Source organism: Electrophorus electricus, chromosome 2 (assembly GCF_013358815.1).
Source record: "Electrophorus electricus isolate fEleEle1 chromosome 2, fEleEle1.pri, whole genome shotgun sequence".
Classification (NCBI taxonomy): Eukaryota; Metazoa; Chordata; class Actinopteri; order Gymnotiformes; family Gymnotidae; genus Electrophorus; species Electrophorus electricus.
In genome coordinates this window covers 15,518,488-15,587,274 of record NC_049536.1, presented here as the reverse complement: position 1 = coordinate 15,587,274, position 68,787 = coordinate 15,518,488, and the positions used below count along the sequence as shown (strand labels likewise).

Below are 68,787 nucleotides of genomic sequence, written 5' to 3'. Positions count from 1 at the left end.
CAGCAGTGTTGAAGAAGAATTCTATGTGTCACTGCTACTGCTGGGATGAGACTGGTCTGCCAACCAGTGATAAGGAGTGATTAAGACTGATGGGTTGAAAATTAAATTGTGCCTGGCAAAAGATTCAAAAGCTGTTTTTAATAAAGTGGATGGGCAATGCCCAGTGGCTGGTAGTTACTGCCTTATTGCTGATCAAGAAGCAGCACCCTGCATCTATAGTATCATGCTTGAAAAGGAAAAACTGGTCTTAGTTCAGTACTTCCACTAAAATAAGTTTTATGCCATATGAAACTCCCACACAATCCATCCTATTTAACACAAAATGGCAATAGATCTATTGCATCTAAGTGTAAATCATATGGCTACAAGTTACAAAACAGAATCTCCCTCTTTAATTTGCCAAACAGCTAAACACGTTATGTTGTGATTTAAAACAGCCCCCAAAATGGGGGTCTCTGTGGATATCTTGCGCTGTCCAGTTTTAAGAGGTGCTGAAACATGCCCTTGAAATATTGCCCACTAAGGTTACAAAAGCAGTACCCTTTGTCACCACAGTACTATGAATGTCTAATATTCTGAATCAAAAGAAACTGTTCACTGTGCAATCGTCAACAAATTGGCGCATGGCAGCACCGTCTTCTACTGTTTTCATGTAAGCGGGATGTTCTCTTTTATGGCAAAAGGGCCGAGGTACTCTAAAGCTGTCTAACCCAAGATGTTTTTGAGAGGAGTAGGAAATCTTGAATGGTTTAGATCGACTAGGACTCTGTGCGACTCTATTATTACTCCACATTTTAAAAACATCATCAAAAAGGTCAGGAAAGGTCATTCTAACACAACAACAGCAATTTCCATGTGCAATCACAGGAGACAGCTTCCTCTGGGACAAAACACGGCAATGCCACTGGAACTGTTGTCCTTGAGAGAACATGGAGTAGGCTATGCTGTTTTGCAGGGCGCAACTCTGTGTTGCCTATTTCAGCTCTGCGCATTTTTCGCCCTGTATCCTCACGAATCTCTATGAGCACGGTCAGTCGCTTTTACCATCCCTTTACGCTATCGTGAGTCATTATTTCAGCACACAGCATCTTGTGTTATCTCATGTTTCTCTTACTAACGAGATCTTGAGATCTCTGTAAGCGTCTCTGCTCGTGTCTCTCACACAGCCCATCCCTGTCCCTTGTCCTATGATAGGCCTACATATAGCCTACGTAGAGAAATGCAACATAAACAGCCCTCTGGGAACAACAGGGACCGCCCACGCAGACTGCCAACAAATCCAAACATATACAAAGCGCTATTTTAGTACACCCACGGTAAAGCTAAATTTCCAACTACGGCCATGCATCAACAACATCTATAAAACAAAGAGTAGCTACCTGATGACGAGCAACTCGTGGAGTAAATAGGCAGCGGCGGCGAGCAGAGCGCCCCCAGTAATGTAGAGCGATTTCCGCCACCATGAGTCCGACCCCAGCGCTGACATGATCCCACCGAAGTCCTGCAGTGGGTAGGCAATGATGTACCCATAAAGCGAGAGCTGCTCATCCGAGCTACACAAGCCGAAGGAGAGGCTCTTGTTGCGGCCAAAATCAACTACACACGATCGGGTCCAAGCGACCCCGATGCGCCAGTACATTCTCTCTCTCTTCTTTCAGCCCTTTGGCCCTGCCTGGTTTCGTCAGTGGGGGCTTCATCAGAGCTGCCCGGCGGTGGTAGTTTGTTTCTTGCGGAATGGAGGTGAAGGGGGCATCTCTCCTGGTGGTCGTCTCCGCGGTGGGGTCGGCACCCGTCCGCAGCCGCCCGCCGCCGCTGTGCACTAGCCTGCTGCAAGTGCAACGAAACTGCGTGACGTCATCAAAAAGCCCGTACTACGCGGTGCTGCGCGTCATATATCAGTGTCAGGCTGAGTTTGCATTTATTAGAAAACACCGATGTGATTAACAAATGATCTTTTCAGGCCTAACATTTAGAAATGCGTCTTTCATTAGGCTACATGAGGTACTTTTTGGAATGCAGCCTTTAGGTCCATACATTTTGTGAACTATGCAAAATAACTTTTAAAAAACGGAGATTGAGAGACTTGTCCTGTTTGTTAGTAACTTGTCATTACTTTGCTTGGATGTTAGTCTAGGTCAAATGTATTTGGTACTCTTGACCACGTGCGACAGAGCTGTGTGTCGCAAGGAACAAAAACTGGCTAATAATCTCCTTCACATGGAGATGATAAAATGATTTACGTTGTGTACTATAAGGGATTTCTGGGTCCTATAAAAAAATTTTAAATTGTACCGAACAACAAAGGTGCTCACGATCCCTCGGATGACGTAACGCGACCGCTCTTTTAAAATGGGTTGAGAGTACTCATTAATAATCCAGCCAGTCATTAACATTTCATGGTAATTTTTCGAGGTAATGTTAACGGAACTCGAGATGACTACTCGAAAGTAAAAGGATTTCCTTCCATCTCCTCCTCGTTTTCAAGACGACATGCTTGTTCAAACCAGCAGCTTTATTGAATAAGGCATTCAATCTGTGACACTCAAAAAAATCAAGACAAAATTCAAATACCTTCTACTCCACTTGGACTCCTTAAAAATATTTACAGGAAAGTATTACACCCAAACAAACAAAACAAAAAGAAAAAGCCATATCACGGGAGAACTATATTGAGCTGGCACACATCCAAAAAGGATACCAAAACAGCACTAATACAAATTAATTTTTGTGCCAAAGAATAGTATTTTGCTGTTGTACAATCAAAGGCCCCTGTGAGAAACGTAATGATCAATCAGAGAAAACATCTCTTGATCCTTTCAACAGAAAAAACAATAATGTTCAAAACCTAATTACACATACTGGCTATGGGAAAAACACAGCCATTAGGCTGCTGGATGTTTGAAATACACAAACATCACATACTACACCTAACAGCAGTAAAATAAATCTACATAATATTTTCAACAAGACATAAAATTAAAATAAGTGTTTGGTTATAGGCAAATACGAAGTAAATTAATCTGAAGATTACTTTTTAAATATACATTATAAAAGCATATTTACAAGTGCAGGTTTTTTTTTTGGGGGGGGGGGGACAAGAACTTCTAAAGAAAAAAATATAACCTGTTCTTTCTCATTCACAGTGCCTATGCCAAACTGCAACAAAAGACAGGAAAAATATCCAATCAGGATTAGAGTACACAGTACAAGGGTCCAATGAGATCACTTTCACGTAGCCCTGTGACCAGTTATTTCACAGACAGCCTTCTGTGGAGTAAACTGCTTTTTCCCTGAGGAATACAACCTGTGATATGGTCAACAAGAGGCGCGCAGACAGACACACACACACACACACACACACACACAACCTTGCACATATACACATGCGCGCACACAGAATGCGGAAACAATGGTCAAGTTTTCTTGTTCCCATAGAGCACTTGCTTCATGGGATTCTTCAAGGAAGTCAGGATCAGGATAAAGAACAACATAGCTGAGCACACTTCACAGGCAGGTGTGTGTGTGTGTGTGAGTGCGTGTGTATGTGGCCGTAATGATAAGCCAACAGTATGACACAGTACAGCCATATTGAAGCAACACCTCAGAGTCCTAGCAGTATTCCATCACTGGTTAGCTGAGGCCAACATTGTGGCTCCATTCAGTAAGCAAACATTAGCTTAACACAGACTCTGATTGGTGGAGGAAACAGTGACATCACAACTGCTCTTGCTGCTGGAGATCATAAGGGCAGACCTCGAATGGATGTAGAGACAGCCTACAAATTGAGTTTGCATCATCCTCCATCATCAAAACAAATGGGGTTCTTGACATGAACAGAAGTCAGATGTCCATGGTGCGCTGCTGTGTTTGGTCTGGACTCCCCTTGGCTGCCTCTGCAGAGGTGAGCTTTAAGACTGACTGTATGAGCTGTTCTGATTCCCGTTGGAGCTCTGATCGTTCTCACTGCGAAACAAGAAAATGGGGGAAAGAGGACACAAAATGAAAAAAAAATAAAATAAATTTGCCAATGACACGTCTAAATAAACCAAAGTCTTATTAAGAAGGAGGTAGCTCTAGTTTTATCTTCATCTCCATCATTTCCTGACATTGAGGCAATCCATCAATGTCTGCATCTATTGTAATATTAACCCAGTGCAGCCGCGATTATCTATTGGTCAGGTCTGGTCCGTCATACCTGTTGGGTGGTGGCTTGGGTTTGGGAACTTTGTTTAATATGGCAGGCATTTCCTTCCTGTCATCAAAGTTTTTCCACTGATCATAAAGCTTCAGGATTACTCTGATAATCTCCAAGATCTAACCAAAGGACAGCACAAGAAGGAAACAAAATAAGAGATAATTACTCAAACATTACTTGCTAAAATGGTTAAGGGGAACAATATAGTTATTTCCAATGCAGTCCTCAGAGACAACAGTTTGGTTTTGAAAACTACAACTTGGTCAATGCAACTTGGCATCTTAATTTTATAAACCCAGGAAATGAAGGGAACATTTCCTACAGAGCACCATTTAAGGGCAATAACAGTTAGCAACACCAGAAAAAAAGTTCTACAAGCTTAGCAACATAAGCACTCAGGCTACAGGATGTGAGAAACTGCCATGCAAGCCTTCCACTGGGAGAACTGCACTAATACACCGTAAGTATCAGATTCTACCTTATCCATGTCCACAGAGAGCTCAGCGAACCACTGCCGGGCGTCCTTCTGCTGCACCACACACGCTACATGCAAACATGCTAGCAACGGAAGAGGGGCAGGGACACAGAGGTTAGAATCACCGGCACTACAAGACCAAACCAGTAACACGCATAACTAACAAGTTTAAAAAGACAGCATGGTGTCACAGCTTGGCATTTATCAAAGGAACAACGTCACACTTGCTGTTTATTTCAAAAGTACAACACTTTCTGTTAATTGTCTCGATGCAAGCTATTAAGGCAAGGAGATAAAAAGGAAGAGTGATCATATGGTAGCTGTATATGATAATACCCAAGATAAGATTAAGATAATCTAAATGTTAAATAATTAGAAATGATCATGTGACCTAAGACATTGGCTTTTCCTCACAATGCGATTAGATGTCACATAGTCATTATCAAATGATGCGAGTAAAAGTATGAAGCCACAGCAGTAATCCCTGTTGTTTTGAATACTTGTAGAAAATGGAGTTGTTCAGGTTCAATACGATTTTCAATAATGAGACTCAATTTTTAATATGTTTGTTAACCCAGTCCCAGCAAAGGGTCAACATTTTGCTCTCATTCAGCTTTCAGTACTCCTGTATCAGGCCATTAAGAACACTAAATACATAATATAAGTGTATTAGAAACCAGTGTATAAGTGCATTAGAAATCAGAAATGTGGACTGTGTGGTCGGCCCCAAGGACGGCTGAGAAACATCGATATATTGCATGGAATATTTTAGCTAAAAATTCTAATTTTATTTTAAAGCACAACTTTGTGAAGTAGCATGTCATTGTCTAAAACATCTAAAGTTTAACTGCATAACATACAAACACGTGCACACATCACTCACTACAGAGTTCTAAACTGCCTCTTGAAGCAATATCAGCACAAGAACTATGGGTTCAGAGCTTCATAAAAAAATAAAAATTAAAAAAAACTCTGGAAGATACCCTGGACCAGAAAGTATATCTGAAAGATATACTTTTTTGTTTGTTGTGGTGAAATTCTATCAATGGTATCAACATTGTCAATCTATTTTAATAAGACTGAAATGCATACAGCAAGTCATAATTGTTGTGGTCACCAATATCATGACAGAACATATTAAATCTATGCCATCCCTGACGATTTTATAACTAAAACCCAACACAGAACTTACCAAGAGCTATCATGAAGGGAGGATAGAGCAGACATAGGTCTGTCCTGTACGTATCATTCACTATTCTCCTGTACAGGCAGAGAGGAATGTTACCGCAGACATCAACAGACTGCTGCAACCAACAAAGCATACATTGTTTCATGGACACAAAAGGTCTATGGCCCAGGGCATGCATCGCTACTACTTTCAAACAAATACTCGATGAGCAATAGACAGCATACATTCAGGTGCCCATGCAAATACACTAGGGCGACATTATACAGACAGAACATTATTCTTTGATTACATTGCTAGATATTGCAGACATTCGTTACAGTTTCTGAAAACATATTTGGGAAAACAGGACGTTTTTGGTTAAAAATTGCCTGTGTTAGTTTGCACAATGTACAACATGCCAAAAGTCATTGAACACTCATCAGGAACATAAGATATTGTTCAAGAACTAGCTACCAGTAGTCATTAAAATCCATAGGATTTGAAGTGCCCCAGTCCTGCCATCATGCTAATGATTAATAAATGATGCATCTTACAACCCTTACACAGCCTGAAACATGCACGCACACACACAAATGTCTTACCATGCTAGGGGGAGGAGCATGTCCTCCTGACCCATATCCTGAACATACTGCAATAAAGGTCTGTAGGGGTGGTACACAATCAGACAGCAGTCCTGAAACAGCCACAGACCTCAGATCAGTGACATTAACAGCAGTTTCTGTGCATTTGAGGGGTGGGATGGGACGGGACACACTAACCATAAGCTCCAGTAGGTAGAACTCACACTCCAAGATCTGCAAAGGCAGAGAGAGACGGAAAGAAAACCCACTGAGTCAGCCCTGACATGACAATGAAAAACAGCCACAAACATCTCAATAACCCACTAACTAATGTGGTATGTGCGCCAACAACTGCCACTCGCCTCTACCGAGGCCCACGGGTAAAGCAGTGAGCACCCCGGCGGCCTGGGTGACACCTGTGTGAACGTGGAGCAGTGGATGTGCGACTACCCACAAATAACCCTGCTGACCATCAGAAAGCACTTAGAGCCATTGTGTGATATGAGAAGTGTCATAGCGCCTCAATGTCCCAAGGCAGCGAGACTTCTCCATGGCAACACAAGTTTTACGCAGGGGTGTCAGGAGCGCGTGCATAATTCCTTCACAAATGTCAGAAGAGTGACATATGGTACAAAACTAAAGAATGCTAGATCCTCCACACACACACACACACACACACACACACACACACACACACACACACACACACACACACACACACACACACAAACACAAACCCAACCCTTGAGTGCACACACCCATGCAAACACACAGGTGCAAGCTTGGCATTCCCTTCACACAAGCTAATCAGCAAGTCATTGTCAGAAGGGTGGCTGTCAATTTTGCATAATTTAACCAATACAGTACTTGTCAATGCTTTTAGGAAGGGTTGAATACATCTTGTGTCTATCATTAAAATCCCTATTACATGTATACATGTAGAAACAAAAAAAGTGTATATACAAGACTAATGTTACTTACATGATTCATTCTATATGGGAACTCCTTAGGAAAGGCATAGGAGAATCGTGTTTTCACTGTTGAGATAAACAGAAACTTGTCTCTGGTTTTTAAATAGAGTACACTTAAAATCTATTTTTAAAATGTACCATAATTTGCTGACAGTCTGTATAATAAACCAGTAGTCATGGTTCCATCAAAATTCCAGCTTTTGGTTAACAAAACCAAAACATCAAAAAAAAAAAGTTAAACAGAAGTTAACATCAAGGATCATTTGGCTCTGCCAGGCAGAGAGAGCATATTTCCAAAACTTGTTAAATTGTTATTTAAATCTTCAAGTTCGGAACATCATGTAGTTGTCCATTTTTGGAAAACAGAGGCTGACTAGCAACTGTTTGAGGGGCTTTTGGATGTTATGCCACAGTGTTCGTATTCCTTCACTTACACACAGAGGTTGCTGCAGAAATAAGGCGAGTGTTTGAAACAACTCCAAATTCCTGTCATAAAAAAAAGATTACAAGGGATTACATGTTGCACTAAATGTGTAATTAAATACCAAAAAAGTAAAGGAATGGAATCTGGGAATGATTTGCTTTTTACCTCCACTTTAGAAGCTAGAAACACACAAGTAGGAGCCATCAACACTGGGTCTATGCTCTTTAAAGAGTATCTGCAAACATAAGGGCAAACTGGTGACAAAAAAAACTTTCAACCTAAATTTAACGTAAAACAATGCATTTTGGAACTTTCCATAGTAACACCGGTAAGTGAGGATAAAGTTTTGGTTTCCCATGATTTTAAACTACGTAGCCACACTCACAGCTTTCCGATCTGCACAGACTGAGAAGTAAACTACAGGGCTTGTCCACCTGGACAAGGTTTGGCATGGAGTACGAATGGCTCTCTGAGCACTGAGCTTAGGGAAGCAGAACCGTTCAGGAATATGCCTTAATGATATTTTCACTAACTGGTTTTAGTTTCGTTTCAGGACACAGCATTAGTACAAGCAAAGATGGTTGTTAACAATCTTGGCTAAAAAATGGTTAGAACAGTAAAAGAGTGAGATAAAAATAATAGAGATGGAATTGTGGTCTGAAAGCTTCAGCACAGGAGGGTCTTGAAGCACAATTTGGAACCACCCGTTGTTCAGCCATTTTTAAATGATCTAATTAGCCTACTCACCTAGCATAAAACCTCTTGAAGTAGACAGTTGCCGTGGCAATGACCTGCTGTCTCAGTTTCAAGTGTTCCCCCAAGGCCTGGATTACTAAAACACAGCAGAAATTACTCTCTGACCTTATCTGTTTTTCCTGAGTTTCATTAAATTCTGGCAGGGGTACAACAGTATTCCTCAGAAAACATGAGATTTTAAGACAGTATAGTAGGATTATGGATGTCTTCTTTAGGCGCTTAATGCCAAACTATTCCCCATTTTATTTCCCTCTCTTATATTCACCCTCATAAATAAATGTTTCTTCTTACTATTCCACTGTCACAAACTGATTCAGATCACATCTTAAATAACACAAAAAATACATTAGACATTAATCTACATTCCTAATCACTGCTAAAAGATTTAGAACTAGCTAAATACATACATGTGCATACATGTATATACAGGGGAAATCTTAATACACAAAATGTAAAATGATCACATTGTCCTATACCATTCGCAAAAAATATCTGCAGTTTCCAGTACTCCTCCTCTGTGAGGAACTTCAGATCTTTCTGACGCTCTTTCAGCAGATCCTGCTTATCCAGGACCCACTGTAGGCTAATAACACAAAGACAAACAAAGTAATCAAACTGGGAATTTAAATCAGATAAGAGAGATTTACAGACTCCTGTTTACTCATTAAACTTGTCATAACTAATATAATTTAGGAGATTATGCAGTCTCACATTACAATATATTTGGAGTACTTGTAAGGCTAGGTGCTGGCTTCCAATCTACCCAAAATCCCAAACCAGTCAACTTCCTACTAAATTGTGGATTCATATCAGGAAAAGAAGGAAGGAAGTCAAGGCATTTACCTTATTTTTACTAACTAAATACTGCTATTCAAGGTGACAAGGCTTTCATATATGGCAAAGTGTATGGCAAAATATGGCTGGCCTAGAAGTCCACATATGAACATACTAAATTTGTGAGCATGACATGAAGACAAACTATATGTTGGCAACCTCAATGATTCTATATATCTTAATCAGTTAAGAACTGCGGACTAGGTGCAAGTACAAGAATTAAAATGACAAAGCAAATGTTTTATTAATCAGTTAACTGAGTGAGAAAGCAATGGGCTATTTACATTTATAATTCAAATAAATCAACAAGCGATACATGTTTAGTCCAAATGACGTTTGCTAGCTAATTTAGATAGCCACTGCTACATGTATTATATCCTCACAATAAGGATCTTTCTTTTTTATTGGTCACTACTGAAGACATTAACTTAAGGTCTGAATTATTCAAACTAGTAAACTTTAATGATGTGTTACTAAAGGTATTAGTATTTATCTTAATGTAGGTAGGTTAACTAGCTAGCTAGCTAACATCAGACACCTATAGACAGCTAGCTAGTTAACTGGCTGTCTACAAATTTTAACGGATATAAAGCTAGCGTTAGCCATCTAGCTAGCGGATTCTGCCAGTCTAGACGGATTCCTTAAAATTTAGTTAGATCGGATGCTTCTCAAATTATCCCCGATTATATTTATTTACGACTTCTTATTCAACAACATTACAGTGTCTGGCTAGATATCTAGAAATCAGATAATGAACTAACGTTAACATTAGCTAGGCTAGCTAGCTAGCTAGCTATGAAGCGCTCACAAATGTGAGCCAAATTCGCAATACAGCAGGTCCTGAAACAAAGAAATTGTTCATAACGAATGGAAGAACTTACTAATGTGAACTCTGCCAAAAGTTCCCTGCCATTGTGGCCAAGTTGAGGTAGAAAATATGATCTTGAATGGTTTTAAATTTCTAGAAAGTAATGGACGCTTGAGTTAAATGGTCACTTCAACTAGAGGGGCACCTAAAAAAACACTCCGATGATTCTTTGTCCGACCGAGAATTATGTCCGATGGAGCACAACAGAACTCCTGAAAGTGGTTCTGAAGGACTAATGAGACGTGTGTCTAAGAAAACGACATACTATGATAAATAAAGGCATATAACACAATTACAACACAGTTTTGCTACTGCTTTACCAGAAACAAATATGTAAGTACACTATAATAATAGGTTTTGCTCTATTAATATTAACAACGATTTTCGTTTTGTGTGATTAAATATTATGTTTAAAACATAAATCAATAAACTGTTTAAATCAATAAACTGATTTAAGATTATTCTTTCCTTCTGACAACCAGAATTTGAAAGGATAATAGGGAAAATTGAGTTCGATTAGTCTTTAACCTATTCCAGTTTTTACATAAATGTATGTTAACCATGAACCGATACTTACTTGATAGATCACTGCAAATCAGCGGTCTAAGCGAATGATCAGAAGTGTTACAAATGTAGGAATTTAGAAGTGTTACAAAGTTATATATTTAGGTTCCGCTGAATTTGCCACTCATTTCTGACAGTAACATGGGAGTGTCATAATCACCTACACCGTGACAGCAGATCTGGAATTTGCCAACGTTTCACGGACTAATTAAATTTAAGATTCCATATGTCCCTCTGCAGCTCTGTAGTAAAGACAACAGAGTTTCTCCATCCTGCGCTCCTAGACGCTATCCCAATAAGTCTTTGTTTTAAAAAATGCGTTGCATTTGCTAGGTTTCATGCCACTGTGAATCATTTAAATGTAGCATGATTGCTACAATACAGTAAGCGCTCTTCCTTTAATTAAGTTAGTGCACGCTTCTATTTTTACCGCGTAGGCCTAAAGGTTCTTCATGATGGTGCGTGAGATATTTTAAGAGGTTCAACTAAGTGTTAAAATGGTTCGAGATTCCTCGACGGGTGGGTAGGTCCAAGCAGCGGCTATAAAACACTTGAATGAGTGAGTATAAGACATTCTGTCCGTCTTGTCAAAGCAGGAGAGTTGAAAAATCCACCGGCCTCAGAATGAGTGCAAGCCCAGAACGAATGTCTTCTTACCGCCGTCACTTTGAGGACGCCCTGGCCTCCTCTTCCTCGTACCATATCAGGGTGTCCAGCCCCTCTCCAAGTCGTCGGGAGACTCGCCACCGCTCCGCAAGCTACTCCCGCATCGGGACAACGGGACGCAGGGCACTTTCGGGCACGCGCAGGTCATGCATGACTAGGTACCTATTAATTATTATTATTATTACATTTTCTCTTTCATGTAAAGGTTTACGTTTGTAGTATCACCGCTCAGACTTGATTCTGTGCTCTTGCAGCAGCGTGAGTATGGGCGCGCTCTGTGTCGGTATCGGACCGCTGGACCTGGAAGCTGCCGCCGCTGATAACCAGGCCTTCCTCAGCACGCGCACGAGTGAGAGGCAGGAGATGGTCACCCTCAACGACCGTCTGGCCATCTACATTGAGAAAGTAAGACGCATCTGTCTTTGCTCTCTTCCCTTGTCATTGGCTGTTGGGAAGCATGCAACTGTTCTCTCTGGATACGCAACATTAAACTGGCTTGGTTGTCTTGAAGGTGCGCTCTCTGGAGCAGCAGAATAAAATGCTCGAGACTGAGATCGATGCCCTGAAAGGCCGCTTTGTGAAGCCATCCGGTCTGCGCAGCATGTATGAAGAGCAGCTTCGAGAGCTCAGGAGGATTGCTGACCAGATGAAGGTCCAGAGGGTGAGGCAGCTACAGGGACGGCACACAACATTTATCTACCTTTACATAATAACACACTCGATAAGTGCTCATGCAAATACAGCAAAGTGTTCACGCTAATGCCCTAATATCTCGTCCTGAAGGATCTTGCTACTGCTGCTAAGGAGGCTATGGCAGGACAATTAGAGTTGGTGAAGGTTAAGTACGAGGAAGCCCTGGAAGCCAGAAAGAAAGCTGAGCGGGAGATCGAAGTTTTCAAGCCAGTGAGTGGTTATGTCAGATTCCAATGACACATTTTAACAACCTCATGGCTGGCCTAGAATTCTAATAGCATAAAGTGAGGCGAGGCATCCAACTGTGATTGAACATTTTATAAGCCTTCAGGTTTTGTGTGCACATAGGAAGATGAACTTATTTATGATTACCCAGAGATAAAATAAACAAAGGTGCCATTTATCGGTTAATATTTCCCTTTCCCAGGATGTTGATGCAGCCACGGCCGCACGAATTGCTCTAGAGAAGCAGCTGGAAAACCTGGAGGTGGAGATGGAATTCCTTCAGCGGATTCACAAACAGGTGGAGTCGTTCCCAGTACTACAGTAAACTACTCAAAATGAGTCTAATTTCAGCACTTCTGTTAATACTACTTCAGTGACTTACCCATATTAAAAAAAAAAAAAAACTTTTATTTGCACTTTGAAAATGAAACTGAGGATAATGTACAAGTTTAACACGGAAAATTTCAAGTTTGGTACTCTGTTCGGAGCTGCTTTTCTACTATATTGTTGCACTTTGTTTATATGTTATTCATTTATTCATTCATTCATTCATTCACTGACTCCAAATAATTAAAAGCTTGGTTACTTGGAAAAAAATGTTTTTTTTAAACAAGTTTGGTTCAAAATGTTGTTTGTGTTTGTGTGCATGTGCTATTTTTGTTTTTTCCTGATCAGGAAATTGAAGAGCTAATGGCCCAGATTTACGGAACCGTGGCTAAGGTGGATGTGTCATTCTCGCTGCCAGACCTGGCATCCGCCCTCAAACAGATCCAGTCCCAGTATGATAGCATCGCGGCACGTAACCTGCAGGTAGCCCTCACTGAAGCTCCAGCTCTAATGTTCCTCATGAGCCAGTGCTCTCACTGAAACAATTTTGTATCTCATCATTCTCAGTTCTGGACATAGGCAGATAAAAAAAAACAATTCTTGTGTGGCTTTGGTACCAAATTATCTATGGCTATGTTGCTGTCTGATTTTGCAATCACCAGGAAATGGATGCGTGGTATAAGACAAAATTCCAGGACCTGAACGTGGCATCGTCACGGCACGTGGAATCCCTCCGGGGTATCAGGGAGGAAATCACTGCCCTGAAGAAGGATGTGAGTGCACTTCCTTTACAGCTCTTCCTCTAGTCATTACCATTAACTGTGCAGGTCCATTCCCAATGTATGCACGTGTGCTCACAGATCCAGAATAAGCAGCGGGAGCTGGACGCTCTCAGAACCAGGAATGAAGCTCTGCAGGCTCAGATCCGTGATGCACAGGAAAAATACATGAAAGAGGAGGAGGAATTGCAGGTAAGTGTGCAGTAGATTTACTGAGAATCCACTATTGATGCCTACATTGCATTTTTACTAAAGCTGAAGGCTCATCTTGTATATACCTGTGGCAAGTATTTCTGAGCAGGCTCATAAGAGTAATAAGCTCATACCTGCTTCACACCTTCAACTGAACTTGTCAAAATGGATTAAGCTTCATAAGTGTTTATAAAGTTTCAGCTCAGTGCATGATTGTAGGCTCGCATTGAGGCACTGAAGGTGGAGATGAAGATGGTGAAAGAGAAGATAACTCTGCTGCTGAAAGAGTACCAGGACCTACTGAATGTGAAAATGGCTCTCGAGATTGAGATCACCACATATAGGTAGTATAACTGAACCTGAAAAGCATAGCTGAACTGCATCTTCATTTTAAAAGGCATGACCAGATTCTGTGAAGGATCTAATCCTTTACATAAATGTTTCCATGCAATTTCTCGTTCATAAAAAAAATAAACTAATAATTTATATATATATATATATATATATATATATATATATAAAAAAAAAATCACTGTAATTTCCAAAGAAACATCCATGTGACCTAAGTAGTGACAGCTGACATCACCCATGACTTTAGTGTTGCTAGCACATAACTTTGCCTACTCTGCCAAGTGAACTAAAGTATGTAGGCTCCATTTTTGTCCTTTAGGAAGCTGATTGAAGGCGAGGATAACCGGCTTACAGCCATGGTGGGTAGCCTGTCTCTGATGAATGTCGGCGCAGGGCTGGTCAGCGCCTCGGGGCTGGGCCTCAGTCAGGGAGCCGGTGGAACAGCTACGGCCTTGCTAAAAGCAGCAGCCTCTTCCTCCTCTGTCAAATCCCAGGGGACGCTGGGAGAGGTCACCCAGGAGCAGGCCGTGGAGGTAACGGAGAGGAAGACCATGCTCATCAGGTAAAAGTAGGCACTTCTGCCCAAGTATGTCAAATACTGTACTGTGGTATATATGTGTGTGTGTTGTAGCCTTTCTAATGCCATCTGTCTTTGGCTTTAGAACAGTTAGGGCAGATGAGGACATCATTCACAGAGACTCACAAGAACGCACCATCACCATCTCTGGAGCGGTCAGCGAGATGGACGAGTAAAGCGCTCTGAAACTGCCTGATCTCGAACACCTCCTTTCATCCCCCCCCTTTTCACTAGCCAACGTGAAACTGAAGCATGAAACTACAATATGATGGCTTGGTTCACACTGCTTATGACCATCTACTCTTATACGTCAAAGAATATTACCAAACAATGAGTCTCAAGGCTTTACATTTTAATCGCTACTAGAAACTATAACAGAGATCAAAAGCAGGAACGTTACTCCTCACCATCTACCTCGTCTCTTGTGGATGCTGTGCTAAAACTAAATTGCTAATAGACTGTGTTGAAGCCTTTAACCTCCCGTATGTCCCTTGGTTCTATTCAAATGTGGACAAAATAAACTACTTCAAAGCAGCATCACTGGTTGAGCTGACTATCAGAAACACCAAATTTATTGACTTTTTGCTGTGATCATCAAGACAGAGTTTGAATAGAAAGAAATGCTTAAGGCAAGTATATTTAAACCACTTGGCAATAGCCTTGGTCCCAGCTGTCTGACAAGCAACAAATGGGCTACAAACAAAATTAGGATAGCATCAGTTTTTATTCCTATTTTTATCGTTACAAAAACAAACTGTTTCACATAAAAGTATGCAGTTTAGGAATGCTCAAAATACAATTACAAATAATTACTGAGCAATGTTTACTGTTAGAATCAATCTACATTAGTTTAGTGCATCATGAGAAGCCCAAGAGAAGGGCAACCAAATATATAATATCTATTTATTAAGGCTCATGATTATGAACATAGCTCATACTACTCATGGTATAAAAACTGAAATATGTGGTATTGTTTTACCATAGTTGTGCCATTGATATGAAATCTACATTGATGTTCACAGGACAGTATCCAAAACAATAAAACAACCCGCCCTTCCCCCCCAGCCAAAAAACAACCCAAAACCAAATGTTGGCCTCTTGAGGGCAGATGTGTGTAGTCTGAATGTGTGGTCACTTTAAAGGCTTCGGCTCCTCCCCAGTTCCCCCAGCCAGGTGGTACACAGCCAGACTTACTTCATATGCCAAACCATCTGCACCCTCCTACATACCCAAACATTTCACATATTACCAAAAGCCACACATTTCGTATATGACCTGAAGCAATGAATAAACTCTGAATCATCCCTACAGAGAGTGGGGAGGCCCTTCTGTGCATGTAAATGTGAATGAGAGAGAGTGTGTGAATGTATTTACCTGTGTGTCAGCCTCGGCATATACTCTGACTATGTCCTCAGTACCTGAGGGTCTGACAAAGGCACGTGCTTGTTTGTACTTCTTGACAAGGGTGTCTATAGCATCCTGGAGACCTGCTGGCATCACCACATGACGCTCCGCATCTGTTGTGTCTATCACTTGCCTGTCTGCTACCTATCAGTGAAAAAGGGCTGTAATTTTAATTTATAACTACTTGTGCAAAGTCAACGTAAATGTATCTTTAAACCACTTGCTGCATTCGCACATGCATACATACAACCAGACATTGTATAGTGCAAATTACAGTGGTGAGAGAGGAAGCCGTGTGACTGCCCGATAAGGCACCCCACAGTAGGAACATATTGAGAGCTGGTGTGCTGAAAGGCCAACCCACCTTGACTCGGAGCTGTCTGTTGGGCAGGTCTGTGTAAAGGGTGTCCCATCCCTGTATGCTCATTCCTCTGATAGCCAACAGGGCTTCAATCACCAACATATCTGAAATAGCATCACCTGTAGCCTATGGAAGCAATATATATATATATATATATATATGACAGAGAGAGAGAGAGAGAGAGAGAGAGATGCAGTGAAGTTAATGAGTTTACATAGAGACATTTACGAGATGGAGATTGATATAATCTTCATAATGATTAGGCTCATTGGAGGCTCAGGGAGCAGAACAGTGCTGGTGGTTTTACCTGGTTGATGAGATCGATGGTACTGGCCAGAAGCTTGGCGGCACGTTTCTTCTCGTCGTTGGCGTTGCTGTGTTTAACCAGCTGTCGGATCTGCTTTTCTGCTTCTTTGCTGAACAGAACCTTAAAAACAGTTTGAAGCTGAGCTGTTTCTGTTCAGAAGACTTAAAACAGTTCAGTGAGTATTCCGATGCTTCAGAAAGAGCCGGTTACAACTTTAGTCATCATTAAACTGTCATCAAGAAAAGTCACATAGAGCTAATGCCCATATGGACAATGAACCCATAGAGATGAAGGACCATGTTAGCTTGGTAGGTTTTAATAAAAACAATTTAAAGTTGAAGTTTGTGACTGTAAATAATTGAGTAAAAAAGGTGTTTTTAGTGCACTGCAGGAGTTCTTTTAAAAACTGTGGGAAAGAAGCACATTAAGACCTAATAGCTATAAAAAGGTGATTTAAAAAACAGGTAGGTTCTAAAGGTATTACAGTAAGCTCACCGTTCCATGGCCGTTGGCTTCAAAGTAAACTCCGATGTCAAAATCCTGAGCAGCATGGTGGAGATGCTTCACACCTGTCTTCGTACAGCACACTGTGACCTAAGAGTAGAGACAAAAGTTTGGAAAACTATGGAGAAATATGGATTATTACTCACTGATATTAAACAAAAATGCAAAGCTAATTACATATTATAGAACATTAAAGAATACTGGAAAACCAAGTCTCACATCACAAACATAAGGAATTATCCTGATCCTTATGAACAACCATCCAGTCAATACCATCATCCTTATGATTTATAGGAGAATATCGTGGCACACTTGGAAACATTTACCTTCATGACATCTTTCAGGTATCTTGTGGCACTCCCATTAGCATATGCTGTTTGTACAACAGCGACCTGAATGTTCAACCCTGCCTGTACAAAAACATACATGCATTCAAAAAATTAAAGCAAATTTAGTGTGTGTTAATGGCGCTTTGGTTCCATTTAGCTCTTCATAATTTAAAAAAACTATACTCTTACTATAAGAATTTAGTGACAAGTACAGCATTATCATGCATCACATGTATGTACAGAAAGACCCCACCATGTGACCAATATGTACCAAGATCCAGTGCTAAAAATAATGAACCCCATATATACCTAAATATTTCATATTTTCACATTTTTCTTATAGATAATGCAAAAAGACTCTAGTAACTTAAAAAAAAACAAAGTTGGATAGTCATATAAATCAATGTAGCCAATTATAACAATACTACATGTACTACTCTACCACTCTACCACTCTCTCTTTGGACTTTTGCTAATTTTGAGGGCAGTGGTAGCTCAGTGGTTAAAAGTACTTTACTTGAAATTGGAAGGTCGCCAGTTCAAGCCCCATCATCACCAAGTTGCCACTGTTGGGCCCCTGAGCAAGGCTCTTAACCCTCAATTGCCCAAGCTGTATTAAATCATAATTGTAAATTGCTTTGGATAAAAGCGTCAGCTAAATACCATAAATGTAATGCATATGTGTGAATGTATGTATTGCGAGTTTGCATATGGCAGGGTCTACTATATATTAAGCATACCTATTATAAAATTGGAAAATTTGAACAAAATGTCAGGTTTGCATTTAGGAGATAAACTGAACCTTCAAATGTGTTTTTTTGTTGTTGTTGTTGTTTTTTGTACCTGTGTCAAAAGCTCTTTGAGGGACATGCTAATGAGGGTAGCGATCTTATCCCCATCCAGCAGACGGAAGCGGCCAGCGGTGTCGTTGTAATAATAAATGATACGATCGGCATCACCGTCAAATGAGCAGCAACGCTCACCTGGACCCATATGCATACCTGCGTATGGGAGGGGGTGGGGGCGAGAGAGGGAGAGGGAGAGAGATATTTTACTGCATCAAAACCAGAGGCATGTATATGGGACTTACAATGGCTTAAATAAAAACTGCACAACTCCTGCAAGATTTTTCTAACACATTCCAATGCTTATGTGAAGGAGCTTAAAGATTTCACAACGGAACAAACATCTAAATCACTAAAGCCCTGTTTAGACTTTTAAAAAAATCAGCTGTGAAGCAATTTGTCCAATAGGTTTTTATTGTTCTTGGTGTCAGAAAGCCCACGTTTGAGAAGGATGCATAATGAGTTAAGGTTAAAGTTCAGTCTGATACGGCACGAGCTGTTCCGAAGCTACCAATGCCACTGAATTCCGGCTTGGCACACTTTAATGTGTGTGTCTTCATGAAACTGCATAAGTATGTCTGGCAATATCCTATAGGCCAGTATGATAACACTGCAGAACATTCCACACACCTTCAGGAGCTCTCTGGTGTACTTTCACATAGTCAGCTCCACACAGGTGGTTGAGTTTGCCACTGCTGCCATCATTGAAGAGTGCCACCTGCAGTTCATACTTGAGAAATGCCTCCATTTCTCTCAGTTTGAGTGCTCCGATCCCATTGGCACCATCTACTAACAGCCTCTTCTGGTCATCGGTGCGATTAAGAGCCTGGGAGATGGGTGCAGGAAACTAAACTTTTAATGTGCAAACTATGTTGCATAACCCATGGGCGTTGTTAGGCCCATTTTAGGGGGGCTATATCTGCCCTAAAATTTTCTTTAGTCCCCAAAATAAGCATGCATTATTAGTTTAAAATCAAGTTCTCCTTCATTCTCTCTTATTCAACCACACAACTGTGTTTCCAAAGTCACATTATACTGGGAAAGAGGGCACTAGGACCTGGAAGAGGTACTGCTACATACAGCAGCCCTGAAACCTGTACAAAAATTTGAAAGTCTGAAAGATGTAATTTGATAAAATCTTAATCAGTCTGTCGCACTGTGTGTGTCTCTGTGTCAGGGAATATTCCTGAAGACTGTGCAACCTCAACAAAAAAGTAAAGAAAATACATAATCTGTATGTCTCTGTATCTGAATGTCATTTGTCTGAAATGAAACTGACAGAGGAACCCTGATTGTTGAACAAATGCTAATTTAACGTTACTTAATAAGCAAACTAAAAATGACTTTTGCATTAAACAATGCATTATTTAAGACAGGTTTCAATGCATAGTTCTTTTTATTTTTGCAGTTCTCCTGGGGGGCTTAGCCACCCTAATCATATATTTCTAGTGACACCTCTGACATAACCTATTTGCCATGTAACTGTGTGGAGACAGGTGCTCATGTGTTTTATTTTTATCATAGTCTTGCTTTCCCAGAGTCTTACATTCTTGGTGAGTTCAATGAAAGCCTTGGAGAGTTTCTCATAGTAGCCCTGTAATGTGGCGGTGCCATAGCAATCATGGGTGTTGCGACAACGGACCATATAATGCAGCTGAGGTGTGGTCACCAGGCCATAGTCTGAAACCAACATGCACGCACAAATGCACACACATGCACACACACGCACACAAACTAATTAAATCAAAAACATTTTCATCAAGTAAAAGAGGTTATTAAAATGTAATTTGTTGTAGCAGAAAACTTGAATACATGAATCAGTTTAATTACTATTATAATACATGACTGGGGAAAAAACAGCCTAAGCCTTCAATCAAAAATGTAAAATTTACTTAGCCATAAGCACACCTTGACTGTGCCCTCCCAAACAGGAAACGCCATCAATCACAGCCTTTGTTAGGCTCTCACTACTTGGCCTGAGTGACAGCAACCACAGCCAATCAGCTAGTACATTACACTAATTACTACATTAACTATTTTAGCTTTCATTATTCTGTTAAGGAAAAAAAGCAATTGCACAACAGGCTACCTGGTATCTCTGCCGACAAAGACGTTAGCTGTCTCACTCATGCTGATGGCGTCTGTCTCCATGATGTTTTTCAGTACAGTACACAGAGCTTCTTGCTCTGCATTGGCTAGCTGTGTGGCATAACCTTCCCAGGCTGGGGTCACCATTTCTCCCATTGGGTCAATCAGCTTCACTCCATTATCCTCCTGTGAAAAAGAGATGGGTAAAGTGAGAGAAAGGCGTGTGTATACAGTCAGCAATGAGAAAGGACAATGCAGATGTCCTGTGCTGTGTGAGTGTGTACTCTCATAGCACTACACTGACCACAGGATTGTGTGAGGCGGTGACCATGACTCCGATAGTGGACTTGGTCTTTTTGGACCTCAGAGCTGCCAGCAAGCCCATACGGAACATGACGTGGTCCAGATGCTTTGCGGTGGTTCGGAACCCTGCTGTACCATACTGTAGCGTCAGGCCCTTTGGCTTTGGATGTTGCGTGGATTTCTGGGACACCTCGCCAAACTCGGCCATCTTTACAGAAATCAGAAAGGGAAAGAATGCTTGAAGCTATTTTCTGTAGTTGCGTTTTGCCCCAGAGACCATTAACGCTACAGGTTGTATTGGTCTTCAAACTAATATAAAACGATGAGCCATAATCTGCCTCACACATTGTTCTGTAAAACCAGTAGTGTAGGTTTACTAACTAGCGTTAGTTCCTGTGTATTTTGTGCACGAATCAATGCAGTACGTCAATGACACAAGGAAGTTAACTCGTTAACTTTGCTACTTAGCTATGATATAATCTGCGAAATAAGTAGATAAATGTCTAACACAACACGAAACTGGCAGCTAACCTAGATGTCTAACTTACAGTTGACATTCAAAGACGACAGAATAAATGACGCGTTAGCTGATAAAATAGATAAACCTTCACTACTGCTAGCTAGATAGCTAGGTCAGCTACCGCTAGCTAACTTAACTGCAATCTGGTCACAGGTTAAGACAGAATGAATCACTAGCTAAAGCTGAAAGTGCTGGTTGCATTATGAACATATGTGGCTAGCTATCTAGACTACAACAACAAAAAAGAATAAACACGCAATTTCTCCTTGCCTTCTTCTCAACAAGTTAGAGGAAAACGACTATTGTGTTTTCATACTTACTTGTTCAGTTGTCAAACTACTACCCACTGATGTCAATTCAACAGTGAATGGCTTTTACTTCCTATTGGTGATGTGGCCGTCTGACGTAATCCCGTTTTGTCGGGAGCGTTCAGGGGAATCAGAGCCGGTAAGACGCAGCGCAAGACACATTCTTCGCGCTTCAGTAATTTCGCCCCCTGCTGAAAGCCGTAAACGGATTCAAGAGCCCCTTCTGACGAATTCATTTCTCCATAATTTTCCAAAGTGCACCTCTGTCAAGTAAAAGCAAATCTTTGCTCATAATGAAACGTTGCCTTCAAAACACAAATCAAATTTGCAGTCAGTGCTGACCATTAAATAGACACTAGTGCAATCAGTTGAAAACATTTTACCAAAAATTCTGATAACAGAATTGGGAAAAAAAACTGATAACAATTGAGCAACGGAAAAATTATTTATTTTCACATGGTGAATAAAAATATATGTATAAAAAGAGAGTGCATGAGGATTAATGCAGTACAAAATATCCAAACTGTAAACTTATTTGTGGAAATTCAAATGAGCTTCTGACAGAAAAGTACACATGAAACATAAAAGTTTCTTTGACTAAGAAGAATCTCTTAGAAAAGGAAAAATGTACATTTGTTCTCACATCTCTGGGCTTGGGGACGCCAAAGGACTTCAAATACCTCACATGAATGGGATGGGGAGAAGGTGGAAGGAAATATTTGAGAACTGTGGGTTGTTGTTGAAGTATTCATGGACCTGAATAACAGTGAAACTGATGTTGTCCCAAACGAGAATATAAGTGTATTTCAGGCTGTTCTCTTTGCTCTTGATCTATTGGAGCATTCCAAAGACCACTGTAAAATACTATAAACAGGTTGTTTATTTACTTAGATGCTGTTGGCTTCAATTTCCCCAGACAAAAAGAGCTCACCTGAGGCATTGCTGACAAAGAAAAAAGCAACATAAAGTGTCCAAGCCAGCAGAAAGAGCTTCTTTGTGACTGCATTTAGATTTCATGAGTCTCTGGAACTATACTGAAGGGATATTTCCAAAAGATATTCCCTTAATCGACGTTTTGATGATGGTGTCAGAGAGTATATGTAATTCCAAAATCTCTGTTGATATCTGTTTAATGTGATAAGACCATAGCATATAAATTACATTGGTAGTTCAGTAATTAAAGTATTTCACTAGTAACTCGAAGGTTGGGGATTCAAGCTCTACCATCACCAAGTTGTCACCGTTGGGCTCCTGAGCAGAAATGTAATTTTCATGTTTATCAAACCATTTAGTTATCATTTGTGCCTTGTGAACTGGGGCATTGTCAGCCTGGAGAACACCATATCATAATATTAACATCATCACAGGATAAAGTTGATCAGTCCAAATAACTTTTACAGGGAATTTTCCCTCAAGTGAACCCAAAATATACCATACTCTTAAAGGTATAAGCATTCTGGCTATTTTCATTTGCTTCTCCTTTAATATTATACTAGTGCAAATCACGGCAATTGAAACTTTTGACCACAATTGACCATAATTTCCAACATTTTACACTTCTTTCTAATATATCTAAATGCAGTTGTCATTTTAGTCACTGTTTGTGACTTAAGATCCTAATCCAATAATTAATCCTCTTCCAAAATCACTTGGAAAAGTGATCTGTTCCTTTTGCTATCACTGTTTCCAGGTTCACTCTGGACTTGCATAGTACATATAACTGAAAAATTAATTAAAGAAGGAGACGAGTGGAATATGGCCTTCTCCACCACCACCAAACATAATACCTGATTATGCCTTATGGCCCAGCCTGCTCATCATCAGTGTTTCAGGCCTTCGTCAACAATGTCATGTGTGACATTCTCCATGAATTCATAGACGTGTACATAGAGGACATGATCTATTTGATGAAAATGGAGGGTGTCAGGACAGTGGCTTCAAAGCTATTTGAACAGTGATTGTTTGTTAAAGAAGAGTAGTGCTGTTTCTATCCACAATTTACTTTCTAGGCTATATATGCATGCATATATAATATGCATGAAGGTGTGAGAGGTCCAGGTTGTGTGAGACTGACCACAACCCCAGACTGTCAGCTACAATGATTCCTGAGGTTCACTTCATCCATGACTTCAGCACCATCACTGCCCCCTAACCTCACTCCTCAAAGGCGCTCCATACAGCCTGTCTTGGTCACCGGTGGCAGAGAGTGTGCTCACCACCCTCAAAAACATTTTTACGAAGGCTCTAATGCTAGATCAGCCCAACCTGAGAAGTCATTTGTGGGAGAAGTGGACATGTCTGATGTAAGAGAAGGGGCTATTCTCTTACAGTGGCAGGCAGAACCCACAAAATTATGTCCAGTTGCAGTCTTTACGAGGAAGCTTTCTTTGGTGAAGCATAACTATGACATGGGGAATCAGGAACTCCTGGCCATAAAACTAAAACAGTGTGAGTCTGACATCCAGTTATTATCCTAAGTCTAACCATGGAGCAGCTCAACCAGGAACTAGGCTAGTACCTCTGCAGCTATTGTAGTGACCAACTACAATAGGACCAAGGACCAAGGTTCAAGAAGGAATCCATCTTCAATTGAGTGGTCCAGCTAGTAACCAGTCCATGGTTTAGGAGGTGTGGGAGTCTGCTCACACACACCTGGAGAGGGCAGTTCATCTTCACAAGGCAGACCAAGGGTTCACCGTAGGGAGGTTCCTGCATACCAGCCTGGGGTGAAGATCTGGTTATCCACCTGCTGCTGAGAAATCGGAACAAAAATTTGAGCCTGTGCTACATGGATCATTCAAGATTATCAATCAGGACAACCAGGTAACCTATCATCTACAGCTTCCTCCACATCTATACCTGTCCCCTTCTTTAAATGTTTCTTTCCTAAGGCCTGTGGTACCAGGTACCCTACAGCAGACTGAACTTCTGGATACTAGTGCACAGTGAATAAGCTTTAAAAATAGCTGTAAACATACAACACAATAATTGGGAAACAAGGATCATTATATAATTATTTTATAATTTGATGACAAGGTGTAAGTAGCTGCATAGTTTATAGGGGAAACAAGCACCATGTGATTAGAATTCAGTAATGTGTAGCTGGAACTCAGCAACTTTAGAGTGTGCTGTTGATTTCAGTAGGTTGAGTGTTCTATAGTATTGAAACTTAAGAACATATTTTAAAATATGAAATATTAACATTTCTTCAAATGTTTCTCAACATTCTATGCCTATAAATAATTCCTCTTACTAAGAATTATAAATCAGATGAAAAAAAAAATTGAATACATTCTCTTACTTTGGCACTTATTTGAAGCTGTTCAAGCATAGAAGGAATTCTACCTGCCAACAATCCACTGCTTCAGCTTTATAAATGTTTTAATTCATTAAGTCGTAGTGATAACTGACAAAACAATGCCTTCTCCTTTCTTTCTCTCTGCACACTGTTTACTAAAGTACTATAAAATAATGCATGTAGGTCATTTGTGTGTGCATGTCTGAGCATTTGTGTATTTGGGATTCACTTCCCACATCCTCTTTATAATGCTTATATATGCTTAAATACAATAATGGCGGTGGGTGTGTGGCCAAGCATTGTCTATGGGGAGAACCTATGGGGAGAAAGTGGTCTAACCTGTGTGGTTAATGGCAGCCTAGTTCTATGCTGATTTTTCTGTCAGTAGGGTGCTGGAGCCCAAGAGAAACAGTTCCCCTGACACAGATCAAGACACGGTGCTGAAAAGCAAAAAGAGAAAGAAAAACCACTTGAAGAAGCAGAATGGAGCAGACAACCACAGACAATGAGTCAGGGAATAGGAGCAGACCAGTGTCCTCTAGCTGTACTGTTACTGACCTACTTTGCCATAATTCTTCAGTCATTTATCACTGGTGAATACATTCAGAACATGTAGCAGAGGTTCACGTTGCTTATGCGCTCTGTTCCTTTGGATAAATTGCACTTTGAACAATATTTGCTCCCTTTGATCCAAAGTTTTTTTTTTGCAAATACATTTTCTGTACTTTTACAGTTTCCTGTTTATACATTCAGTGGGTGTGTGTGTTTTCAATTAAATGTATATTTATATTTATTTGAATAGCATTTTCACAAGCGGTATTTTACAGCTAATAATATGCAAGCCAAAGGTCTAAATTCATGAATCCAGAGATATGTACCATTTATCTAACAGGAAATTTAATATCCAAAAATATATTTTCAACCTAGGCTTCATAACTGAGGATATGTATGAGTATTGAACACTGAATGGAAGGTTAGCGCAAAGCTGGATGGATTTGTGTGAAAATAAAGCTGGATTTAGCAATTTTGGGGCCCTAGGTGACAGTGGCCAGTGTGGGGTAGTCATCATATTGTTGTTTGACCTTTTTGTGTGAAGCTCACTGTTCTTATTCAAATCCTGCAGTACTCAAACTTTTTTTAAACTCACATTTACTTTAACTGTTCTGTAAAATTATATTAACAGGTTTGTGGGGAAAAAAACTCACTACAAGTAAATAAACTAAGTAAATAAAAAGGCATTTGAAAGCCAAAAAAAACATCTCTTAATGGTGAGCTGAGCTGATTGAAATGGCACACCCATCACTAATCCATACAAGCATGAGTCGTAGCATTACGTGTAGTCTGTGGAGCCTGTGTCGCAATGCTCTGTTCTAAATAAAAAATAGTTCATTTCAGTTCAGTGGCAAAGCCTTTTTGCTTTCCTCCTTCTTTTTGCATTTCTCTATATACAGAAAACATTTTTTTTTCTCACTTAAGCACATTATCCACATTGCAGCTATCATTTGCTTGTCTGCTTGCACCTGTATGCATTCACACACAAAAATATGGCAAAAAACACAGGGACTAGACCATTACAGCCATGTTCAGGGGTAGTGCTATGATAAGGTTACTAACATAATTGGCTCCTGGTTTATAGCTAAGACTGATAATGCACCTTACTATTGTAAAAATGTTTTAGTATTACAGGTATCATTTATTTAAGTGATCTTGTAGGAATAGGATGAAGAAGACAATTAGAAGATTTAGAGGAGGAAATAATTTTAACTACCTCCATTTACTAAAGTGGAGTGAAAATTCCAACCTCTCTGCTATAGCTACACTGGGCTCATCATTCACATCAATTGTGTAAGGTAGCAGATTGTCAGGGTTAAATGGACCATATAAATTTTATGTCTAATCATCATACCGTAATGATAGCAATAATTGTATTGTTTAAAAAGTCCATGATAGCTTTCATTACTGTTGCAAGCTGCTAGTATTTGAGATTCAGAAGCTGACTTGTTTGTTGTTTAGATATTGTGAAGAATATTAAATTGGGATTATTATTGCTGTGTTCAACCAAAAATGAGAGATATGGAGCATACGTCATATTAAGTGCCCTTCTGTATTCTAAAAGGCTATCCTTCCAAGGCAGATAAATAATTCTAGCTTAGTCAGCAGTCACGTTCCTGCACTTGGACTGTTTGTTTTAGTGTGAGTGTGTAGGCCCCCCTCTCTGCTATGGCTCCTCCGACCTCCACAGCCTCCCAACCATTCACCACTGTCCTGGTTCCCTATCTTTCCGGAACATCAAGAAGGCTCTAGGCTGACCGGCCAGCTGTTTATGGTTTCTTTGCCACACTGACACTCATCAAGCCCATACTAGGATTTTTAGGACCCTGTATTTTTATTGTTTATTTTCTTTTTACTGCTTATTTTGCTCCTGTTCTGGTGTGCAGTGTCAACCAAAGGAGGAGCTCAGCTTTTGTGTCTTGGTTCCTCTCAAAGTTCCTTTTTCATGCTCATAGGGATTTTTTTTTTTTTTTTTTTTTTTGCCACTGTCAGCTTTGACTTGCTCACTAGGGGCTTATATAATGCTACATATATAAATTTGACTTTGGTTTTCCTGTTGCTGAGAAAGAACAATAGCTTGCAGCTATTCTAGTAAGGTGAAGGGAACAATTTTGGGGGAGAGGGCCTCAACTCATGCTGAATTCCTGCAGCCTGCTGTCAACACACTTAAACAGGGTCCACACACACACACACACACACACACACACACACACACACACAAACAACACAGCATGGCGTGGTCTTCACCCCTTTAAACTGATTTAATTGCTGTTGGTGAAGCTGGGGAAGACTGCTGGCTTTGTTCAATGCCTGAACTCTGAGTTGCATATTCTAGTTACCACGGTTACTGTGCTCAGAAAACAGAGACAGCTCTAGGGGAAAAACACCCAGTATTCGGAACATAGGTCTCAGGAACACATAAAAGACTACACGGCCTCCAGTACTAATGGAATGGTGAGTACTCATATTATGAAACTGCTGGTTCTTTCAAGATTGGAAATATGTAGGACAGAATTCCCACTGGCTATGAGCAAAGAGTCAAAAGACACAGAAGAGCTGTTAAAACATTTATTTAGAACAAAATATGTTTACATTTCTTTAAATCTTTGAAGTTTTACAAGCAGAGCAGGAGACGGGAAGAGAAGGATCAATTGTGCAAGTTTCCCAACTAAACATATAAAAACTAGAATAAAATCATTCTACACTGGAGCAAATATTCAAACATTGAAAGCAAAATAATTCCATAAACGATATTGAGGACTTTTCTTTGTTTCTCTTTCCTTTATAGATTATAGATTGTTATAGATTATAGACTGTTCCATAGATTCCTACAGTTATTATTTTTGTGCCAAGTCTAGGCAGAATCCTGGTGTTATTCACAAATTTTAGTGTATTGCAAGCAACCAGCCCTGCTTCAGGGAGGGCTTATGAGTGTGTGTGTATGTGCATGTCTTGCAGCTGTGAAATTGTTATTGTTTTATACAAGATGAGTCTCATAGTCAAAGATACATGTAAGTCAAATCAAGGGGTGAAGAAATTTTGGTTACAGTGGATAAAATCAGATCATATTGATTTCCTGCATGATTTATGTGGGTGATATATATGTGTCAAAGTGGCCACATCAGTAAACATGAGATGTTGGTAAATCCTCAATAAAGCTGTCTCAATTTTGCATGAACTTTTGCACCAACACTACTTTGGTTGCAGCCTTGACTTAGAGAAATGACAAGAGGTGAACCCATAACTCTCCTATAGATTTTACTTGGCAAATAACGAGTGTTGCTGTACCTAAGCTAAGTGACTAATTGATAGCATCAGTGCAGCTTTCAGAGTATTCCCCACTGACAACTACCCAACTGAACAAACACGAAAATTCAGCTTGTAGGCACACAAAAGTAGAGCAAATCCCTTTCGACACATCTCAAGCTGCTATGTTTATCTGCCCTACACTGCTTAAAGTAAACCAATGAATACATGTGTATAGTAGAGCACTAAATGAAAACATCCAGTGTAATTACTCTGTTGAATTGTGAACAATGGTTCTACATGAATTATTTGATTTAATAGTTCCTACTACATAGATTAAACTAGCCTACTTGGTGCAATATAATTACATTGTAAGATTGTATTAAGTTAATCTGTTCAATTTAACAATTGATCAAATATTTGATTTGAATAAATTAATTAGTTTATTAAATTCAGTACATGTGATCTGCAGACAAGTATGCTGTAGTATGTTAAATAAGTTTCCTTTTAATCAGTGTAGGGCGTGTGGCCAGTACTCATTTTTTTCAACCACACATTACCAAGTGTCCAGATGGCTAAGGTCATTCTTAGCACACACTTGGAAACCCTCTGGAGAAGATTTTGAACTTAGTGGCTTCAGTTAGTTGATGTTTCCAGGGCTGTTTGCTTAAAGATGAGCAGCACAGAGATTTAGAAAAGGCATCTTCCAGCATCTTAGAATGCTGTGGAAATATGGTTATGAACATCAACATAAGCATATGTGGAACTATTGCAATCATCGCATAGACATTTACAGCATTTAGCTGACACTTTTATCCAAGTGTTAAGGGCCTTGCTCAGGGGCAACCTTCTGATTACTAGTCAAGTACCTTAACCGCTGAGACAGCAATATTAACATTAACATTTTGTAAGAAAGATTATGTGAATTTATAGACTCCTAAAATTAGCTGTGAAAGTAGCTGATGTGAACAGACCATTAGTTGGTAAAGTGGTTCACAATTGGTTTCTGAAACCAACCACTATTTTACTGTTTACTTTGTGAAAGAATTTATTCCTTAGTTAGATGTGCGTGCTGGGTTTCTGTGGGTTTTCACAGCAGAAACAGAGCAACTGCGAAATCATATTGCCGGCTTGTAGATAGAGTTGAGCCCAAGTAAATCTAAAAATAAGAACAAAGAAACAAAAACAAAAAAACACATTCAATCATAAACAGTAAAAAGTCAGTGTACAATATTATTTTACTTCCCAATATTCAGAGCAGTTTTTAAACACAAGAGCACAGCTCATGAAGCTCTCATGAATTCCCTTTGTCTCATGCAAAACACATACGGGCTAAATAAAATCCTGTTGTTCGAATCTGGCCTCCTCTTCAACGAAACTACATGCATACTCTCAGATACATCCTGCTGTTGCGGAAACTTGATGTTTTCTTTGGATGTGCCTTCGGTCACACTCAGATTTATCCTGTGTGCTGGCAAAACATTTTGTACTCCTGCTCTTCTAAATTCTCATTTTCTTCGTTGTAAAATTTTCCTTTTGTTCGTTGTATTTAGGTGACCCCTCCAATTCGCGAAATCAAGTCCTTGGGAACGCGCGTTCACCGAAAAGAAATAAGCGCGGACACTGAAAGGGTCCATGAAAGATTTTATGCCCACGTTTGTCAAACAATACAAGTACCATCATTGAATGTATTTGTACTTTAAATCGGCATCGTGTAACAACATATAAAACGAACGTTTTCTGATTCTGTCGTTAGGATCATTCGTTTCGATTTATTAACTAAAACAAACATATTACTCAAATAAATGAAGCAAACAATAGCTTGTAGATGAAACACTACTATTTACTGACTACACTTTTAAAAGGTGGTAGGAACAGAACCGGCCATGTGGTTTTTGCTTGTTTTCCTTTCTGTCCGTTCTATGTGCTTTGTTTCATTGTAATTTCCCTCCGTATAAATTCCGCTGTTCCAACCTCTCGTGTCAGTTATTAGTCCTTGCTATTGCCCTTGTGTCGTTTAATGAGAGACTATAATAGTTTACTCTACGGTTTACTTCCATTTTGGTCGTTTGTTCGTTTCACGGAATAAATAATTTCACCTGTATCTTGCCTCGACGTCTCACCTTCATTGTACGTCACACTGGTGTTGGGCCTTGTTATGCGATTCGTTTTGCTTCATGGAAAACACCCGTTTATGATGTATTTTGAATCCAAATATGTGCACCCATACTAGGCAGGGCTCTATGTGAAGCTCTAATGGCATAGGATCTTAGCACTGGTAGAACTGGAGCTGACGGATTTAACTGATATTCTAGTGGCTCAAAATGTTTGCACACGTGAAGGCAAAGTATTGAAAGCTGTAACGCAAGACTTCAGCTTGTTTGTTATGTTACCTTATCATTAAAGAACTGCATTAAATCTTAGTATGAAGGAAACGTGACACTATATGGAAATTCTGGCTTATGTTCAGCATTGAGCTTGCTTATGTAACATCTGTTATGCAATACCCTCACTTGGCTTAACGCTAAATGTGTGCAGTCGTAAGGGAAATCCAGCAATGTCTCGAACACGAGCAATTGTAGATCTGCGGTTAGCTAGAAACAGTCCCTTGCATCGCTACAGCTAGCACCAGGATTGCACACTGAGAGAAATGTATAGCAATACAATTGCCATGTTAGGGCCACTGTTACAAAAGCTACTTCACTGAACAATGAGTGTTTCACTCCTCTTTAAAGATCTGGCTGCAACACTTGAAGCATGTGGGATTCTAAAGGAGAGATGGTGACTGAGCAAGTGAAAGGCAAGAAGGATAAGGTCGTCCACCTGAAGCAGAAGATCAGTCTGCTGCGCGCTGTCTCTTTCATCATTGGCACAGTGATAGGCAGTGGCATCTTCATCGCTCCTAAAGGCGTGCTCATGAATTCTGGCAGCGTGGGGCTGTCCCTACTGGTGTGGGCACTCTGTGGAGTCCTCTCCACCTCTGGTAAGTAAGCTTTTTAAAGCTGTTTTTCAGTAGCTGGCTCATTTCTACAGAGTCTTACTGACATACAGGGAAATATTTTTCCGAAGCAGTTTTTGCATGTAACGGCCCGAGTGCCGTAGGGCGAGGGGCTGGACGCACAGACTCCTTTGATGTAGACAGACATTTATTAACACAGAACGAAAACAACGATGGCACCCACATGACATAAACGGTGAACCATCCATCCAGTGTAAACAAAGGCAAACATATCAAAGACCAACACGGGTTTATATACACTCAGACGAAACACTAACCCATTGCAGGTGTGCAAGCGTGGTCCCAAATAAACAGAGATCCTCCCACTGCACGTGGCTGGCCAAAGCACGTGACTCGCCAGCGTTTCGTGGCACCTCCCAATACTTTTTGTGTTCTCTAATTATTGCAAAAGTAAACAAATGTAACAGCCTTGCCACAAGATGAGGACTCCATTTCCCATAGCACTACTGTGACAGCCGCACTCTCAACCACTTTCCCATGCTCCAGCTCACTTGTTTACTAATCTCTCACACCTCTTTGCAAAGTCTCATAAGTGTTCCCATTTTGTTACCAAGCTTTTCTACTTTTGCTATGATCCTGTTTGTTACTGTTGTGTATTACTTTTGCCTATTTACCTGTTTTTCCATTTGTTAGAGGTGTCTTCTGGATACTTTTGTTGGTTGGACTATGTGTATGGTGTTTGAACCCCTATCTCTTTTGTTGTTGTTGTTTAGTTGCTTGATTGGTTGGTTTGTTTGGGTTTTTGTTGTTGTTGTTGTTGTTGTTGCTTCCTTGCGTTCAATTCTGTTTTGATCGCCTGCATAAAAAAAGCCCTTTGATTATTTTAATTTTGCCTGTGACTGTCACTTCTTGTGCCAGTCTCTCAGCAAAAAACATTCTACAGAAACACAAATGTTTTTAAAAATAATAATTTCCCACTTTGTTATTTCAGTCTCTGCTAATCAAATTACTCAATTAACAATGCAAGAGTGTTAAAGACTGGTTGAATCAGTTTTCCATGTAAATTTTCACAGTTTAGGAAAAATATATCGATCTATATATTTATAATTGGCAAGGCAAACATAAAGGAAGCAAACCTTTCAATATCTAGGAGAAATGCAAATGTACTTTAATGAAACTGGTTAAAGGACACAGAAAATGATGAGGAATTATTAAGAATCAGAGGTGTTCAGCTCTTGTCTTTAAGGTTCAGAGTTCAGCACAGTTTGGTCATTTTCCTGGTCTGCTACACATGGTGTAACTCATTGATTAATTACCAAACTTAGTAGGTGTGTTCCAGCAAGAAAACCATCAACACTGTGCTGTACTGCTACCCTCCAGGAATGGAGAGGACACCCCTGTGTTACCCCTGTGTTATCTGTATGTGCTGTGTGTCTGTTGCTCCACTCAGGTGCCCTGTGCTATGCTGAGTTGGGTACTAGTTTTAAAAAGTCTGGTGCCCATTACACATATTTGCTTGAGACCCTCGGGCCACTTCCAGCCTTCCTGAGGCTCTGGGCTGAGATCATTTTTATCAGGTCAGATGGTGTCTTTCTGTGTGTCTAAATCATTGTTTCTCAATGCAGTGCTCAGGACTTATTAGACAGTCTATATGCTTGCTTTAATCTACTTCCAGTATTTCTATACTGTGTTCAGTGCTATTAATGGCTTGGTTCAGTTATCTGTCCTACCAGGGAGGTGGAATAAAGCAAAAAGGAGACCACTTGGTGGGTAGTGTGTTAAGAAAAACACATTTATTTCCAACGTGGCTACTGATTACAGTATAGCAGATTTAGTAAATCTATGTATATGTATCTTTAATGATAACTCTCTACTAGAAACCTTTGTGTGACAGCATGTGGAAAAGTCACAGCTGAGGGTAATTCTGTTATTTTTATGTGTTCTAGAGCTGCAGTGGCCTCTTATGTGTCACTGGCCTTTGGACGCTATGTAGTAGAGCCCTTTTTCATGCCATGCTTGGCTCCTCCTGCACTGGTCAAACTGGTCAGCATCCTGGGAGTATGTGAGTGTCATCCATTTACAAATGTATTTTTTAACACCATGCTTTGTGTTATGGTGAAGCATGAAACATAACCATACTATAGTATGCATACTGTTCAGGCCTTAATCCCCTTTTATAGAAATTTCTGCTATTTTTGTTTCAGCATTTGTTGTGCTGATGAACTGCTGGAACGTGTCGTTGGCCTCCCGTACCCAGGTCACGCTCACTTTCATCAAGCTCTTTGCTCTGATTCTTATCATCGTCCCAGGCATCGTGGCCTTGATCAAGGGTAGGAAATGTGAAATACTGTACTGCATAACAATGTGGAGACAATGGCTTCCCAGAGCTCTCTAGACGTGCTGTTATAGAATGCTTCAGAAAGGAAAGGTTTGTTGAGTGGAAGGAGCTCTTTAAATCATCACGAACATATATTTTATATTGCTAGATAAAAGGTGTGTAGTTGTGCTCAATCCAAGAACACAAACAGAAAAACATTTGCTGTAGCTGTATGAAGCAAATACTAGAATGTCTACAAAAATGTAAAAATGTACACTACCAAAAAAGATCCAGAAAATCCAACAGACATTTTGATCAATTTATTAGTTTGATCAATTTATCAATTCATTAGTATGATCCAAATACTACCAGTGAAATAAGAGCACGGATGACAGCATGTAACATTTGCTCCCTGTATAACCTCCCTGAAACACATTAACATGCGGATAAAATTACATGCGGATAAAATATGCTTCAGCGCCCCAACTCCCCACACATGATTTACAACTAGGACCTTCACCCACTGTTTTTTTTTTGTTTGTTTTTTTGTCGCTCCAAGGAAAAATTAGTCTATAACATCATTGTACAGCTTTCTGAACTACTGAGAGGAATCTTGGTCTCTATAAGCATAATTTACTTTAAGAACCATAAATAGATGATTATAAATAATGAATTTTTGGTTGCATTTTTATCTCTCATGTCAGGACAAACTGAAAACTTTCAGAATGCTTTTCACTCCGAGTCTCTCACCCTGACAAAGCTTCCTCTGGCCTTCTACTCTGGGCTCTATGCCTATGGTGGATGGTGAGTTATTAAACTTTGTCTTTTTTTCCAGGAAGTAAAGGAAAATAGTATAACTTGAGAGACTCTGTGGTGTTTTAGGATCCATTTGTGGATCCATTTGTACAAAGCCTGCAGAAACCTGAACACACTCCAAAACACCGCTCCAAAAGTGTGACTCAGGAGCATGCTGATGCTGGGGTCAACCTCTAGAGGGGGCATTGCAGGAAACCATTGCGACCCAAAGCTGTATATAGTACAGTAACTGGACAGTGACATAATTTTTGCCTTCTTTGCTGTAGACATTATATTCAAAGTGATACAATGTTTATGACCTTAAAGCAGCTGGATGCCCCATTATGTATGGTCCCTTTTAAATGAGGGGCCTGCATGTAAAAAAGTGTTAAAACACCCAGTATATATGTAAATATCCTCAAATTAAATTATACTTTAACTTCATAGTCACTGTTTAATTTCAAATCCACTGTACAGAGCATAGAGTCAAAACAGCTAAAATGGAATCACTATTCAGTAACGTATGACCTGCACTGTACCATCTCCACTTTGCTTTTAGGTTCTACTTAAATTTTGTGACAGAGGAGGTTATCAATCCAAACAGGTATGTACAACTGGATAGGAAATCTAATCACTGTCACAATAATCTCTTATAGTATAACTAAAGGTATATTTAATCATAATACTCTGTATTGTTGTAAAAGTCTAAGCTTAGATTCTTCTGCCCGGCAGAAACATTCCACTGGCCATCATGTTGTCGATGGTCACAGTTACCATATGTTACGTGCTGGTTAATGTGGCATACTACACTATAATGACTGGTGATGAGCTGCTGATATCTGATGCTGTGGCTGTGGTCAGTAATTAATTAACTGATTTTAAATGTTAAAAATCTCACTTGGTTCTATGCTTTCTTTAAACACACAAAGGCCCATTCTCTGACATTTCTCTCAGACCTTTGCCAGCCGAACTCTGCAGGGTGTGGCGTCTGTTGTGCCCATTCTAGTTGCCATGTCCTGCCTTGGGGCTCTCAATGGAGGGTTCTTTGCCGCACCTAGGTATGGAAATATATTCATACCAATGGTAAACACTAAACACGACATCTACGGCTTTTAGAATGGGATGTCCTGTTGTTTTACTGTGAAGTCAAAAATCAGCAATGTTTGCACGCGCGTGTGTGTGTCTGTGTGTGTCTGTGTGTGAGCATAGAATGATATTTGTGGGAGCCAGAGAGGGACACTTGCCAGCTCTCTTTTCCATGATCCACATACGAAGAAAGACACCTGTACCTGCTGTACTGTTGCTGGTAATGTACATCCCGAGTATTGTGCATATACAAACTGCAAGACAAATGTATAAAGTGACCAGTAAGTGAAGGAGTCTTTTTCTAAAGAAGTGGATGTGGAATGGATTTTTACAGCTGGGAGATAATTTGCATCTAACACCTGGTGGATAGGTTTATTTTGCTATTGTTTTACATTTTGTTTGATCTGTTTTCTTCTTTTTTTACAGTACCCTCTGGTCGTCATCATGGTAGCAAAAGGAGAGATCTTTCAACTAATCAACTTCGCCTCTTTTTCTCGCTGGTTCTTCATTGCGTTGGTGACACTGGGGCTACTTGTCCATCGCTATCGATTTCCAGACCATCCAAGACCATTTAAGGTCTTTATTTTTTATCCTCAATCTATTTTTAATAGCTTGTTTAAAATATAAATTATAACTAGACTGACCGGTTTCTAACCATTTCTTTCTTTTCATTTCTTTTAACATCTGAGAGCAGGTACCTCTGGCTATAGCCGTGATCTTCACTGTGGTGTCTTTCTTCATTGTGGGTCTGTCTTTGTATTCGGACCCTTGGACCACAGGTTGTAGCTGTGGTCTCACCATCTCTGGAGTACCAGTGTACTACATGGTGATAAAACACCAATATATACCAGCTCGCTGGAAAAAAGCCTTCGGTAAGTTAAACCTTTACCTTTTTTAAAAAACTAAATCTAAACATCCCTGCTGAATATAAATTTCATCCAAGTAACTTTCTTATGCTGCTCCAATCTTAACTCCAAACAGCAATGCGCTCCCTAGTATTTAAACCATAGGTCTGTTTATTCTGGCGGTTGAGCACAATTATAGCATCAGACGTTACTATGGTTATTGGTGATACCAATATAATGTTAAGCATCCAAGTACACCACTTGAGTGTGTGAACCTGCAAGCCACATCTAGTCTCATTTCCTTCTCATCACATCACATCAGCAGTTTTACTGACCATGGCCAAAGCTTGAGTTGAGTCAAACCATAACACTTTCACATACAGTGTTCTCCCGATTAGAACAGGAGTTAGCTGGAATTCAAGGTTGCTATGGGCTGTGAAAAACCAATACCGATGAATGCCTAGCTGTAAGGATACTGCTGTTCGCATTGCTTACATGAACTGGTTGACAGGCTTGCCATGTTACTAGGTCAGAAGCAAAACATACATCCGTTTCTTTTCTTCTTTAGATCACTGCAGCAGACAACTTCAGATCCTGTTGGAGGTGGCCCAACAGGAGGTTCAGACCTACTGATCTTAAAGATTCTGTCCATCACACCTGAAATATTGACTTGTTATATACAAGTAACACACTATTCAATGCTGATTACAAGATCAGCATACTCACATACTCAAATACAACAAACTGAAATACTGAAAAAGTGGAAAGGTTGCTGGCCCTCGATACATTGACTAAAGTTCAGCAGGAATAATGTAGAAAGTAACGATTTCATGTACCACTGATCTTTATCCAAAGTAAAAAATTTATTTTTTTAATCTGTTGAAAAAAAGAACAAAGATAAACATCCTGAGGAAGAATTTATTCAATATGCAATATACAGTAGTTATCTTTATAAAGGACAATAGATGAATGGCATTTTAAAATCTTTAATGGAAACTTAAATAAAACAATATGCAAATGTTATTCACAGAATACTCTTTATTCAGATCTCAAAATACCCCTTTTCAGAGGTAAAAAGAGTGTGTGTGTGTGTGTGTGTGTAGGCAGGGGAGGACGCGCAAGCTTTGACAGAAAAGCATCAAAAACAAACCAAAAAACTTGCACCCTAAGTAATCAAACTATTAAACATTGTACATATAGGGCCAGGTTACTCAAGCTGGTAGTTATTACCTCATTGTGTTTGGTATTGAAAGGCAATGTTGGCTAGCTACACAAATCAATTAACTGTCTGATGTTAAGATTAGTACCTCAGAATATCATGATTCCTTCTAAACTCCCAAGGAACGTTACTTAAGATACTCAAGAACAACTAGGACATGTTTTTGCATTTCAGAATCCTCTTAAAACCTAAAAAAAAAAAAAAAGAGCAGATGTCTCGTTTTCCTCTTAAATGTCCCTCAGTGAAATATACAAACACTATGATGCAGGTGACATGAAATGTTCTTGTCTGAATGTAAATAAAAATACACTGAATGGATGGGCAACAAACTCTGAACATATAAAAACCAAAATGTCAGAGGATCCTGCATACTGTATAACCACTCATTTTAGATTTCTAACAGGGACAATTTAAAAAAAGTATGGTCAAGAGGGGGGAAAAAGTGTGTATAATTTAATATACAAAAAAGCCTGTAAATCACAATTCTACTTAGTAATGCAGTGTAAATTAGTGTAGATTTTAAGCCATCACTGTGTGCATAGACAAAACAGTCATTTAAAATGTTTTTCCCCCTCAAATACCAGTGCAGGCTTACTTCCTACTATATACTTTTTCATTTTACTGATTTGTCTCGATAGAACCATCATTAAACAGATTTTAGTCTGACCCTTAGGGATGTATACATTTATGCACCATTAAAAATCCTTATCAGCATGTTTCACTAAAGGGCAAGATAATACTCTTAAGCCAAGTATCCCAATAAGAGAAAGAACGCTAAATTCTGAGCTAAAGATTTGTTTACAGATGACTTAATTTTGCTGCACTTTCACCAGAGATATGCTTGAAGTCAGCTTGAATTATAGGTCCACTCCTACTGATGCATCATATTGTAAAATCTTTGTTTAGTAGTGTCAGACCAGGGGTTCTGGTAAATCCATGTGTCCATGTACAAGTTTTTCTAAAAACTGCTAAACACACACACACACACACACACACACACACACACACACACACACACACACACACACACACACACACTGTGCAAAATAATTCTAAGTACATTCCTTCAACAGTTTTACTCACTGACCACTCCTGTTCCCACTTTGAAATGGAGTGTAATGTGGGATATGAAGCCAGACACAGGAGGACAGACAAGGACTGTGGGTAATCACAAAGCAGAGGGGAAAAATATTCACATTTATAAAACACATAAAAGTAGAAAATAACAAGGCAGTGGAAGACAGAGTGCAGAGCAGCTTAGGTAAAAGATGTGCTGTGGTGGCTATTGCGGGTTTATTTCAGCTCGGGAATGAGCTGAGACCAGCTGATATTGGTCATGCCTAGGTCCTCCTCCTCCAGACAGGAGAAGCTGATGTCCACCAGGATTTTACTGAGACTGTCATTCATGGTGTCCAGCACCAGGCCCTCCGTGAGAGACCTGTTAGCGCCACTGGCAGCGGGGGCCCCCACTTGGAGCTCTCGAGAGCAGGTGGGCGAGGTGTGCAGTGGAGAGGGCCAGCTGGAGGTGAGCAGCTCTCGGGGGGAGCTGAAGAGTGGGAGCTCCTTGAAGGGTGTGCTGCTCAGGCTGAAGGAGGTGTTTTCGGAGCATTGCGGGGTGAGCAGTGGCCCACCGGGTGTATGGATGGGGCTGACGTCCAACACCCTGCGGCTGCCTTTACCCAGTGGGGTGATCTTCCAGGGCTCCAGCGCCACAGGCGGCTTGCTGGGTGTGGAGGAGGCCGGGTGGTTTCTCTTGATGGGAGTTTTGAAGATGTAACCCTGCATGGGGCTGTTGGGCTGCGGTTCAGGGTGGGGCTCCTCCTCCTCCTCCTCCTCCCGCGTGTCGTGGAAAGTGGAGGTCTCAGAGGCCATGCCCGAGTCAATGAAAGTGCTGTGAGAGAAAAGCAGTACGGGCTCTTCCCTGGAGGGCAGGACAAGGCGCTGCTTTCGGCGAGAGCTGCTGGTCTCCCTTTGTCGGACAGCAGGCGGCGGAGCCCTGGAGGCGTCGCTGCTATGGGGAACGCACACGGGCTCCTCTGAGGGCTGTGTGCGCACCGGCGCCAAACTAAAATCCCTCTGGAAAACCTTAAAACAAAACAGTCCACATAGCAAACAGATCCTTTCTGGCTCTTACATACAGTCACCATATGAGAAGCCTTTACCTTGGGCGCTATGCGGACCTGCTTTCCACACCCGCTGTTGGAGGGAATGGAAGAGCTGGAGCTCTGCAGAGGAGTGGAGGAAGGCAAGAAGAGTGAAGGGGCCAGCGGAAGCTGGATGGGCACCAGGTAGGAGTCTGTACGGGGCAGTAGAGGCTTCATCTTTCTCTCTGCAGACCACAGAAGTGTTATCAGAAAAGCCTCGTCTAAAACACAGTGCCCATATTGTATTCTTATGTTTTCACATGCTACTAAGTATATTATTGTGCCATTTAATTACTGTGTACGATGGCCTTTACTGTAAACACAAAGATCATCTTCTACACTTCTTAAGTCACAGAAGACCCCATGGAAGTTTTCTAGCAGACATTAATTTAAAGATCAGTGAATCTCTAAAATGGCTTAAGCTTATCTTAAAAGTCAGGTGTACTTATACTTCAGAATGGAATCTTAAAATCTTAAAAGCATCCAGGTATTCTCCAAAAATGCCATCTATACAGCTACCACCTTAAACAGATGGCACAGGCACAAGCTTGTCATGCATAGAGAATGATAATAGATCTCTGTACCCACCTGAGCTTCCAGCTAGTGCAGGTTTCTTCAGATCGAGTTGACCTCGCTTCTGATGCTGTAGAGACAAAACCTTTTCAGACTCTTTATGCCACACATTTTCCCCCCTTTATAAAACAAGAGCCACAGGCAACCCATTTCTTCCCAGATGATCCGCATCTTTGCTCCAACCCTGCTCCTAGTACACCTGTACTAATCATTCAGCGTACTTAACCATGGCTTAGTTAAAGTGTGTTGGGAGATACGACCAAGCAAAAACGTGGATTATCTTTTGGGTCACAAAGACTGGGTTGCCAAACACTGGTGTAGGGATCAACACACTTCCTGCTCTTAGCCTGAACCTCTTGAGCACTCCTGAAATAAAAACAGTACAATCTCGGAGATGGTGATGGACAGGTGATATGGCCTCCCTGTCTGACTGCAGTGAGACAAAATGTGGACAGACTGATGTTATAAAAAGTTCTTACTTGTTGGTAACAGACCTGCATGGCCTGAGGGTAAGGGAGGGCCCCTGGGTCAACCACAGGCTGTGGGGAAGGGGGAGGGGGGATTAAGGCAAGAAAAGTCAAATTTACAACAATTATAAATGTTTGTGATTGTGTGTAATCTGGGTGTTTAAAAGGACATCTATCTACATGCTTACTTTATAAACTTGCTCTAAAGTAAGACAACGATTTGCCTCTGGTCGAATGGTCCAGTGAGAGATCTTGCCATCTGCTGTCGTCTCCCGGACAAACATATCATGCAGGGAGAGGTTGTGGCGAATGGAATTCTAATGAGATAAAAATGCAGGTAGAGTAAAACTATTTATCTGAATTTAATAATCAATCAAATTGTCAGTCATTGTGATGAATGAACAGTGTTCTGGTTGTTACTGAGTCTGTATTACCTTCCAACCTGGTTTGGCCACATTTCGAAAGTAGGGGAAATGGTCCTCTATCCAGTTATAGATCTCCTTCAGAGTCATCCTCCTATTTTTCTTGCTGTTGATCGCAAACTGGATCATGGCCATGTAGGAATAAGGTGGTCTTTCCGATAGTGGACCTTTTGTTGCACCCTCATTTTCTGCATGTGTCAGCTAAAAGAGAAGGCAATGGGCATATTCAAGATAATGAACAGAAAACAAATTTGCGTTGATCTAGTCAATCTACACCATAAAATGATACATACATCCTGAAGCTGTGCAGAGCCACCCTGATTTTCCTTATTGGACTTTCCTGTTGCTGGCTCAGGGCCAAAGACATCTGTGCTCATTTTCCCCAACCACTGCATGTTTGTCAGGCTGTCATTTAATGGACTGCAATCTGCTTCTTTTTTCACTGACAAAATGAGACAACTGTTTTTACATGTGTGACAATGGTAATATTTATAAAGTCAATGCATTTATTCAAATAATGCATGATCAGTCAGTGCAAACCTCAGAATGGAAGCAAGAGAAATTAGCAAATCTAAATGTATAAATCAAAAATGTAATGCATAGCTGAGCATTTAAACAGTTATCAATACATGCCTGATTTTGTTGGTGTCAATTGCGTGGAATCCATCATACTGTCCATAGTTACATATCTCTCAGGTTCAGCCTCCAAGGAGGCACTGCAGAGAGTATCAACTCCATCCTCCAGACTATTGCTGCCACTCAGCAAGATGAACTTGTTTGGCCCCTGTAGGCCACATTCTTTCCCTTTGGCAGTCAATGCAGAAATTACACTCTGAAGATCTGCAGTCTTTGGTATGACCACCACTTGTGTATCAGGCATAGTGGGATGGTCCATGATACGAATGCCATCCGGAAAGGCCTGGCCTGTCTGTGCCGGGGCGGCTTTGGTCCGTGTTCCATCACCCTCATTACTCTGAAATGGCAATTTCCTCCTCTTGAGGATTATAGGTCTCCTTGGACTCTCCCTCATTCTGTATCAAGGTGTTCACGTTGTTGTGGCTGACTGTGTGAATAAAAGAAAAACACATTTAATATCCATCTTTGAAAAAGAAATATGTATAACAAATATGTAACGAGCTAGAATAAATGCCAACACAGCTATCCAGTCTAGAGATGGGTATAAATCCAGCTAGCTAACCAGGGCGTCTGAATCTTTTAATCGATTTTCGCTTGGTAGCTAGCTGGGCTGATATGAAACCCAAATGCATGGTACCAGTTTACCCCTTAGGGTAAAATAACTAGCTAGCTAGGTAAATACCTTAGGTTATTTAGCATACGTTGCTGACCGATTCAGGTACCCAAGTTCCCCGTCGATGAAAAGATAACCTAGATATGTTAAGAAAATTTCAAACTATTTTTTGAATATCATCTACTCGTGTGACGTACTTTCTTCTAGAATATAATACCGTTAAAACCGACCTCCTTGATCCGATTACAGTGCAATGCCATTAGCTAGTTAGCTGATTTGCACGCATACTAGCTCGTTATGAATGTTTTGGGTTAACTATCAAACTGCTAGCTAAGCAACCTCTAGCTTGCTCAGTAAAAATTCACCAGCAAACATTTATTCATCCAATACACTATCTGCTATCGTTAGCTTATTAAAAGTATACACCTATTGATCCAGTTTATGTAAAATGAAAACAGACGTTTAAGTAAACAGAGTGGAAGACATTTCCTTGTAACTCCACTTATATAAATTTGTCACTCTTGCTGCCTCGCTAGCTATGTGGTTGTAGCTGAAACACAAAGGGCGCTAGCTAGTAACCAGTATTCAGGACAAACGATTAGCTAACTAGCTATCTAGGTTAACACTAGCAACACGTTTGCAATGACAACCAGACCACTTATTAATAATTCCAAACAATGTCAAAACACGCAAACCTTCATATTATTTCAGTTCTCGGTTTATCATATATCCTTATCTTGCCGTTCTAAAATTTGGATTAGAGCGATGGCTAAAAGACAGCTTCGTTTCTTAAGTAAGGCAGGCAGACAAATTTGAATTTTGGCGCAGTCCTACCGATTTCAGTCACGTGATCATTGTCTCACCAATAGATTTCACACGACGGCGGTCAAGGCCATGTGAGAAACCAATGAGAGTACATGCGGAAGTACATCTCGGGAAGTGAAGTAAATTACCTTGCTTTGCGCAAAGAAATACAAATAGGAACTAGATCTACACGCTTTAGAAGATCGTCTTTTGGGTCTAAGGAACATAATGGGTAAGAAACGAGCTCATATTTAATGTGTGACAGTCACACATGCTTGCACTAAAATAAAAGCCAATAGTTTAAATATTATGCTAGCTATAACTGTGTATCTTTTATTGTGTGCTTTGACTAAGTAACTTTTAAAACTCGCCTAGATTTTTTTTCACCCTTCTGGAAACAGGGTTATGACATTTGATGCCTCGCAGTTCCCGTAAAAGGAGTTTGCTAAATCCGCAAAAATCTCAGCTGCTTTTTGTGGAGCAACCCAGAAATGGACCAAGACACGACTATGGACCACAGTTACGAAGTGCGATTAATCCGAGGTCTTTTGTATCAGAACAACCACGGCCAGCCATCGCGGTTTCTTCCTGGGTAATTATATAGTTGAATGATAACATTTTATAAAGGGGCCTGGGTTTATTTGAGTCAAGCTTAAAGTCTGCTTTATACTTTATATTAAGAACAACAGTGACAGTTTTGCAAAGCACCAAAACAATGGTTAGAATGTATGTTTGTCTCCTAAAATTCATAGGGCCCTATATGTATAAACTAATAATCAGTAACATGATGTCTGTAGTTGAATTGTTCTCTGCATATTTAAATACCTAGGTGGCACATTAATAAAAATATAAGAGAATTATTATGTAAACAAAAATGCTTTTATAAAAGACAAATTTGTAAAGAAAATGTGCTTTTGTCCACTGCAGGTGTCTCCCCAGTTTGAAGTGCTTGATGCCACAGCCGTCATAAAAGGTGGAAAAGGGAGGAAGAAGAATCTGCTGTCCACAAACACAGCTTCGCTTATGACTTTGCCAGCAATTAAAAAAGCAACATTCTGCAAATACCCTGCTTTGTCATTTGAAGCAAGTGTTTCAGTTCCACAGAGATGTCACAAGACCCTACCCAAACAAAGGACTGCCTCATGTAGTCCAGAAATAAGACCTACTCAAGGCGACCATGCCAAAACATTTTTTTCAGACCGGCAGGTAAAGGTGCCCGTGAAGACTTCAGTACGGACACCTTCCTTTAGCAGATGGGGAGAGAACCTTGGAGCATCAGGAGCTACAGTAACCCCCTTTGGGTCCTCAGAAGTTTTGAAAACCCCAGTTAGTTTCACAGTTGGGAAACCGAGGACTTCAGGGATTGTTCACACCCCTGCATCAAAAGAGAGCTACACATCTTTAAATCCTCATCAAGTAGAGACTCCAGAAATGCCACATGGTGAATGCTCTCCTTCATCACCCATTGTCCACCTGCTTTTTTCCATAAATCCACCAGAAACTCCTCCAAGAAGTCAAGACTTGGGCATATTAGTGAAAGACACACCGGAGAGAGACTATGGGATAAAGGTGACATGGAGACGGAGGAAAACCCTGATGAAATTACTCAGAGATCGAGGTCAACTCCTTGTCAGTGAGGCAGTTATCAGCAATCAGTGGTCATTGATTGAAAAAAAATGAAAACTGGGTTTTAATGTTTCTGTATATAATGGGCCATGTAGGTACATTTGTTTTTTGAAACAAAGAGTTGATTTGTGCAAAATATAAAAAATCATTTGAATGTTTTTCATGGCTGTTGAACTATGAAAGTAACAGAAATAACCTGATGGAAAGAAAATGTTGTGATCCTACAAAGCAAAAGACTTTTCTCTTCACTGTGCCCTCTGTTGCCAATGTAGAATACAAGCCTCAAGTAATACCCACTGTAAATTTTACTGGTAATTTTAGAACAGAGGCATTATAGAAATAATCCTACAAAACTCTCAAATACCACAGTGTACACTCTCTCTCTCGCTCTAATATATATAGAGTGTGTTTGTGTTTACCATCGTTTTCTATCTGCAAACTTGTGGCCATTTAGCAATTCTTGATAGGCTATTATTAATAGCTTCAATAATTGGACTTAAACTTGCTAAAATTAGGAAGATCAATGTTTGGGTGAAACTTTTTTTTTTTTTTTTAGATTTACATGGTTACAGAATCGTATAACGTACTTAAGACACCGACCCTCTAATATCTACGTGTCTTATAAATCAATCTGTGACTTAATCACGTCGTGATTAAGGTGTTTTAACTTGTTGGGCGTTTTCCCACAATTCTTTGTACCGGAAGTGTTGGGGAGCGAGTAGGGCTATATATAAACAAGTACCTGGTGGGTTTGCTTGAAACTAGAAAAGCTTTATTATTACAGCCTTTATTTTGTAAAATGGTCTTTTGTGTCTTTTCTGGTTATTCCTTCGCCTGCTGCACTTACAAAGTAACGGCGAAGTCTATATAAAGCGTTTGGTACTAGTTACATAAACCAACAAAACAACTGAAAAAAAAAAAAAAAAAAAAAACCTCAAAGTGCTATGCGGAGCGGCTCCTTGGCTTCCGTTCGTCTCTGCAGTCCTCCAACATGTTCTGTTATGCATCGTCAAGGGCTGGTGGACACTGCCATCGAGCATTTAATGATCAGAAAAGATTTCCACTCCGCGTTTGACACGTGTGAGAAGGGATTGGACAGTTTAGCTGCTTCTGACGCGCAAGACGAAACATGGTGGGTAAACTGAGTGAGTATACCCCACATTGGTCAGGATTTAGCAAGGGGTTTGTAGGTAGTACATGCTGTAAATATGGTCAAAGCCTCCCACAACTATATGTTAATTAGTTATTATATTCTTAATTTCCTACAGAATATGCTTATAACTTAGAGTTAAGATAGAATTCAAACTTGTATAACGTTAGCTACATTGCTGGTATTCTGGGTAGTCCTTCATGGTCACCATCAAGACTGAAACACCATCTAAGTCCGTAACTTGCTATAACTTAACTAATGTTCCCAAGACCGTGCTCAAGTTCAGACAGCATTGATCAATAGAAGCTTAGCCCTGTCATTGAAAGTAGTCTGCAGATTACAAAATAATACAATTGAAGAGATGATCTACAGATTGTATCATTTAAGATCATATTTTAAAAAATACAAACAAATTTCTAAGTAGTAATAGTAATGTAACTTCACCTAAATCTATTTATTATCATAGTTCCAGATATGGAGATTTGAAAGAAGCGCTTTGTATAGTTGGAATTCAAGCTTTGGCTGAACTGAACCAGTGGCAGGATGTCTTCCCTTGGGTCTTGCAACACTATGGTGAAACTGAGAAAATTCCTGCCAAGATTATGCAGCTGTGGTAAATTGTGTACCTGACACATTGTGACTTTTATTTGTTTGCGTTGTTGTCTACTCAGTAATGTTTGAGCAACTTGGGTAATCACAATCTCATTAAGTAAAACTTCCATCACAGGCTGCAGTAGCACTGTGTTGTGAAATCACCACAGTAGAGTGCAATAAAGGCTGTAACCCTGTCTCCAAATATGAGTAACCTGTGGACCTGTTTGTTGTCAGTCATTAGTTAATATGATCATGAGCAGTAAAAGGCTCATTAGTCATCATAGCTTTTGGCTAAAGCACCTACAAATTCTGGTCTAATTTGGTCAACTGAATTTCACTAACAAATAAGTAAATCACATTGATCAGATGTTTTTGGATTATAGGTAAGAAGGAGGGGGTAAAAAAGTAAGCATTTTGCTGTATGGGATGGATCATCTTCATTATATTTTGTCTAGTTGTCTTAACTAACATCAAAATGCAAACACCTGTAATTATTTACCATCTACCATCACAGCATTCTCCTTTACACCAAAGTTGCGGAGCAGTCAGCCATGCAGGAGTCAGTCCGCTCGTGGCTCCGCTGTTTTAGTAACATGAGCCAGTCAGGGTTCAGCAGTGTGGCAGAGCTCTACATCCTGCATGTTCTGCTGCCACTGGACCAAACTGCTGAGGCTGAGGAGCTGCTGGAGGATGAGGTAGGACAGGTTGCTTTTACCGAAGACCAGAGACAAACCGCGTTGACCATAATGAAGAGTCATGGTGCCAAAGCGGAACCTCTTTCACATCCTAACACTCAACCTGACCCTGTGGAGGCAGAGATGGTTTTTAAGCCTCAAGGTATGTTCTGGTGATTGATGTACATGTCATTTTCTGTCATTTGGAGTAAAATAAAGATTTACGCATGAAGCTCTTTACATTGCAGTATATTGTATTGTATCTTCTGCTAATTTACTCACTCTGCAACTCAATAGATTAATACACTGTTAGTGCTCTTTTAGGATGCCTATAAAGTTGGTGTCTATTTACTGTTGTAACCTTCAGGTTCATTGGCGCGGCGGTTGAATGCTATTATGAAGTTGTTGTACAGGGGCCTGTCCATGGCCAGCATCATTGTCAGCTCCCATTCTCTGCGCAGAGTTGTTATGCTCCTGTTCCTGCTGTACCTGATACTCGTACGCATGGACCCAGGTATGGAGACTTCATAATTCCTTAATTGGGCTCATAGGTTCTATGACAGATACGTAGACAGACAGAGTGGATAAGTGTGTAATGTTGTTATGAACATTATGCCAAAAGTCCTACTACCTTCATAATTTAGCTATTCTTCTGTAGATTTTGAGACTTAAGACTTTGACTGTCTTAAATTGTGCTGTGATGACGGAGATGAGGACAAGCAGCAGACTTCACTTTGTCTTGGGTCTATAAATGTATTTTCTAAAACAAGTCCTTAATCCACAGCTTTGCCCTTTGCTTACCCCTGGATCCTCCGGCTGTATGGACTCTTCCAACAGATGCGGAATGCCATGTTTGGACCATACTACAGGGTGTTTTCCTAGGGGTTTTGCACACAAGCACTTAAAGAAACAGAATGATGCAATGCAGACTAAACACTGTATGTGAGTGTTGTCAACACAGCTATGTGTTTGCTTTAGAGTGCTTACATATAAAAACTGCTGATAAGTTGTCAGATTGCATGTTGTTAATGACTTTTCATGTCAGAAGTGTCTGCTTATGTTTGCTGCAGGAGAAAAATGTAACTATCATGTTGTTCTTAATATTCTCTGGAGTCAGTGGAAATCTGTTCCTGGGAGATTAAATGTTTAAACATTTTGATTTTTTTCTCTGTATAACATCTCTTGTAACTAAATTAAATCGAAGCACATCATTAAAATGCATGGGCTATTATTAATAATTTATGTAATATATGTGTATGTATGTTTCTTTTTTTGGTAGTGCAATAAAGTAATCATAAACTGTTAAAGGCTTTTATTCTGAAATCGACCAAAAACCGGAGCTGTGCCACGTGAAAAGCACTTTCGTAGTTTGGTTAAAAGCCACTTGAACGCGATAGGACTCGCCGTGTGAATGAATTCTAGTGTTGCGTCACTCGAAGAGAAACCAAAGAATGAAATGAAAGTGAAAGTTAAATGTTTTCGTCACCATACAAACGATAAGATTTGTTTCATTAGATGTGTTTATTTGCCGACAGGTGGAACATCTACACAGGTCAGATTTTAAATTCTCTAATGAAACAGTTTTGTTCGCGGTTACCTGTGTCGCTGTTTTATACTAAAATGCTAAAAATCGGGAATATACAAAATGGCGAAACGGGTATTTGTTTTGTGTAATTTCAGATATGTTAAAGAGATGGGAGAGAGTTTGAATCTTCTTTTGGCTGTAAAATAAATAGTCTTAGTGTCTTTAATTCACAAATAGATTAGTCCTATGGCTTTGCTCAACTAGTTTTTAAAGGTCAGCCTTCTCATAAATGTCAAATCTGTGAATTGTTTTGATGCACATGTTTGGTTGAGACTGGTCAGGTCATTTAAAAGCAGTTTTATTAACATGGATGTTTGCTAAAAATATATCTTATTTTTCCCATCTAGTTTATGAATTATGAGTAACAATGTTCTACTCACTCCGATATTTAGGTGCCATCAAATAATCTTCACCTATACTGGTAACTACTTGTGGGCTGTAATTATTGGATGGGATTGGAAATGTCTAGGTATAGTATGGACAGAAGAGTCTTAGGTAAGTTAACGTGTCCTACGTGTGCTACAAGGATCACAAAGTAATTTGTAGATATAAAATTAGGGGTTGGGGGTGAGTGGAAAGATGCTTAGTGTTTTCAGCAAGATGTATGCTAACCACAGTCATTCATATTAAAAGTAGAAATATAGTTAAGCAATATTTGTTTTAATTTACAGGCATTAGGGGGCTTTTAAACTTTGGACTGTCTTGCTGTGTAAATGCTGTTCTTCAGTCATTCTCAGCCACTACAGAATTGCTTGAGTTGTTGAAGAGGTAAAGAATGTATTCCAGATCCTCCTTCTAAATCTAAATTTGGTCATTATGAGGAACTGTTCTCTTACGACAATACCTGGTTGCTGAATCTTAATATATTTTAATGTTGAATTATAAGATAATACCACCATAAATGTTCTACAGAAGTGGCTGTTCAGAGCATGTCATTATTTGTTTTTAGATGGCAGCCTTCTGGTAGGCTTGAAGAAAAACTCAATGTTCCCCTGCAGCTTAAGAAGGCGCTGTGTGCCATGAGAGAACAGCTAGAGCCTGCTCCTCATCGACGCTTCCTTGATTGCCTTCACCATTACCAAATTTGCTGTATGCACAATATTTGCATATTTTAACAGTTGTAAAACCAATATTATTACCATCGTCAGTTGAATAATGTCCTGAAGATTGAGGATTATACCATAGGTTCCTATGGACAAGTTGCCTTTAGTTAGAAATAACGTAACGGCCCAGATGCCACAGGGCAAGGAGAAGGACGTTTATTGACACAAAGACGAATAACTAACACAGAGGCACTCTCATGAAACAGTCAAAGTGAACACGGGCAATGTAGAACATAGCTCACAAATGTAATGTGCACGGAAACACGCTCAAGAACAAGGACCGATAAAGAGGCACACTCCCACAATGGTTTAAATACAATCATTACGACAATAAACCATGTGCAGGTGTGTGTTAACAAGGAAGGCGTGGTTACAAATAGGACAGTGAACTCCCACTGCACACGGTGGGCCTTACCACGTGAACAGTGGGAAGGGGAGCATTCATGAGTAATTTTGAACTTCAAACTCCCAACAAAGTTTTAAACACTAAGCAACAGCCAGTAACTCACTTTTAAGACTTAAATTGTTGTTGTATATTGCTTAATATTTGCTGGTAAAGAATGTTTTATGGAAATATTTGGGGGAATAGTCTAGTATTACAACTTAGAAAAATGTACTTTATTCAGTATTCACAGTACTTTAATGCTTAATTTTAGAAATCATACAATAAATTATGCCATGTGGAAGTATTAGTCCACAAACAGTGATCTTAAGAAATGATAACAGGGAAGCTACATTGTGGCTTATGGATTTTCAAATAATGACATATTTGTACTGTAGGGTACACTGCGCATGATGCTGACGAAGTGTTCCACTCTATTCTCAACCTCATTGAGAAGCAGATGTCTGACCAAGACCTGGTAGGTTGAGAAAATAATTTTCTGCTTTGTACCCAGTTCTCTGTCCAGTTCTCAGGGGACCCAACCAGTCCAGGTTTTTGTTCTGTTTCAGCTCCTCATACACCTGAACCAGGTAACTGCGGGCAGCAGACCTGGTTAAGTGGCTAATGTATTTGGGGAAAGTAATCAAAATAAAAACCTTGTCTAGCTGCATGTCACTGAAAACTGGATTGACAGCCTCTGGGAGAACCATTTAACCATGTAGAAAGTTAATGGCAATTTCTGATTATGTTAAAACAGTGTAGTCAGTGGTTTGCCATGAAGTGGATTTTTCTTATTTCCAGGCTACAGAGATCAAAAATCTTTTCAAGATCAAAGTGGAGGGTCACATTCTGTGTTCAGAGTGCACATACACACATCATGTCCCCACCTACTTTTTGAGCCTTCCGCTGCATGTCCGTGAGGATACGAACACCTTAGTAAGGAAACTTACGTTGCCTAAGCATGATTTATCAGCATAGACATGAACTACAATACTGATAACTGAGTTCAAAATGGTTATGTTATTGTGGACCCTGGTCACAATAATAATATGACATTAGGACTCCTCAATAATTCAGTGGTATCAATGGAAGAAAAAATGCCTCCTTGCTTTTCATCTAATTTTAATGGAGTACTTTTTTAGTTACACCAACAGCAGAGTTACCAGTAGAGACCTGCTGCCTTTATTTTACTACTCAAGAGTAGGCTACATGAAGATCACAGTTATAAGTATAGTGCTATTTTGTTTCCCAGGAAGACTGCATTCGCTCTTTCTTTGAGTGCCAGAAATTAGAAGACGGTGAATTGTTCTACTGTGAGAGGTGTGGTGAAAAGACACAATCATCTCAGGTGAATAGGTTTCAGATGTCTTAAGGTCACATTTTACATATCAAGTCTAACAGAATTGTTGGAAATAGACAACATTCAGTCTAACTTTATATAATTAGAAGCAAATAAATTCATAACCATTTCTTACACAGATGTTTAAGCTTGTTTCACTGCCATCCATCCTGTGTATACATCTGAAGAGATTCAGAAATTCTGAAGGCTATACCAGAAAGCTTTACTGTGAAGTCAGCTTCCCAAAAATCATCAACATAGCTGAAGTGTTGCATAAAGAACATCCAGAAATGGTATGTTTCGTTAAATTATTTCTGTTTATCTAGTGTCAAGGAGTAAAATTAAGTCAAATAAAATGAAATGGATTTTGTGCTGTGCTCTGTTTTAAATGGTAACTGTGTGTTCTTAGCCTGAGAATAGGTACAGTCTGTATGCAGTCATAGTTCATTCTGGGAAAGCAATGTTCGGGCACTACACAGCATATGTCTGTTCCTTGGACGGGAAATGGTATTACACGAATGACAGCTGCGTGCGTGAAGTGAGTCTTAATCTAATGAACCTGACAGCAATGTATTCATCTATCTGCTAGAGTACTGAAGCTTTATCCTCAGCTCTGAAAGCTAATTGGGACTTTGCACATGAATCCTTGTGTCTGCTTGATTTCAGGCCAGCTGGGAGGAAGTTCAACAAACATACAGAGGCCATTTGGGGTATGTTTGCAAATTTCACTCAAAACTATTGGGGCAATTGTGGTCACTATATTAGTACTTTTCTTGCATTTGACACAGTTATTTTTGTTGAATTTTATGTTTGTTTGATTGCTGTTCATGCTACATTTGTTGGTTTGCTGTGTTTCAGATCTTATACTGCATATATGCTTCTGTACAGGAGAGCCAGTTCAGATATAGTACAGACCTCCTCAGAATGAAGCTCGAGTCCCTGTAAAATCTCCCTTCTTTCGTCAGGCTAAGGAGAAAAAAAAGACTAATTATTGAAACAATTCATTTTATTTGCATATAGTTTCTATGTGATGAAATTTTGTTTCACGCTGGTAATTGTTAACTATTGTTGTCAGAAAAGGCCAAGATGAATCAGACAGTTCAAATATTTATTTTCAAGATCATTTTGTTAATTAATTGTCATTTTTTAATGTTGACTTTTCCACCCACAAGGTGTCACTGGTCATGCAGTGATTGTAAGCCCTGGTTAACAAAAGATTTTGTATATTTTTGCAAACTAAATCCAAAATATTTTTCAGAATTTCTGTAGTTTGTTTGGTCCAGATTACATATTATATATAGTATGGAAAAGTGGTACCATGGAAAGTGGAGACTCTCTATGTAGGCAGACTGCTGGACACTGGTGAGGGATGTTCCTAAGACCAAATATAATTTACAAGTATATTTGTACATATTTACATGTAATACAGTGATTGCTTCCTGTCTGAGTTTCTGAATTTCAAACTATATTTAGTCTGATTTAATAGTGGGTTGTAGTAGTTTAAAGAAAATTGTAGTTTAAAGAAAACTTCAAAGGTTTAGTGAATCTTTCATGTCTTTGGTGACGGCTTAATTAGGATTAGTCATCAATAACCATTGTGAGTACTTCAGTTAATGACCATTCATGATTTATGCTGTCCAAGTCCAATCAAAATCTTACTTCAGGCCTTTATATTAGAGTGAACTTTGCAGCGCACAGGTTGTTAAACTAAGCACATCATTGCCAGAAAAAAGAGAGTTTCCTGAAGACCTCAGAAAAAGGTTGTGGATATCTATCAGATTGCAGATGGTTACAAAGCCATTTCTAAGACTTGAGAGCTCCACTGAACTACAATTAATGCCAAACTGTCCAAATGGAGTAAGTTTGGAACAGTAGTCAATCTACCAAGGAGTGGATGCACTCCTAAAATATTTCCAAGAGCAGTACGTAAAATTATACAGGAAGTAACAAAGAACCAGGAATAACATCTAAAGAATTGCAGGCCTCTCGTTTCCACTATGGTCAGTGTTCATGACTCAACCATCCCAAAAACATTGGGCAAGAATGGAATCCCTGGCAGAATAGCATGGTGTAAACCATTGGCAATCAACAGGAATATCCATTCTCATCTTGAGTTCGCCAGAAAGCATCTAGATGATCCTCCTGTGTTCTGGAACAATTTGTTATGGATGAATGACCTAAAAGTGGAACCTTTTGGCCAACGTGGGCCCCATTATAGCTGGAGAAAACCAAATGCTGCTTTTCAAAGTAAGAACTTCATAGTAAATGAAGTATGGTGGTTGTAGTGTGATGGATGCCTTGCTATCATTGAGGGAACTATGAAGTCTGCTCTGTATTAGAAAATTAAAGAGAATGTCAGGTCATCTGTCCATGACTTGAAGAGCAGTTGGGTTATGCAACATGACCAAAACCGAGAAGGATGTCTACTTCACAATGGCTAAAAAAATTACTTTTGGAATGGCCTAGTCAAAGTTACGACCTAAACCCTATTGAAATGTGTCAGCACGTGAAATGTACAGCTCATTGCTACTAAGTGGGGGTATAACCAGCTATTGAAATGTACTTTCTCACACAGAGGGATTGGGTGGTAAATATCTTTTCTTAATAAATATATAATGCCTATAACATTGTTGTGGCTTTTTTTCCTTCAGGGACACTTGTGTGCATTATTACATCTTGGGTTTAGATTTAATGTCTGTGTTTGAATTCAGTAATGCAATGCATTCATTAATTCAGTCAGGCAAAAATATTTTCACAGCACTTTAACAGTCTTATTTATGAATTAGTAATACTTATTGTCCAATTTTATTGCTTTGTCACTTAAAAACTGTACCTGAAAGAACAATTCTAAAATTAGATTACAGTTAAGCATAAAAAGTACTATAGGTCCATCTATTTTTAATTTGTGGGGAAAAAGGTTGTCCCAGCACCCTGAGATCACATACTGCATGAGTGAAAACCTGGTAGATTGATAGAAAGTTTCTATTGTTTCTGAGGTACTTATAGTAAAACCACATTCATTTCCTGACAATGGTGGAAACATTTGACATGAATCATATCTTCCACATGTAGGCAGACCAGATTTCACAAGTTTTTACTAATTTGAATAAATTCTAATATGTGATTTTATATGAGGTGATGAGATGAGATGACATAGAAGCAAAAATCATCATTATTTTATTACCATTCTAACAGTTGTTGAAAATATTCACTAAAACCTCTGTGTTTGTATTAGCCTTATTATTTTCTGCTGCTCCCTGTTTACAAAGACAACTTCTTCCTCTATGTATTTGGCAAACTTATCAAAATGTATCAGCTGTGAAGTCAAAAATCTGTTCTACTGGCTGTTTCAATTTAAAACCCAGACATAGGCTGTCTAGCTTTGTAATATACCAATACAAAAACCTCTTCACTTTTGAACGCCAAAAAGGCAAATATTATTACAATTTTGAAGAAAAAAAATGTAATTATTTTTTAACAAATGCACAAATAGAATCTCCATCATAGCTGTTTGTGTTACTGCCTCAAGGGTCATTTTGATCAAAGCTGAGCTTTTCTACTATACCTTTTTTCTGTTAACACCCTCTCTGGTTCCTCCCAGGATCTGTGCTTAACCATTGCCTGGTTGCACACTGCATTACCCTTCCCACTCTTCACCTTTGACACAGCTCATTTGCTCCCTTTCAAGTCAGCCACACCAACATGCCCACTATTATAGCAATTCCTTATCTGGAGTGAATCCAGTGCTTTTTGATCTACACATGACTTACACCTGCTCAGCAAGCTCTGCTCTGTAAGTTATTTTCTATGAAAACAAAAGCATTAAGCTAAAGGCTCCATGGCGGAGGCAGATTTAGAACCAGCCCACTATGAGCCCATTAGGACATAAAGTAGTTTTCTTGTTCTACCCAGTCCTCTGTAATTTAGAGCAGCCTTGGCAGTGTGGTGAGCTGTTAGTGGTCTTTGCACTGACAGCATACATTCATTCTGTTTTACAGTCTTTTATGCTTTTATGTTTTGATGTTTTACCAGTTTGAGTGAGCTTCTAGCTCATGGTTTATGTAGGATTTATGTATATAAGGAGTACTTGTGGACACTGTCATAATTACATTAGATGTGTACTAGGTCTTGTGGGCCCCTCCTCACTGCTCTGGTGAAATAATGGTAGCCTACCTAATTACCTAGTGAGTAGACTCAGCCATCCAGTGTTTACATATGTAACGTTGGACTGAGTGCCCAATGGGCATGGAGCAGGACGCACAGACTCCCTTGACGTAGTGAGCCATTAATGACATAAAACACGAACGACAACAGCAGCACTCACTCATAGGGACAATGGATAACATGAATATACAAACAGTTTAAACACTAACAGAAACATAAGCAACAACAACGATAATAGTAAACAACATCAACACAAACACTAACAATGACAATGACAATGACAGTAATACGAACAATGACATTAATAATGACCAACGCTGAGGCACACACAGGCGGTGGTTTAAATAGACAGACAAACACTTAACATCAACGCCTGCACAGGTGTGTGCTATCACAGAGGGTGTGGCTGTAAACAAAGGAGAACCCCCACCCCACCCCCCGCACGCGGCAGGCCGTACCACGTGACTCGGGGGGGGGGGGGGGAGCGTTCCGTGACTATATATATATATATATGTTTGGAAACAAATATATGTAGATATTTTTTCTGTCTCAAAAACAATAAGGTAACTGAATTCAAGGAGTTGCTGTTTAAACTTTATTTATCCTACTTACTTACATTAACAGCATTACAAATATTTGCTATATAATGTCTTTTCAAATCAAATCAAACAAACAAACTGCAGTGATTTACAATTTTTAATGTTTAGAGTACAGTGCACTCCCCACACAAACACAAAAAAGGATACTGTGGGTTGTTTCCACCAAATCCCACAGCCTTTACAAATGTTCAAGTTCAAGTTCAAGTTCGGTTTATTCATCACATACATAGTCATACACAGTATAACTCGCAGTGAAATGGTGGAGAGTGCTCTGTCCAAACTGAGGAAGAGAAACAGGGGTGCATAGAGAAAAAAAAATATATGCAGATAAATATATATATATATATATATATATATATATATATATATATATATATATATATATATATATATATATATTCTATGTATGTAGAATCTATATATTCTCATGCTTTGTGTTTTGTGCTTTGTGTTTTGCACCCTTTAGAAGGACAATCCCTATGCAAGACGTTCTGTTAACCAAAGACATGCTGCAAATCCATGCTTGCTTCTGTGTGGAGGTCATGACCTAGGCAGCAGTGCATCCTCTTGACTGTTCCAGCTCTTTGCATACCCTTTGCAGGAAATCAGCATCTTGTCAGCAAAACTGGGGCTAGAGTATTACTGCAAAGAACACTACTGGTAAAGAGGAAATCAGTAATGCTGTACACCTCTCAAGCCCTTTTAAGGTCAGTCGCCTTGGTTTTTCTTATAAACACAGGGCCTTCCCCACCGAGCGTCCTATTTTAGCATACAAAGGTGTCAGGCATGGTAAGCCTAGCTGCTAAAGAATGTAGGCTTTCCCCACCCCTGGTTATGTAATGATTGTGCAAAGCAAAGCATTTCTCACTCTCACAGTGTACATGTGGGACTGTTGGTAACATCAAGCATACGGTATTCTCCCTCTCACACCATGGATCTTGCACGAGCTGTACTATAGACTACTCTTGCTTACTAATCTTACTCTTGTTACTGACTGCTTAGTTTAAAAAGCACTGTACTTAGCCTTATAAAGATAGATAGATAGATAGATAGATAGATAGATAGATAGATAGATAGATAGATAGATAGATAGATAGATAGATAGATAGATAGATAGATAGATAGATAGATAGATAGATAGATAGATAGATAGATAGATAGATAGATAGATAGATAGATAGATAACTGTTAACAGATAAACCCCATTTTAAAATTAATCTTCACACTAACCTTATTTTTGCAGGTATGTGTGCTAAATCATGTTGTTGAAACCGTGGCAGCAATGGTGACCATGGAGAGCTAAGCACATAAACACCGATCAGGAGCTTGTAGCCAGCACTGCTGAATGAATTCTATTCTAGGTTTCTCTCTGCTGAAACAATGGAAAACGAACTGTGCAACAAAAGGAAAGAAACTTTTTTGGTGAAGTATTATTTAACAAGTCATACTGTATTACTGGCCTACAAGGCATGTGTGGCAGTTTATACTGACTGATAACCTATGTCCTTTTACCTTTAGCTTGCATTTAGTTTGCAGGTCATAACATCACAGGTCATGACATTGATTGTTGATTTTCCCTTCTACAAGAGTTCTCTCTTTTTTGTTAATGTTCTGTTCAGGAAGACACCCGTTGCTCTGCTCCTCAGGAATTTCGAGCTCTCTCTTTAGAGCGAAGACTAGCACATTCACTGTGTTTTCTAGGAACAGGGATTCTGCACATCCAAGAATCATAGGAAAAAGATTTTGTTCAGGTTTTGTTGGTTGCTCTGGAGAAGTAGTTTGTGTGTGTGTGTGTGTGTGTGTTTACATTTTTTTGTACCTGTGCACCCCCCATAAACTAACAGGAATGTGCATATCACATTGTATGATGAAACTGTTGACTGTGTAGGTGAATACAGCCCATAGGCCATCTGTGTAACAGAAGCAGGGAGTGATACAGTCTGTACATGCCACTGAAAAGCCTACAAAAACATCTGCTGAGACATGTCTGCTGCACTCTCATATTCCCACGGTCTGTTTGCATGTTAGATTTGTTATAAATTTTCTATTTCTGGAAAAGCCATTTTCAGGTAATAGGCTCAAGTAAAATACACTCATCTGTGCCTGGGTATCCCACATAATACACTGACATGAGTTTTTCCCTCTTTGGATGTGTTAAATATGTAATGTGTTAAATATTTACCTCGGGATCCACATAGTGTAAAGTTTTTTCAGGTAAATTTATAACAAAGCTTCTGGATGCAGTTTTTGATAAAGGTCATTACATTCTGTCATGCTGTAAGGAAAGTGGAGCGAAACACACACACACAGAGAAAAAGAGAGAGAGAGTGAGTCCATCAGGGATGTCCCTTACCAATCATCTCAGACAGGCACAGCATAGCATATCTTTCTCCCAGACTTCTTCGTGTTTCAGCAAAATACAGCACCTCACCTTTACAATGTCCTATTGTTTTTCACAGACAGAAGTTACAGAATCTTAGAAGGTCTGGTGAACCCCTGACATTGGTACTTGAACCTTTTCTGATGCACTTTAGTGCTTCCTCTTTTTATTCGAAATGGCACCATTAAGGGGTTTTGATTATTTCAGGTAGGTGTTCACAGCTCTGTACTGCTGATTTGAGAATGCGTTTAGAAGGCTGAACAGAAGAAGAAAAAAACCTCTCAGGCATGGCTGGATTGAAAAGGTCAAGGGCACAATATCTCAACTTCACTGCACGTCTGCTGTTGACATTCCTGCTGCATTCCAGGTTTGGAAGTTGCCAGGGTGTTCAGAGAGAAAACAGTCAAAAACAAGGCGCTGTGGGAAACCCCCTGGCAGTGCCCTGAGGTGCACGTTTGCAGAACGCGTGGCATTTGAGATATCCAACAGCACGGTGACTAAAATAGGTTCTACACACACATCATGGCTTAATGAGATATTGCCTTGCAACAAATTTAAAGCACATGGTTGATGATATAGTCTACTTTGAAAACTAGCATGTTCTTTCAACATGATATTTGTTTTTGTTTTTTTTAACAGTAACAATGTGTAATACTTAACTTCCATGACAATCTCTAGTGCTTCAGCTTCCTGCCTATCTGCCAGCCTTTGTCTCATGCATTTTCAAAACTCCTGTTGAGTATGATGGTTTATGGCTGATGGTAGGCCTTGAGGGATACACCAGTTATGTCCCTGAAATGCTCCAAAATGAAGGATACATTTCTTGGCTGCACTCAAAGAATCCTTTAAAATGACTCACCCTTCGGTGTCCTAATGGCTGAGAAGTACAGCTTACCTCAGATGCATGCTTGATTCTGAAGCACAAACAGCATATTTCTGCTTATGTCTAAACTTGGGCACATGAATTCTAATTAACTTGAGTCTGATCTTTACAGAAAAAGAGGACAACATTTTTCTTTGTGTGAGTTCTAGGTCACATATATAGAAAGCTCCCATCCACCGCTGTTCAGGGGACATTTTATGCTTACTCATTTTATGCTTACACATTTTATGCTTACTCATTTTATGCTTACACATTTTATGCTTACACACTAGCCACTTGCTGGAAAAATGGTTTCCTCTATGAATGCATCAGTACAGTACTACTCAGCCTAGCCACTGCTATGGTGCATTTCTGCCCTCAATCATGCTTCATGTTGCATGGCACTCACCAACAGACACTTCTGAATCACAACATAACCATCACTCCAGCACTCAGCCAACTGAATAGCATGTTAGTGATGTCCATTTAATGACTCAGAAAATTTGCAATCATTTTATATGGAATTTATATGTTTTACTGCTACATTTGCAATTTTAACTGACAGACTTAATTGGTCATTTTAATTGACAGTTTTGCACAGGGGGAAAATATACAATTCATAACTTTGTATATTTCCTTGCATGTGTGTGAGTGCTCTTGATTGCACCAGACACTGTTGGATCTTCATCGCAGTGGCTTACCAGCATATTGTTGTCTTTTTAGCCCCTTTGATATCTGAGGAGATGTATGCCTGGTTATCTTAGGTTCACTCTGAAATTGAGTGACCTTTAAAGATATTTGCATAAGTCATACTTCTCCTTAAGGCCACATCTTATGTCCATCTTAATGTTGCCGCGAAGGGATCTCATAAAACAAGATTCATGCCAGAGTTAGCTGCACACTCAGACATTGCCTGAGCTTAGAACACCACTGAAGCCAATGCTTTGTATATGCAAATGTTTGGTCCTAATGGCTTCTGAAATACGTTATATAGACTTAAACAGATGTTAGCATTATCCTCCATAGTCACAGATCACTTATGAGGTGGGTGAAGTTATAAAAACATAGCAGATTAGCTAATCCTCCTTTAAATTTTGCCTGTCACTTCCTGCAGGACATTCTGCTTCAGATTTATTCCCCTCATCTGCAGGCTGTTACAGCAGAGCAAGACAGCAGTGGGGCGGATGACATCATAAGCATTTAAAGTAATTGGTCCGCCAGCCTTCTTCAGTGGCACGGAACACACAAGTGGACCCAGACACAAACACACAACGGGTTTTTCCAGAGAAGTGAGGGGCCCTGTTTTGGGGAGAGTATTTGAGGCCAACTGTAAATGTCACAAATAAATGAAGGGTCTTGACCTAAAATGAAATCCAATTCAGAGTGCCCCAGGACTGTGGCGTTTGATCTTCTCACACTTGATCCCACCTCTAAAATCAGCAAAGAAAAGAGACATTACATCTTTGCCATGTTACAACATCACAGAAATAATTTTCACATAAATTTCACATTTCCTAGATATTGTTTGGAACTTTTGTTTTATTGTCTCCCATGGAGTTTGTCTGATGTCCCAAACTTTGCATAACCCCCCAATTACACTAATACCCCTATCTGAACTCGATATGTCTGGAAGGTTTTTAAAGATTAAAACTACACCCTTAAGTATATATATTTTAAAAGCCTTATAATATTGGGAAATAATAAAATCTGGGGAACTCACAAGACTTGATTGTGTGTTGTCCTTATTCTAAATGAATGTTTGCGATACATAAAAGCTTATAGTACCCTAAAAAGGTTTAAAGGGGCAAAAACATAATTACAATTGTCCTATAGTTGTGCCTTTAAAGCCAACTTTGTCCTGAATGGTTAATCTATGCCCTCACTGTAGGTATTTGTTTTACCCTGTGCTAAAACGGGGTTTAAGATATTGACATTGCTGCAGGAACTTCCCAAGGGCATTAGGCTCCATCTCTGTCCCACTGATTAGACACTGGGAGTGCCCATTCTTACTACTACTATGTGAACCATCTGCACTCTCAGTATAGAGTTGATTACCTCACTGCAGTAACATTTGATATTGTCACCAGCAGTATCTGTGGTCTCATTCACCAGATGGAAGCTGCATGGGCCTCAGCCTCTATGTCTGCAATGATGTAATGCAGCCTAGCGTGAGAGTATGCGCAAGTTCTGCAGGTTTATTCTGAAACACAATGAAAACTAAGCACCCTAAACCCTCACACAGCAAAAATCACATTCAGGTGAATCAGCTAAGCTGTGAGTGAGGGTATGGTCCCTGTCCCTCTCCAGTTTTTGTATTTCTCCTTCGGGAAGGTTTTATTTCCTTTTGAAAATCATACAACTGAAGCATTCACCTTCTTAGTACAAATACTCACCACTAAGGATCAGTGGAACCCCAATAGAGAGCTGAGCAGCTACAGGTACCTTGGATTCCACATTTCCGAGGACCTATTATGGTCCACACACATCTCAACCCTGGTGAGGAAGGCAGAGCAGCACTTATATCACCTCAGGTTGCTGAGGAAATTCAAGCTCTTAAAAGCACTGGAGAAAACTTCACTGCATTAGTAGGGTGTGTTTTTTTGGGAGCATAACTGCATTGTAAGACAACAGCAGCTCACAGGACAACATCCACATCCAATGATGCGCTGAGCAAATCACCAGGACAGCACTTCATAGAATAAAGGACATCAAATCAAATCAAGTTTATTTATATAGCACATTTACAACAGATGTCACAATGCAGCTTTACAAATGTCTGAGTCCAAGCCCCCAGTGAGCAAGCCAAGGGCAACAGTGGCAAGGAAAAACTCTCTAGAAGAACCAAGACTCAAAGGGCGGGCCATCCTTCTCTGGTTGACAATGGTCACCACAATAGTAATAATTTTAAGAAAAATATAAATAAATAATAATAAAATGAAAAATAAGCAATTAATGTCTAGTCCGTTTTTCTAGAAGTCTTAGTCTGATCCTGACGGTGTGCACGTGTCCAAAACCCATCCCACATGAGAACATCCATCAAGGGCAATGGAGAAATAGCTTGCTGGGGTGGAGGTGTAGTGGGCTACAGCAGGGGACATCAGAGGGTGATGGGAATTGCCATGGTAGTTGAGAGGGATTGAGGCTCAGTAACATCAGGATATTAGAGGTAGGTGTATCTCGGCAGAAAGAGAGAATAGATTATTAGGTATGTCTAGGTATGAGGGTGCGTAAATTAGGGAACTATACCCCCAGCCATATGGACAATAAACAGTTAAAACCTCATAATATACATTTTGTGAGTGCACGCAAATACACACACACACACACACACACACACACACACACACACACGCACAGCATATCTCCATTCTTGCAAATGCGCACGGCTCCACTAAGGACACCTGATTTAGTCAATTTACAAAGTACACTTGGACACTTTAATTTTCACTTGCACTATATGCATCATCCTTTATTTAATATTCACCACTACCTATCACTCTGGCTTGTCTAAATTGTGTATATATTTCACTTTTTAATTAATTTATTTTATTTCCTTTATTTATTTATTATATTTTATTATTGATTTCTATGTTTGTTTATTTATTTCACTTTTACTTGCAAATATGTTATTATCTTTTATTCTACCTCTTACTCAGTCTTCAGAGCAGCCGTCTTACATTACACTTTACTTTTTTACCAGCTACAAATGCACATCTGACAAATAAAATTCTTGAATCTCTCGAATCCCTTGAAAGTATTGAATTTTATGTTCTGTTATATATCGTCCTAAATGGAGTTGTGCAATAACTGGAATTCAGGGGAAAGAGTTCACATGAAACCTTCCTCCAAGGTCTCATATCCCCTCCTTTCCACTATCAGAACCTTTGATGCCTTTTCACACTGACTGTTCTGTTTTGCCTTTGTGAACTTTCTGTCTGTTTTGCTTACTTTCCCAAGCTTGGAATTTGATACTGATGTGTCAAACAAGAAGCTCCTTCTCAGCTGTGAGCATTCTCTGACTGATGATGAATTTCATCTGATGAGCCACTTGGGACCTGTTGCGTAACCACACCCGACACTCCAGCCAGTGTGGCCTGCTGTGGACCCAGTGCCCCCACAGCTCTGGTACATGTGAAAGGCTTTTTCCTCCATGTCTCATTCTCTCTGCATCTGGACTGCCGTGTCTTCAGACGGCTGTAAAGGATACTTTTTTTTCTTGTTTGGCTTTAAATGCTGGGTTTTTATTGCTTACCTCGATTCTCTTGGTAGTTAACAATGTCAGGCCTCTTCTGTACTCCCCATAACTGACTCCACCCGATAATGGCACAATAACTCCAGCTGTGCGATGTCATCTCCTCAACAGCAACATTCCCATTGACTTTGTCTTTTAAGCCGCAAATCTTGCACTCCTCTTCTGTTTCTGCCTCCTTCTACCTCCTTTCTCTCACTCTGCTTGTCTCACCTGCAGGTGTGCATCAGACAGCACTGCTTTTTCCAATGTTTGCTGTTTTTGCCTGGCCTAAATTGTTCTCAGACTTTCCCTTGCAATGGCCCCTGTGTCTATGACGGTCATGTAGTGGTGGCTCTTTCAGCTTTTGTTTACTTGTCTTTTTCTTTGCATTCCTTGACTTCTCCCTGTTGATTCCTTCCTTTTTATATTCCATTCTCATGCCTACCATCATTTTGTAACTTTTTCCCTGTCCTCTTTCATCCCAAAAAATTATGTCTTCATCCTGAACCTCTCCCCTCTTTTTACATCCCACATGACTCTTATTCCCACTCCTCCCTCCATCCTCTTCCTTAATCATTCCATTTGATGTCTGGGCTCCTTGTTGTACCTGTCATGACCACTTCTCATCTCCCCGAGTTTCACCATTTTTTTAATTGCTCCTATGGCTTGCAATGTTGCCAACAGCCACCCAACTCTGGGTCACTTTGGCCTTTGCTGCCGAATGCATCAAGCACAGTGGATTCCCCAGGTACTCCTTTTGAATACCTACAGATCTCATAGTTCTGCTTTCTCTAGAATACTGCAAACTTCTCTACTTCTGTTAAGTTACTATTGAGTCCAGCATTGTCTCCCCTGATACTATCAAGTCCAACTGTAAGTCTCCCTTCTCCTGTCCAAAGAAGAGCCTGTCGACTTTATGATCGTCCATTTCATTTCTTGTCTTTTCTTCACTTAGCATATTAAAGATAAATATCCTGACTAAAAGCATTTAACTACTGACCTACATGCCCCTCATGGCTCCAACGCACCTTCCAACAGTCTTTGTGCTGTCTCAATTTATCAGTCTTCTGTGCTCCAATCGAGGCACGTGCCTGGCTGACAAAGGCCAATATTGATCAAACCTTCACAATATTCCAACTGATTTCTGGCATTTGTCTGAGCACTGTCCTTCAACTGCATGAGTAGCCTTTGAAACCCTAGCTGAAATCTTCTGTTGGTTACCAATCACTGCTTAAGCTTCTGCTCCTGTCTGTGGACTTCCTAGTTTGCCTTCTTTGGCATTCCTCGATTTTCAGTGATACCAAGGAGCCCTTCAGCTCTTTGGAATTCTTTGGTGTCTTGATAGGCAGTGCCTCTTTTCTTCAAACAGCGCTGTACTGCGTTACCATCACTTCTGCTGTTAACGGGTTGTCTACATAGGGATTTTCCCTCATCCCTCAGTCTCCCTTTTTTCTTTTTTGGGCCAGGTCACATACGTTCACACTACCTAATTACTTAATTACTTCAGGAGAGCTCCTCCATTTCTGGCATTCACCACTTCACATTGTTGTTCCCTTTGCCACATCCCATCATCCCTCATGATGACTTTTTTGTAGTCCTTTGTGGCACCTCCTAATTCAGCACCACAATTGCTTTTTGTCAGGAATTCAGCACTGAGGACTTGTACTGTGTTTTTTACAATCAAATATTTGTTTACTATTTAGTCATATATATCACTAATTATATAAATATATTTTAAAAAAGTAAAAATAAACAGTGAACAAAAAATTGAAAAAATAATTAAAAGAAAAATTTTATAAATATACTGCCTGGCCAAAAAAACAAAACAAAACAGGTCACCACCTGGATTTAACTAAGCAAATAGGTAAGAGCCTCCCATTGGATAATTACTGCATGGGTGATTATGTTTCAGCTGACAACAAGCTTTTTAACCCTAACTGATGCAGTGAGTAGCTTTTCATTTGTTAAACAACCATGTCAAAAGACACATCCTGTGGTCATGAAAAAGATGTTAATCTGTTTCAGAAGAGAAATTATTGGCATGTACCAAGCAGAGAAAACATCTAAGGAGGTTGCTGAAACTACTAAAATCAGGTTAAGAACTGTCCAACGCATTATTAAAAAGTGGAAGGACAGTGGGGAAACCCCATCTTCAAGGAAGGAATGTGATCAGAAAAAAATCTTGAATGATCGTGATCTGCGATCGTTTAAACATGTGGTGAAATCAAATCATAGAAAAACAACAGAACTCATGGATATGTTTAATAGTAAAAGTAAGAGCATTTCCACACGCACAATGCGAAGGGAGCTCAAGGGATTGGGACTAAACAGTTGTGTAGCCTTAAGAAAACCACATGTCACTGAGGCTAACTGGCAAAAACAGCTTCAATTTGCCAGGGAGCATAAAGAGCAATGGAAGAAGGTCAGATTTACGCTGTTCCAAAGTGATGGGTGCATCAGGGTAAGAAGAGAGGCAGCTGAAGTGATGCACCCATCATTCCTAGTGCCTACCGTACAAGCCTGTGTGGACAGTGCAATGATCTGGGGTTGCTGCAGTTGGTCAGGTCTAGGTTCAGCAACGTTATGTGCCCAAAGAATGAGGTCAGCTGACTACCTGAATATACTAAATGACCAGGTTATTCCATCAATGGATTTTTTCTTCCCTGATGGCACAGGCATATTCCAAGATGACAATTCTTTGGGTTCTAATTGTGAAAGAGCAGTTCAGGGAGCATAAGACCTCATTTTCACACATTGATTGGCCACCACAGAGTCCAGACCTGAACCCCATTGAGAATTTTTGGGATGTGCTGGAGAAGACTTTGCGCAGTAGTCTAAATCTCCCATCATCAATACAAGATCTTAGGGAAAAATTAATGCAGCTCTGAACAGCAATAAATGTTGTGACATTGCAGAAGCTTGTTGAAATGATGCCACAGTAAATGCGGTCCAACGAAATATTAGAGTGTGACCTTTTTTTTGGTCAGTCAGTGTATATAGTTTAACTGTGCCCACTGTGACACACACACACACACACTTCTCTTTCCCACTCCCAATCTCCTGATTACTAACCAAAAAATACCAAATCACACTCGACTGAGACTCTAATTTTGTTAAGTTTAGAACTGCTAGAGAAGAAGATTGAAAAGTTGCACAATTGAAAGGAAACGTTTGTTTCAGTGTTTCCTATTGCAGCCAATGACTCACCATTTTTTGGCCATGCCCTCAACAGTATTTGGGGACATGAATGGAAAGACACTTATAAACTCTGATAACTCAGCAGCTGTGCACATCAAGTCTCAGTATCACTTTTAGTTCCCTCCTCCACAATGGATGTAACCCAGGTTCACTGAGTTCTTTACCATTCTGCAGTTTTGTAATCACTTATCAAACAACAGTCAACTAATTGAAACCATGGTCTGCATTCACAAAGTGGAGTTATGCAATAACTAATGTGTAGGAAAAAGACCCTGACTGAGTGCAAGAATTAAACTGAGATTTAGGAAGTGGGGGAGTCTTACAACTTTCACAGGCACCAACAATGTAAAAACGTTTTCATTGAATGTTAAGGGCTTCTATGCATTTATATTATGGGCATTAGAATAAATACTTTGAGATATGTGTTTCTGTCTTCATTTAAATATAGGGTGGTGGTCAAACATTAAGTATTGAGTGTTTGTATTTTGTCATCACAGCTGTGTCAGAATCTGATCCATTTTTTTGACTCCATTACATTGCAAGTAGCAGTTTTTACCACTTTTGAATATTGTTAGTTAATATCAATCTAGCCATCCATCTCTACTTTGGTTCTTACTCTGTTAATCTGAGAATGTGGTTAGTAAGATTAATCAACAGACACTGTTCATTTCTGTGCTGTTAGTAAAAGCAACTTAGCAACTTAAGTTGAAACACCATGAAGGAACACGCAAGAATGAAGGACTTGCCCACTTATGAAAAAAAAAGTAAACAAAATTCAACTAATTGTGTGTTGTTGGAAAGTGAAGGGATGGTTGCTGGTGTTCTTGATTAGAAGTTGCATGTCACTGCATCTTATCTGATTCCATAGTTAAATCAATTTTAAAAAAGGATGTTTGAAATAATTTACATTTCTATGTAATTACAGTTCTGGAGCTGAGCTCTACTTGGCATTAATATAAAGAAAGGTGCTGGAGCTGTACATCAGTACTGTCAGGCCCAGTTCAACCCCCGCCTGAGGATCATGTTAACAAGTTTCCTACCTGCCCCTCCTCTCTTCTATGATGAGTAATAACATGTTCTCTGTGACTCCATGACTCCTTCACATGTACCTCAATCAAGATGGTGTTAGTTTTCTGGTGCAAAGCAGAAGTCATCCAGAGCTCCAGCTCAAGATCTCTGTGTTTTCCTGCTTTTGACATTTTGATATCATTAACCACAGTTCATTAATTGAAGTTGTGGTCTACACTCAAAATCTTTTTTTTTTTTAATTCATGAACCCAAAAATTATAACAGAAAGCTCCAAACTATGA

At 39.8% G+C, this 68,787-nt stretch overlaps 9 protein-coding genes across 12 annotated transcripts in view; 5 read left to right on the top strand and 4 right to left on the bottom strand.

Annotated features, from left to right (window-relative positions):
• faxca (failed axon connections homolog, metaxin like GST domain containing a) overlaps positions 1–1,820 on the bottom strand; it is a 7,882-nt gene extending 6,062 nt beyond the window's left edge. The window contains exon 1 of the mRNA XM_027011126.2: positions 1,380–1,820. Within this exon, the coding sequence (XP_026866927.1) occupies positions 1,380–1,639 (260 nt within the window). The 5' untranslated portion in view covers positions 1,640–1,820. The remainder of the gene's footprint in view (positions 1–1,379) is intronic.
• A 673-nt stretch (positions 1,821–2,493) lies between these two features.
• Positions 2,494–10,434, bottom strand: ccnc (cyclin C). The gene is made up of 12 exons (XM_027011135.2): positions 10,286–10,434; positions 9,047–9,153; positions 8,562–8,646; positions 7,980–8,049; positions 7,825–7,876; positions 7,401–7,456; positions 6,618–6,653; positions 6,441–6,532; positions 5,863–5,930; positions 4,674–4,753; positions 4,196–4,314; positions 2,494–3,963 (listed from the first exon to the last, which is right to left on the bottom strand). The coding sequence occupies exons 1-12, from the start codon at positions 10,315–10,317 to the stop codon at positions 3,909–3,911; spliced, it is 852 nt and encodes a 283-aa protein (XP_026866936.1). The 5' UTR covers positions 10,318–10,434; the 3' UTR covers positions 2,494–3,908.
• Positions 10,435–11,286: 852 nt separating this feature from the next.
• Positions 11,287–15,275, top strand: ngs (notochord granular surface). 3 transcript variants are annotated; one of them, XM_027011141.2, is made up of 11 exons: positions 11,287–11,660; positions 11,760–11,907; positions 12,014–12,163; positions 12,286–12,405; positions 12,623–12,718; positions 13,096–13,230; positions 13,410–13,520; positions 13,608–13,718; positions 13,938–14,062; positions 14,389–14,631; positions 14,732–15,275. In XM_027011141.2, the coding sequence occupies exons 1-11, from the start codon at positions 11,392–11,394 to the stop codon at positions 14,820–14,822; spliced, it is 1,599 nt and encodes a 532-aa protein (XP_026866942.2). In that variant the 5' UTR covers positions 11,287–11,391; the 3' UTR covers positions 14,823–15,275. The 3 variants fall into 3 exon arrangements, with proteins under 3 accessions (XP_026866942.2, XP_026866941.2, XP_026866943.2); XM_027011140.2 differs by having other exon boundaries at positions 11,757–11,907; XM_027011142.2 differs by having other exon boundaries at positions 11,757–11,907; positions 14,737–14,824.
• A 76-nt stretch (positions 15,276–15,351) lies between these two features.
• pgm3 (phosphoglucomutase 3) lies at positions 15,352–21,712 on the bottom strand. The gene is made up of 13 exons (XM_027011138.2): positions 21,627–21,712; positions 20,788–20,994; positions 20,485–20,669; positions 20,304–20,371; positions 19,942–20,075; positions 19,026–19,221; positions 18,394–18,551; positions 17,549–17,632; positions 17,214–17,312; positions 16,719–16,838; positions 16,415–16,537; positions 16,021–16,194; positions 15,352–15,867 (listed from the first exon to the last, which is right to left on the bottom strand). Exons 2-13 carry the CDS (start codon positions 20,992–20,994, stop codon positions 15,778–15,780), a joined length of 1,638 nt encoding a protein of 545 aa, XP_026866939.2. The 5' UTR covers positions 21,627–21,712; the 3' UTR covers positions 15,352–15,777.
• A 6,016-nt stretch (positions 21,713–27,728) lies between these two features.
• On the top strand, positions 27,729–37,735 carry si:ch73-352p4.8 (cystine/glutamate transporter). Its single transcript, XM_027011137.2, has 13 exons — positions 27,729–27,918; positions 31,446–31,693; positions 33,120–33,246; positions 33,616–33,731; positions 33,874–33,999; positions 34,691–34,790; positions 35,341–35,385; positions 35,514–35,637; positions 35,736–35,839; positions 35,991–36,087; positions 36,294–36,443; positions 36,562–36,739; positions 37,281–37,735. Exons 2-13 carry the CDS (start codon positions 31,468–31,470, stop codon positions 37,343–37,345), a joined length of 1,458 nt encoding a protein of 485 aa, XP_026866938.1. The 5' UTR covers positions 27,729–27,918; positions 31,446–31,467; the 3' UTR covers positions 37,346–37,735.
• On the bottom strand, positions 37,728–43,565 carry foxm1 (forkhead box M1). The gene is made up of 9 exons (XM_027011127.2): positions 43,482–43,565; positions 42,171–42,600; positions 41,831–41,979; positions 41,550–41,738; positions 41,304–41,432; positions 41,128–41,187; positions 40,664–40,718; positions 40,094–40,260; positions 37,728–40,016 (listed from the first exon to the last, which is right to left on the bottom strand). The coding sequence occupies exons 2-9, from the start codon at positions 42,565–42,567 to the stop codon at positions 39,225–39,227; spliced, it is 1,938 nt and encodes a 645-aa protein (XP_026866928.2). The 5' UTR covers positions 42,568–42,600; positions 43,482–43,565; the 3' UTR covers positions 37,728–39,224.
• A 193-nt stretch (positions 43,566–43,758) lies between these two features.
• rhno1 (RAD9-HUS1-RAD1 interacting nuclear orphan 1) lies at positions 43,759–46,148 on the top strand. Of its 2 annotated transcripts, XM_027011123.2 has the most exons (3): positions 43,759–43,822; positions 43,992–44,182; positions 44,518–46,148. In XM_027011123.2, the coding sequence occupies exons 2-3, from the start codon at positions 44,006–44,008 to the stop codon at positions 45,268–45,270; spliced, it is 930 nt and encodes a 309-aa protein (XP_026866924.2). In that variant the 5' UTR covers positions 43,759–43,822; positions 43,992–44,005; the 3' UTR covers positions 45,271–46,148. The 2 variants fall into 2 exon arrangements, with proteins under 2 accessions (XP_026866924.2, XP_026866925.2); XM_027011124.2 differs by lacking the exon at positions 43,759–43,822 and having other exon boundaries at positions 43,830–44,182.
• pex26 (peroxisomal biogenesis factor 26) lies at positions 45,961–48,941 on the top strand. The gene is made up of 5 exons (XM_027011108.2): positions 45,961–46,348; positions 46,833–46,979; positions 47,475–47,797; positions 48,002–48,148; positions 48,419–48,941. The coding sequence occupies exons 1-5, from the start codon at positions 46,161–46,163 to the stop codon at positions 48,514–48,516; spliced, it is 903 nt and encodes a 300-aa protein (XP_026866909.2). The 5' UTR covers positions 45,961–46,160; the 3' UTR covers positions 48,517–48,941.
• A 92-nt stretch (positions 48,942–49,033) lies between these two features.
• usp18 (ubiquitin specific peptidase 18) lies at positions 49,034–54,668 on the top strand. Its single transcript, XM_027011107.2, has 11 exons — positions 49,034–49,186; positions 49,612–49,714; positions 49,891–49,987; positions 50,169–50,308; positions 51,103–51,182; positions 51,506–51,640; positions 51,957–52,052; positions 52,184–52,336; positions 52,453–52,581; positions 52,710–52,753; positions 52,902–54,668. Exons 2-11 carry the CDS (start codon positions 49,669–49,671, stop codon positions 52,969–52,971), a joined length of 990 nt encoding a protein of 329 aa, XP_026866908.2. The 5' UTR covers positions 49,034–49,186; positions 49,612–49,668; the 3' UTR covers positions 52,972–54,668.
• The last annotated feature ends 14,119 nt before the right edge of the window (positions 54,669–68,787 follow it).

Excerpts from the sequence above, each read along its gene's own strand:
- ccnc (XM_027011135.2), bottom strand. The coding sequence starts at position 10,317 with ATGGCAGGGAACTTTTGGCAGAGTTCACATTA. Across the intron at positions 4,754-5,862 it reads TCCCTTCATGATAGCTCTTG|CATGTTTGCATGTAGCGTGT; the intron begins GTAAGTTCTGTG and ends TTCCGTTGCTAG. Across the intron at positions 4,315-4,673 it reads TCTCTGTGGACATGGATAAG|ATCTTGGAGATTATCAGAGT; the intron begins GTAGAATCTGAT and ends TCCTTTGGTTAG.
- ngs (XM_027011140.2), top strand. The coding sequence starts at position 11,392 with ATGAGTGAGTATAAGACATTCTGTCCGTCTTGTCAAAGCAGGAGAGTT. Across the intron at positions 12,719-13,095 it reads TTCAGCGGATTCACAAACAG|GAAATTGAAGAGCTAATGGC; the intron begins GTGGAGTCGTTC and ends TTTCCTGATCAG. Across the intron at positions 13,521-13,607 it reads TCACTGCCCTGAAGAAGGAT|ATCCAGAATAAGCAGCGGGA; the intron begins GTGAGTGCACTT and ends GTGTGCTCACAG.
- pgm3 (XM_027011138.2), bottom strand. The coding sequence starts at position 20,994 with ATGGCCGAGTTTGGCGAGGTGTCCCAGAAATCCACGCAACATCCAAAG. Across the intron at positions 20,076-20,303 it reads TTTGGGAGGGCACAGTCAAG|ACTATGGCCTGGTGACCACA; the intron begins GTGTGCTTATGG and ends TGTTGGTTTCAG. Across the intron at positions 16,538-16,718 it reads CCATCGATCTCATCAACCAG|GCTACAGGTGATGCTATTTC; the intron begins GTAAAACCACCA and ends TTGCTTCCATAG.
- si:ch73-352p4.8 (XM_027011137.2), top strand. The coding sequence starts at position 31,468 with ATGTGGGATTCTAAAGGAGAGATGGTGACTGAGCAAGTGAAAGGCAAG. Across the intron at positions 31,694-33,119 it reads TGGAGTCCTCTCCACCTCTG|GTGCCCTGTGCTATGCTGAG; the intron begins GTAAGTAAGCTT and ends TGCTCCACTCAG. Across the intron at positions 33,732-33,873 it reads GGTCAGCATCCTGGGAGTAT|CATTTGTTGTGCTGATGAAC; the intron begins GTGAGTGTCATC and ends TTTTTGTTTCAG.
- foxm1 (XM_027011127.2), bottom strand. The coding sequence starts at position 42,567 with ATGAGGGAGAGTCCAAGGAGACCTATAATCCTCAAGAGGAGGAAATTG. Across the intron at positions 41,433-41,549 it reads TGGCCAAACCAGGTTGGAAG|AATTCCATTCGCCACAACCT; the intron begins GTAATACAGACT and ends TTATCTCATTAG. Across the intron at positions 40,261-40,663 it reads TGCACTAGCTGGAAGCTCAG|AGAGAAAGATGAAGCCTCTA; the intron begins GTGGGTACAGAG and ends TGTGGTCTGCAG.
- rhno1 (XM_027011123.2), top strand. The coding sequence starts at position 44,006 with ATGCCTCGCAGTTCCCGTAAAAGGAGTTTGCTAAATCCGCAAAAATCT. Across the intron at positions 44,183-44,517 it reads CCATCGCGGTTTCTTCCTGG|GTGTCTCCCCAGTTTGAAGT; the intron begins GTAATTATATAG and ends TGTCCACTGCAG.
- pex26 (XM_027011108.2), top strand. The coding sequence starts at position 46,161 with ATGCGGAGCGGCTCCTTGGCTTCCGTTCGTCTCTGCAGTCCTCCAACA. Across the intron at positions 47,798-48,001 it reads GATGGTTTTTAAGCCTCAAG|GTTCATTGGCGCGGCGGTTG; the intron begins GTATGTTCTGGT and ends TGTAACCTTCAG. Across the intron at positions 48,149-48,418 it reads ACTCGTACGCATGGACCCAG|CTTTGCCCTTTGCTTACCCC; the intron begins GTATGGAGACTT and ends CTTAATCCACAG.
- usp18 (XM_027011107.2), top strand. The coding sequence starts at position 49,669 with ATGGGATTGGAAATGTCTAGGTATAGTATGGACAGAAGAGTCTTAG. Across the intron at positions 49,715-49,890 it reads TATGGACAGAAGAGTCTTAG|GCATTAGGGGGCTTTTAAAC; the intron begins GTAAGTTAACGT and ends TTTAATTTACAG. Across the intron at positions 52,053-52,183 it reads AAAAGACACAATCATCTCAG|ATGTTTAAGCTTGTTTCACT; the intron begins GTGAATAGGTTT and ends TTTCTTACACAG.